The sequence below is a fragment of the Oncorhynchus mykiss genome, chromosome 7, assembly GCF_013265735.2.
Source record: "Oncorhynchus mykiss isolate Arlee chromosome 7, USDA_OmykA_1.1, whole genome shotgun sequence".
Classification (NCBI taxonomy): Eukaryota; Metazoa; Chordata; class Actinopteri; order Salmoniformes; family Salmonidae; genus Oncorhynchus; species Oncorhynchus mykiss.
Window position 1 is genome coordinate 21760439 of NC_048571.1, and position 72089 is coordinate 21832527.

At 42.4% G+C, this 72089-nt stretch overlaps 2 protein-coding genes and 1 pseudogene across 5 annotated transcripts; 2 read left to right on the forward strand and 1 right to left on the reverse strand.

The window, feature by feature from the left end:
* Positions 1-1689: 1689 nt before the first annotated feature.
* On the forward strand, positions 1690-29741 carry LOC110527503 (anosmin-1). 2 transcript variants are annotated; one of them, XM_021608817.2, is made up of 15 exons: positions 1690-1973; positions 7119-7166; positions 12583-12642; positions 12958-13180; positions 13475-13659; positions 13826-13955; positions 14577-14788; positions 15346-15478; positions 17274-17405; positions 18180-18268; positions 18419-18590; positions 18842-19062; positions 19493-19634; positions 20420-20463; positions 29338-29741. In XM_021608817.2, the coding sequence occupies exons 1-15, from the start codon at positions 1776-1778 to the stop codon at positions 29383-29385; spliced, it is 2037 nt and encodes a 678-aa protein (XP_021464492.2). In that variant the 5' UTR covers positions 1690-1775; the 3' UTR covers positions 29386-29741. The 2 variants fall into 2 exon arrangements, with proteins under 2 accessions (XP_021464492.2, XP_021464491.2); XM_021608816.2 differs by lacking the exon at positions 29338-29741 and having other exon boundaries at positions 20420-21098.
* Positions 29742-52548: 22807 nt separating this feature from the next.
* On the forward strand, positions 52549-65587 carry sts (steroid sulfatase (microsomal), isozyme S). Of its 3 annotated transcripts, none has more exons than XM_021608818.2 (11): positions 52549-52601; positions 56170-56338; positions 56606-56727; positions 57162-57284; positions 57812-57978; positions 60230-60477; positions 60773-60909; positions 62428-62565; positions 62960-63119; positions 63540-63661; positions 63824-65587. In XM_021608818.2, exons 2-11 carry the CDS (start codon positions 56184-56186, stop codon positions 64243-64245), a joined length of 1794 nt encoding a protein of 597 aa, XP_021464493.2. In that variant the 5' UTR covers positions 52549-52601; positions 56170-56183; the 3' UTR covers positions 64246-65587. The 3 variants fall into 3 exon arrangements, with proteins under 3 accessions (XP_021464493.2, XP_036838893.1, XP_021464494.2); XM_036982998.1 differs by having other exon boundaries at positions 52582-52601; positions 63979-64448; XM_021608819.2 differs by lacking the exon at positions 52549-52601 and having other exon boundaries at positions 55442-56338.
* Positions 65588-68725: 3138 nt separating this feature from the next.
* Positions 68726-71121, reverse strand: LOC118965269 (annotated as a pseudogene).
* Between the last annotated feature and the right edge of the window lie 968 nt (positions 71122-72089).

A 72089-nucleotide genomic window follows, 5' to 3' on the forward strand; every position in this document is an offset into this window, starting at 1 on the left:
CAAGCGGCACTGGATCGCCAAGTCTTGGACCAAAAGTCTCCTCAACAGCTTCTACCCCCAATCCATTAGACTGCTGAACAATTCATAATTCAACAATTCAACAATTCCCTTGTATACTGCTGCTACTCGCTGTTTGTTTGTTACCTATACATAGTCACTTCGCCCCCACCTACATGTACAGATTACCTCATCTAGCCTGTACCCCCGCACAATGACTCGGTAACAGTGCCACCTGTATTTAGCCTCGTTAATGTTATTCTTATTGTGTTACTTTTTATTATTACTGTTTATTTTAGCCTACTTGTTGAATACTTTCTTCTTCTTGAACTGCACTGTTGGTTAAGGGCTTGTAAGTAAGCATTTCCACGGTAAAGTCTACACTTGTTGTATTCGGCGCATGTGGTAAATAAAGTTAGATTCGAATTGATTTGACTTGAGAGGGTCCCCATGCCATTTCTACTAAATACATGATTGCATTTAAACATGCAATTGTGGTCCAAATGACAGAAGACAAACTGAGTCACCAAACCCTTCATCATTCACTCTCCGCAATCTTCCCTCTGTGTAAACTAAAGCTACTGTGAATGGACAGATTGAACCTGACTCTGGTTCTGAACTGCAGCCAGTGTCAGAAAACACTCCTCACCTGTAGACTAATTATGACACTGTAGTTAGTAGACAGCACAGCTGCTGTGATTCCACACAGCTCAGCACAGCACCACTCTATAAAACCTAACATAGAAGAGGTATGGGCCAGTCATTATCACCACAGGAGGCTAATGCTCCAAGCAGAGACTATTTTTCAATGAGCATGACCAAAAAAATACCAACTACGGGAGGATTTCTTCAATATTTCCTACACGTCATATTCTCTCCTTTCCGTGGGCAAGAAAACGGTGCCAAAACGTGGAGAGATACTTTGTGAGATATGGTAGTGGTTAGTTTTTATAGTTTTGCCCATTAAAATGTTGTTTTCTGCTACCGGTGAAAATGATGGGGTTCCCTGGAAGCTGTGTAACTTCCCGCCCCCCAGATAGGTTTCCATGAGGCAACAAACTCATTCTACTAGAGAACTACTATGCTATACTAACTATTGTTAGTCAGGTAAGTTTGAAGGAATGAATGAATGGAAGAATGGATGAATTACTTAATGAATGAATTAATGAAAATGAAGGGAGGAATCCCAAATAAGACACAATGAATATGTAGAAAACGAGTTTTTCAGTACAGTCAAGGGTAACATTTAAGAGATTATGAAGTGATTGTTGCAGTTCTATGTTGTTGTTTTTTTGGCCCCAGAAAATGTATTGGGAAAGACCATAAACAGGTGTAGTGAGTGGCAGGTGAACAGGAGCGCGGAGGGGTGGAATCTGTCGATTTTGTTCACGTGTTATTTATTACCTTTTATCAAAATACCTTCTTCACTTGAAGCAGGACAGTATCATTAAAGATAATACTCGACCTAGTTTTATCGCGTAAGGTAGATTAGCCCTTACATTTAGATTGTCATTTTTGGAGGCTATTTGCCAGTCATAACTTCAAATATGTCAGCAATTAAACAACTAGATGGCAACGGTCCAAACTCATCACACACATCATGCCTGAGATCATTTGCCTTTTATGGTAGATGTCTTCCAATGGCAGGCTGAGCTCAGACCCTGGCTCCTCCCTTCGACATAGAAGTTTCCTCAGTTTCCCGGGCTGCATCCACAAACTGTCACAAACCCGTCCCGTTGCTACGAGGGGAAACACACGCAGGAGAAAAGGCCTAGACCATGTCATTATTCAAAAGTCGAGGTGTATTTGCGAGTCTTTGTTGGTGGAGTATCTTGTTCTTGAGTGTCAATGCGAAGACGAAGAGGGAAGACGAGACCCGGTCGATGAACGACGTCTACCGAGGGAGATGTGCGTCCAGGTGCCTCAGCTTGCACAGCACGCGCATAGCGACGCTCTCCAAACAATCTCAGGTGGAGGTAAGGCCAAAACAAGCGGGCGAGCATGCTGCTGTCTTCATGGAATAAAGTCAAAGTTTGATTGTTTCTACTGCATTAGATAATATTCCCTTTGCTTTTTATGCGCAAATGAATTAATAAACCAGAATGTGCTTGAAATAGACCATCCCATTGTTGATAAGAGAATGTTTGTTTTTCTTGTTTTGCTTTTGGTTTATTTATTTAGTTGATTATTAACTGATAACTGAAGTTTGGTTTTGGCCTCACAATAAGTGTTTTAGATTTGGTAAGTTTGCAAGCAAACTAGACACAATAAATGAAATGAGTTCAGTATCATATTCTGACAGAGGAAACTGTGAGTACACTGTACTCCTCATTAGAACGTTCTCTTCACCATGTCCCATTTGTAAATCTGATTCTGCATTGAGAAGTGGAGCAACCTACTGGCTGATGGAGAGAGAGAAGCTTGTTATCCAAATTACGTCCATATCAAGCCCTTCACTACCCCTCCAGTCCCAAGCCTATGACACTGTGACTGAGCCACCCAGGTCACATGATCAAGTTCATGTTCTCCTCCTTGGATTTACAGATGACATCTGTAAATAGCCCGTCCAACTACCTCATCCCCATATTGTTATTTATTTTTTTGCTCCTTTGCACCCCAGTATCTCTACTTGCAAGTTCATCTTCTGCACATCTATCACGCCATTGTTTAATTGCTAAATTGTAATTACTTTGCCACTATGGCCTATTTATTGCCTTACCTCCCTAATCTTACCTCAAGTGCACACTCTGTATATTGATTTTTTTCTATTGTGTTATTGACTGTATATTTGTTTATTCCATGTGTAACTCTGTGTTGTTGTTTGTGTTGCACTGCTTTGCTTTATCTTGGCCAGGTCGCAGTTGCAAATGAGAACTTGTTCTCAACTAGCCTACCTGGTTAAATAAAGGTGAAATAAATCAAATCAAATAAAACAGACAGTACATGGAGATAACTAAGCCTTAGCAGTGAACATGCCCAGTTACTCACTATTCAGCCTCAGGATTCAGAAGGATGGTCCTGTGAGAATACCCACTAGTATACTCCCATATAGTAGGCCTATATAGTTGACTGAATGAATGGCTCCATAGGGAATATGGAATGGTGAACTAGTGAGACACAAGGCTATTAGCTATGGTTTATTATCATAGGACTGGAACTGCACTGACATCACATCATTAGCCACACTGTTAAGCACTTGTGACCTCTCTAAGGGTCAGGATATGACCTTTAACCTGTTTAATCACTACTTCCCACGGATCATGTAGCAGGGTCAATGTTAGATTGCAAGGGCAGCCCATCTATTCCCTCTGCGATGGAATTCCTGTCATAGATCGTAGATCAAGTCTACCCATTGTAGGAGTGGATAGGATACTATGTCATGTCAGCCTATAAAATGGCTAATTCTTATTGCCAGACTTGGGTTTAGCTACAGTACGCTTCAGCTATACGTTTTCATCAATTCGACACATAGTAATGGACAGGTGAACGTGACTAAAATGAAGCATATTGTTTGAAAGGTCTCTGCTGGAAGCAGCCATGGAAATACATCTTGGTACAGATTGTTGAATCTATCGTAAGCTTTCCATATTGAAAAGTGCCTTTCTGAGATTTTTTTAACATGACATAATCTACGTCAGACAGTGAATTCAAATCATGTTAATGCCACCATCAATCTGGATTATAGATGTTGGACAGGACCATTAGAGTCTGCTTTGAGGTGGTTCAAATTTAGGCTTGCATCCCAAATGACACACATTCCCTATGTAGTGCACTACTTTTTACCAGGGCCCACAGGGCTCTGGTGAAAAGTAGTGCACTATATAAGAAATAGGGTGCCATTTAGGGTGTAGCCTTACCATTGATTTTCAGTCTTTCACGTGTAATATTTCGGAAAACAATTGTCTGACTTGTGAGACTAGTTCTGATTTGCGTCAGAGGTCACATGGTGCTCCACTCATTTAGTCAAAGTGACATAACAAAATGTCCTTATCTTTTTAAAATTTGTTTTATTCCACCTTTATCTGTTCTGACTTTCATGTCCCTTGCGCTGCCATGGGAGCCTTCATAACATGGGTATGATGAATTGTGTGAGTCCCAAATAGTATCCTATTCCCTTCATAGTGCACTACTTTTGACCAGAGCCCTATAGGCCCTGTTCAACAGTAGTGCACTATAATGGAAATATGGTGCCATTTGGGATGCAGACATTCATTGACCTGATAATGACAGAGAGGTCAGATGACTATCTGTCTTTAGCCTTGCCTGCACTGTACACATCTGTGTGAACGTGCCTTAGGAATGCTGCAAGGAGGCATGAGGACTGCAGATGTGGCCAGAGCAATAAATTGCAATGTCTGTACTGTGAGATGCCTAAGACAGCACTATAGGGAGACAAGACGGACAGCTGATCATCTTCGCAGTGGCAGACCACATGTAACAACACATGCACAGGATCGGTACATCCGAACATCACACCTCCGGGACAGGTACAGGATGGCAACAACTGCCCAAGTTACACAAGGAACGCACAATCCCTCCATCAGTGCTCAGACTGTCCGCAACAGGCTGAGAGAGTCTGAACTGAGGGCTTGTAGGTCTGTTGTAAGGCAGGTCCTCACCAGACATCACCGGCAATGGGCACAAACCCACCATCGCTGGACCAGACAGGACTGGCAAAAAGTGTTCTTCACTGACGAGTCGGGTTTTTTGTCTCACCAGGTGTGATGGTCGGATTCGCGTTTATCGTCGAAGGAATGTGCATTACACCAAGGCCTGTACTCTGGAGCAGGAACGATTTGGAGGTGGAGGGTCCGTCATGGTCTGGGGCGGTGTGTCACAGCATCATCGGACTGAGCTTGTTGTCATTGCAGGCAATCTCAACACTGTGCGTTACAGGGAAGACATCCTCCTCCCTCATGTGGTACCCTTCCTGCAGGCTCATCCTGACATGACCCTCCAGCATGACAATGCCACCAGCCATACTGCTCGTTATGTGAGTGATTTCCTGTAAGACAGGAATGTCAGTGTTCTGCCATGGCCAGCGAAGAACCCGGATCTCAATCCCATTGAGCACGTCTGGGACCTGTTGGATCGGAGGGTGAGGGCCATTCCCCCCAGAAATGTCTGGGAACTTGCAGGTGCCTTGGTGGAAGAGTGGCGTAACATCTCACAGCAAGAACTGGCAGATCTGGTGCAGTCCATGAGGAGGAGATGCTCTGCAGTACTTAATTAATGCATCTGGTGGCCACACCAGATACTGACTGTTACTTTTGATTTTGACCCCCCCCCCCCCTCTGTTCAGGGACATATTATTCAATTTCTGTTAGTCACATGTCTGTGGAAAATGTTCAGTTTATGTCTCAGTTGTTGAATCTTATGTTCATACAAATATTTACACATGTTAAGTTTGCTGAAAATAAACGCAGTTGACACTGAGAGGTTTCTTTTTTTGCCGAGTTTACCACTGACGGTCCTCTACTCTCTTCTCTCCCTAGTAATTACACTACTGACTGTCCTCTACTCTCTTCTCTCCCTAGTAATTACACTACTGAATGTCCTCTACTTTCTTCTCTCCCTAGTAAATACACTACTAACTGTCCTCTACTCTCTACTCTCCCTAGTAATTATACTACTGACTGTCCTCTACTCTCTACTCTCCCTAGTAATTATACTACTGACTGTCCTCTACTCTCTACTCTCCCTAGTAATTATACTACTGACTGTCCTCTACTCTCTACTCTCCCTAGTAATTATACTACTGACTGACCTCTACTCTCCCTAGTAATTATACTACTGACTGTCCTCTACTCTCCCTAGTAATTATACTACTGACTGTCCTCTACTCTCTTCTCTCCCTAGTAATTACACTACTGAATGTCCTCTACTTTCTTCTCTCCCTAGTAAATACACTACTGACTGTCCTCTACTCTCTTCTCTCCCTAGTAATTACACTACTGACGGTCCTCTACTCTCTTCTCTCCCTAGTAATTACACTACTGAATGTCCTCTACTTTCTTCTCTCCCTAGTAATTACATGACTGACTGTCCTCTACTCTCTTCTCTCCCTAGTAATTACACTACTGAATGTCCTCTACTTTCTTCTCTCCCTAGTAAATACACTACTGACTGTCCTCTACTCTCTACTCTCCCTAGTAATTATACTACTGACTGTCCTCTACTCTCTACTCTCCCTAGTAATTATACTACTGACTGTCCTCTACTCTCTACTCTCCCTAGTAATTATACTACTGACTGTCCTCTACTCTCTTCTCTCCCTAGTAATTACACTACTGAATGTCCTCTACTTTCTTCTCTCCCTAGTAAATACACTACTGACTGTCCTCTACTCTCTACTCTCCCTAGTAATTATACTACTGACTGACCTCTACTCTCCCTAGTAATTATACTACTGACTGTCCTCTACTCTCCCTAGTAATTATACTACTGACTGTCCTCTACTCTCTTCTCCCCCTAGAACTTACACTACTGACTGTCCTCTACTCTCTCTAGTAATTATACTACTGACTGTCCTTTACTCTCCCTAGTAATTACACTACTGACTGTCCTCTACTCTCCCTAGTAATTATACTACTGACTGTCCTCTACTCTCTTCTCCCCCTAAAACTTACACTACTGACTGTCCTCTACTCTCTCTAGTAATTACACTACTGACTGTCCTCTACTCTCCCTAGTAATTATACTACTGACTGTCCTCTACTCTCCCTAGTAATTACACTACTGACTGTCCTCTACTCTCTTCTCCCCCTAGTAATTATACTACTGACTGTCCTCTACTCTCTTCTCCCCCTAGTAATTATACTACTGACTGTCCTCTACTCTCTTCTCCCCCTAGAACTTACACTACTGACTGTCCTCTACTCTCTTTAGTAATTACACTACTGACTGTCCTCTACTCTCCCTAGTAATTATACTACTGACTGTCCTCTACTCTCCCTAGTAATTATACTACTGACTGTCCTCTACTCTCTTCTCCCCCTAGTAATTATACTACTGACTGTCCTCTACTCTCGTCTCCCCCTAGTAATTACACTACTGACTGTCCTCTACTCTCCCTAGTAATTACACTACTGACTCTCCTCTACTCTCTTCTTTCCTTTCAGAACAATGGATCCCTGGGCTGGTGTCAAAATCATAGACAGTGTGCCAAGGTAACGTACTGATGTTTACATTCATACCATACCTAACATGACGGAAATCGCACAAAACTGAATGATCTATTTTCAGAGAGGAAAAGCTCTCAGGGAAAGTCAGCAGCTGAACAAATAGCAGGATAAATCATTGTCATATTGGTTCTTACACAGTACTCTATGTACCATGCAATACCATACATCACTGTCAGCCAATATACTGCAGCTAGCTATGTACTGTTCCTCTGTAGATCATAGAGCCTACAAAATATATGATTGCAACGTATAGCGACAGGTGCTTTAGATGGATGCTTGGCTGTTAAGCTCTTAGTCTCTCCACTTTGTATTTTCATCAAATACATTTCTGCATATCCCTTTCTGGAGGTCATAATTGTCTTTGGGTACAGAGGTCCACTCATTTTTGGTAATGAGGACAGTAACGTTCTCTAACAGCCCTTCAGTATACTATCCCCACAGTGTACAGAAGTGAAGCTGACATGTTGCCTTTGTGCTTTTTCCACAGGCTTCAGTATATTGTAGTATACGCCAATAGAATGGTTGCACAGTTGTCATATCTCATCATGCAAACAGCAGTCAAATACCATTATGAACAATATTATCTCATGTTTTTGATCAATTGAATGTTTTTTTCAATAACACATTCACACTCGTAGCTATTTATTCTGAAGCCATATTCCTAATTAGTTTCGAATTGTCGTTGTGATTGTTTTGTTACTTTGTTTACTACAGTATAATACTCTGGTTAGTTGTGTGTTTGTGTCACCGTGTGGGAGAGAAGCACAACAACACGCATCTCTTTCTGAGACAGACAGACAGACAGACAGACAGACAGACGGACAGACAGACAGACAGACAGACAGACAGACAGACAGACAGACAGACAGACAGACAGACAGACAGACAGACAGACAGACAGACAGACAGACAGACAGACAGACAGACAGACAGACAGACAGACAGACAGACAGACAGACAGAACCCAGGGTAAGCTCACAGCAGAAACACAGTCAGCCCACCGCTGACCTCTCTTGGTGGATCCATGAAAACATTTGGCCAACTGCTCAGCAGATTTCTCCAGAACTCCAGAGAGAGTTTTCACTCAAACTTTAAACCAGGTCAATCCCTGTAGCATGATCGCATCCTCCACACTAGGACCAAACCGATGTGCTGTTTTTTTTGCTCTGTTTTTAATGGTGAAACTGAGCATATAATAAATAATACAATTATACATTTCAGCGCTCTCCTTGTTTTCGTGAGGAGTGATGATAATGCTATTTTATTCTCGTTAAGAAAGTAATAATGATATTCTATTCTCGTTAAGAAAGAACACAGCCAATTAGAATCCTCTTCGTTGTGGAATGTTCATTACATGGTAGCTAATTGCCAAATTAGAGGCTCTGAAGTGGAGATGAAGAATCAATTTATTCTCACTAAGGAGATCTTAATGTCTCTGCGGTCTCACTTTAAAAGTAATCTTGCTTTGCTTTCAGTTACGTATCACCAATGGTTCAGTATAGCACCAGAACTCAACATTAGATTTGATTGGCTGCTCAAGGATTTCAGTCTGATTTAAGGTCTTCCTGAAATGCCACTGCCTACTATGTAATCTGTAGTTCCAGCTCAACCACAAAATTGGAAGTCAGACCCTCATGTTTTGCAGTATTTGATTACAGGCGATGATTTGTTTCGCTGCGTAAGCCATCGCATGTCTGCATTTGGTGATTGCTTGCAGCAGTGTTTACGGCTACCCTAAAAGTCCACCCACAACTTATCGGAGACAACAACAGTGATGCCATTTTTTAATGCCCTCAGTGATTACATCCAGTAGAGCTATGATAATGTTTGGTCACAATAGTCCGATCATCCTGTACTTTGCCCATGCACACTCAGCATCACGTTGTCTCTATGGACCTCCCTGGTAACGATGAGTGACTGTTAATCTGCCTGTCACTATCTCGTCGAGGCAGGCAGTCAATTAAGGCTACTATAGATGATTACCATAGTCTGACACAATAGAGTCCGGTCACATCTTCATTCAAAGGCTTAGCAGGGGATGACAGGATCGCTTCAGTGCCTCATTTAGGAGAGCCGTGGACGGTTATAATTGCCATGCCATTACACCGGGCTGCCCGTCAGCCTCTCAGCTCTGCAGATATGAATGCTTAGTTGAAGTCATTATTTTTTTATCACCTCACGACAAGCCAAGGCTCTTTCAGATTGGCATTTAGGCAGCACTTGGGAGTCATTAGTGTACCAACTAACACTTACTGGTCTAGCAGTTGGGATGATGTGGACCTAAGGACTAAAAACAAGGCTGAAATGGCACCCTATTCCATATATAGTGCACTACTTTTGACCAGAGCCCTATGCAGGCAATAGGGTGCCATTTCTAACACACCACATCTTCTTCCTTCCACCACAGACATGACCATGTAAAATAATGAACAGTGTTAGCACTACAGAGAGCTGGCACAGGCTTGTCCTCTTGTGAAAGACTCTGGAACCCCCCCAAAGCCTGTTCAATTTGTAGAAACAGGAAGGGAGAGACAAAGGCAGGGTCTTTTTTTTCTCCAGGGAGGGTGTCATCTGGGCACGGTATCAAACACTGCTGTGTGCTACAATACAAACAGCGTGCATCCCAAACGGCACCCGTTTCCCTATTTAGTGCATTTATTTTGACCAGGGCCCATATGGCGCTGGTCAAAAGGAGTGCACTATATAGAGAACAGGGTACCGTTTGAGAAGCAGGCTCAGTCTTCACCACACAAACAGAACAGCAGCGTTATGCACGGTCAGAAGTCACTGAGGCCATTATCTACTGTCGTTCAGAGAGGAAACGGTTCAGTCTTGTCCTACTGCATACTGAAATGGCCATGTGCACTCTGCTGGTGCTTATTGTGTTTTCCCTGGTTCCTTTGTAAAAACAGAGCAGGTTTTCCTGTGTTCAAAAATTAAGAGTAAGCATTATTGACTTTCAAATGTCTATCAAATTTCTGCCATCAAGGGGTAATACTCCTTTGTCTTTTTCCATCAGTGGAAGAGAGTCCTTAGGTGTTCTGTAAATTCCTAGGCATTCTATTAGAGTCCCAGAGCTCTGCTTTATTTGCGGCCGGTCGCTAGTGGAAAGGAATGCTTGGTTTGAGTTTGAAATGGGGCGGAAAATGAAGCGTAGCCGAGAGGCACAATAAGAACGAGGAGACGAGAGAGTCTGAGCGTCAGTTGGGATTAGAGGAAGAATCTCAAGTTGGAGACCAGAGAAGGGAGATAAGAGATGACAGGCCGGGGACAGTCATAGTACGACATGGTACTAGGCTATGGCAGGGAGCCGAGGATCTAGACACTATGGGAGAGCTTTAGACATGCAGTACACTGTAGTATGGAGGGACTGTAGGAGAGATAAAGCGAGGACAGGGTACTACAGGAGAGTAGAGGGGTAAGAGAGAGCTAGTTGAATGGATGAGCAATGTATGAGCATGTGTTAGTGAATGGGAAAGGGTACAATGTCAGCCTGTAGCAGTTTCAGGATGTTCCTTCCATACAAGTAGCAGTGGGGCCTGGCGTGAGCTCGGCAGGGTCTCCGCATTTTCCCCACCATAAAGTGGGCACCTCAGCTGCATTTAAACGTGTGCCTCCTTCCTTCACGTTATTCAGAGTTTCCGACAACTACCAGCACTCTCCACCCCATTCCACCCCTCACACAATTACTCACACACACACATACACACGCTCACACACACACACACACACACACACACACACACACACACACACACACACACACACACTTGCTCATGTTTTCACAGCAACTGAAGATAAATGTGTTTCCCACTCTCATTCCGACCAAAACGTTGCCCCAGGACAACTCCGATCTTCACGCCTTGAAAACCTTCAACAAAGCATTACATGGTTGAGGTTTTCTCTAGAAGGTTGTAGGAGTGTATTGGACATGCTGTTATACTTGTGTCAAGGCATAAGTAAGTAAGAAATAATAACCATAAGCATACCGAGTTTATATACTGAACACAAATATAAACGCAACATGTAAAGTGTTGGTCCCATGTTTCATGAGCTGAAAAAGATCCCAGAGATTGCCAAGACAATCCATCCACCTGACAGGTGTGGTATATCAAGAAGCTGATTAAACAGCATGATAATTACAAAGGTACACTGTGTGCTGGGGACAATAAAAGGCCACTCTAAAATGTGCAGTTTTGTCACACAACACAATGCCACAGATGTCTCAAATTTTGAGGGAGTGTACAATTGGCATGCTGACTGCAGGAATGTCCACCAGAGCTGTTTCCAGAGAATTTAATGTTAATTTCTCTACCGTAAGCCGCCCCCAGCGTCTTTTTAGAAATTTTGCCAGTACGTCCAACCGGCCTCACAACCACAGACCAATTGTAACAACGCCAGCCCAGGACCTCCACATCCGGCCTCTTCACCTGCGGGATCATCTGAGACCAGCCCCTCGGACAGCTGATGAAACTGAGGAGTATTTCTGTCTGTAATAAAGCCCTTTTTGTGGGGAAAAACCTGTTCTCATTGGCTAGGCCTGGCTCCCAAGTGGGTGGGTCTATGCCCTACCATGCCCACCCATGGCTGCACCCATTCTCAGTCATGTGAAATCTATAGATTAGGGCACAATTTTTTTTTTTTAATTGACTGATTGCCTCATATGAAATGTAACTCAGTAAAATCATTGAAATTGTTGCATGTTGCGTTTTATATTTGTGTTCAGCATAGTTCAACTTGGATATCAAATGGATATTGTTACTCTAATATGGTAACTTTCAAATTACCCTTAGAGCCACTAGCCTTACTGTACATTGTGATGCAACATTCCCCACTGCCTTCCTCCATGGCTACCAACCACGGTGTTTCATTGCAGCATGAAATTGGAAATGTGAATATTCCCCTGGGCAGCCTATCCTGGGTTACTCATGCAGGAAGAGTGTCTCTCAGGGGACAAGGACAGCAGTACAGATTTACAAGCCACTACAGGAAGCACATAGTTAATAACAAACACACTGTGGAAGAGTGGTGTTGTTTGATTTTCAAACATCCTATTTATTTCCCTTAAACTGATGTTCCCCAAATTAAATGTGGGTCCAGCAACCGACTGTCAAGTTCTTTAGCTGTTCTTTCCTCAAGAGAGTCAGGAACACCGACAAAGCCACAGATGTCAGATGCATACAAAGATTCCTCCCAATAAACCTCAAGCTGCTAAAGTTTGTGGTAACACTTTTTGCTGTTATATTGAGGGAGATTGAGGGCAGAAGAAGTATTCAAGTATTTCTTTTGAATACCGTGGCGACACGTTTTTAATTTATTAAGCTGCTTCAGAAATCTCCTGTGGTGGCATGGAAGGTGTAACAAGCCCTCACCTCCATCTCTGTTTCTCTCACTTTCAAAGTGCCTGGAACCCTGCAAGGCCTCCTGGGACCTGAAGAGCCAGTGTCGGGAGCTTTGTGAGGTACGATGACTTTTGACAGCCTCCCACTTCGTTAAGTTAGGGGGGAGGAACACGCTGAGGAGAGGCTTCATGTTGAGAGGCTAAAACAGTAGAGTTCAGTTCAGATTCTCCTCCATAGACATTTTCTTGGCAAAAGTAATCTGACACAGGCATATTTTACCTCAGTGCTTCTTCAATTTCCTTAATCAGTAAGTAATCAGAAACTGATCTTTTTCCTACAGTTTCTGTACAGTTTTTCTGCATGTTATTTTAGTAGTAAAGCATCTATGCTTTCTAACACTCTCTCTCTCTCTGTCCCCCAATCCTCCACCCCAGCGATCAATTCCCAAGAAGCACTGGGAGTGTGTGACGAGTTGTGAGTTCCTGCGCTCGGTGGTGGCAGTGAAGCAGGGTGACTGCCCTGCCCCTGAGAAGGCCAGCGGATTTGCGGCGGCGTGTGTGGAGGGATGCGAGGAGGACAGAGAGTGCTCTGCCCAGAAGAAGTGCTGTTCCAACGGCTGTGGGCACACCTGCCAACCTCCCAAGAACCTTAACAAAGGTACAGCAACCTCCGGTACACACAGTATGTTTAGTAAAATAGACGGGAAACTTCAGTACATAATTTTTTTGTTGGTTGGTTACAACCAATATATTATCTGCAACCAATTTGTCGGACAATTCCAAGATGAGATAAAAAAACGAACTTTCTCTTAGATAATTCACTGATGTCAGTGGAAGGTTCGATTCCCTTAGCTAACTATGTAAAAAAGAATTGCTCTGGATAAGAACATCTGCTCAATGACTAAAATCGAATGATCACATGACCTTGAAACGACCCACTTCACCCTTCCAGGTGCCCCTCTGAAGCCCAGGAAGGAGCTGAGTTTTGAGGAGCTGAGGTCTGGCCAGATGGAGGTGAGCTGGTCCTCCCGATTCAACGTGTCGGCCGAGCCGGTCATCTACGTGGTCCAGAGGAGGTGGAACTACGGGATACAACCCAGTGAGGATGCTGCTACGCAGTGGGAGGTGGTAGCACAGGTTAGTCAGCCTTTTTTGGGGGGATGCTCACTTATTAATACTGGATTTAGTTGATTATAAGGGGACAAATTAATGTAATCTACTTAGAGTTCACTGTGTGGCAATGTATTGATTGTTCATGAAGTTAAACAACTCTCTCTCTCTCTCTGTCTCTCTCTCTCTCTAGACCACAGAGGAGAAAGCGCGGCTGGCTGACATCCGGGCAGGCCGGTGGTACCAGTTCAGAGTGGCAGCAGTGAACGTCCACGGGACCAGAGGGTTCACCACTCCCAGTCGCCACATCCACACCAAGAAAGGTGTGCGCGTGTGTTTGTTTGTGTGTCTGCTTGCGTGTGTGTCTGTGTGTGTGTGTGAGGCTGGCTTAAACAACCTGGGGTGATATTGCACTGGCTGTAATGAAGATGAATACAGACTAATTACATTGGCTTTTGGCCATTTCTGAAGTGCTTTATTGTGCTTAAGCCCCCTAGAGCTGTAATACCTTCCAGTCAATGTATGAATAGCTTTAATAGACAGTTACTAAAGCTTCATGTATTTGGCAGCTGTAATGTGCGGTGTGGGTTAGCTGTGCTGCATTTGTCAGTGAGAATGCCTCCATGATTGATTGACCTTTTTACTGCAGTGGGTTAAATCAGGGTCACACAGGCTGATTTTCAGTACAAATCTACTTTGAAACTGAAGTATACACCTCACACACATGGTTATGGGCTTTAAAAAAAGAAGACAAATGTACCATGTCCATGTCAGATATAGAGTTGAAATGTATTACATTTTGAGTTTGCATCCCAATGTTACACTTTATATACATCACAGAAGACTGAAATATAACAAAACGGTTTAACATAGAAACACCAGAAACACTACTGATGTTTACTTCAGACCAATGACACCTGATTGATTAATGATGTCGTCCCCAGACCCCTCCGGCCCCCCTGCCCCATCTGAGCTGAGGGTGTCCAACGTGACCTTTGGCCCTGGCGGCAGGGCAGTGTCGGTCCGGCTGCGCTGGTCCATCCCCTCAGACCTGGATGTCCCTGTACACCACTACAAGGTTTCCTGGAGCTGGGCCACAGGCAGCACTGGGGCCACAGCACCACCTAAGACAAAGAGGAGGAAGATGGTCAATGGGGTAAGTCGTAGAGTTGACATGTTGGGCACATGTGGTAGGTCAGTCATACCAATAGAAATGGAATGATGTGGTCTGAGGGGCTTTGGCGGTCGAGTTCTAGAAACTAAAAGGGTTCTTCGGCTGTCCCCATAGGAGAGAACCCTTTTGGAACCCTTTTTCTACCCTGACATGTAGGCACTCATTAACATGGGACATTCCCTGGGACAATGTAGAGTGGAAGCCTGTTCTTTCTTTCCTCAAGCCACAACAAATGGCTTGTTGTAAGGATAAACAATGGCAGTGTGTGTGGCTTTGATGGCATAAACCTTCCAATCGCATGGTGCTTAGTGCTTACACACCAAATCAAGCAATTGTATAGTTGTTGCCTCTGGCAAATGAATCGCAAATTGATGCTATTAAATCTGCATTAGCTTGTGTCTGTTTTGGAAAATGAAAATTTCCCGGCAAGTTATTGCTGTGGTTATTGGACCTACTTTGTACCTTTTGTTGTGTGGATGCAGAGGACACAGCTATGTCTTCCTGACCCCATAACCCCTCTGTCTTGTGTGTTTATCCAGGGGCAGAGCTATGTGGAGCTGGAGAGTCTGCGAGCTAAAAGGAGTTACAGTGTGGAGCTACAGGCCGTATCCTACTGGGGACAGACCCCACTGAAGAGTCCCAAAACCACCCTGCACTTCAACACACAACACAGTACGTCAACAACAGTCAAAGCTTATCAGCTGTCATTTGTTAAGGAAAATGTTTGATAATTAGGCTCCTCAAATTCTGGGAACATTCTCAAAGTTCCCTGGTTTTTCTAGGAAATCCCAGTTGGAGGATTTACAGAATTTTGCAACTCTATTAAATATTTACCCAGTATATTGAGGTTGGAAGAGTGATACACTACATGACCAGTCACGAGTCATGACTGCAGTCAAATATCGTTTATCACGGTAATTAGGCTTCTCCAAGCTCTGATACTGCTGATGGTCATTATTAGCCTACCAAACTTGCAAACTGCCTGGTACTCAGCATCAATGCAATTGTAATCAAAGATCTAATCAAACACTTCATGAGAGCCAATGAGCTCATATTGCGCAACATTTCTATAGGCTATGCAATTGCGTGAGAAAACAGAGTGATGGCCTCTATTAAAAAGAGGAGGACCCCATCAGCTTTCATAGGCTAGGCCTATTATATTTATTTCTCAACTTTCCTAATATTAAGCTCATTGTTTATCTTTACAACAGCGGTATAGCCTTCCTGGCTGGCGTGAAAATTAACCACGGGAAAAGCTTCCTCCATTTGCTGTTTAAGTGCATAGATGGCATGTATTTGTTCCACTGCCCATGTTTCGAGACAGGTGCCTGATAATGGACCATTTTAAATCAAAACAAATTTCACACATATATTATTTCGGATATGTAAAGACAAGATTAAATTAAGAATAGTCTGATGGTTGACAATATTAGCCTATCACTTGTGAATTCTATATTACTTGTGAATGATGCCCAGCATAAGAAACAATGCCTTTTTTTGCGACTTTTTCTAATCATAGTCGCACACATAGCCCATAGGCCTGTTTTGATGAGGTTTGTATTACAACTAAAGTGGCCAAATAACTTGGTGGAGTGGTGAACTTTACACCACTCCAGCCGAGGCTTGGCATTGTGCATGTTGATTTTAGGCTTGTGTGCGGCTGCTCGGCCATGGAAACCCATTTCATGGAGCTCCAGACTAGCAGTTCTTGTGCTGACGTTGCTTCCAGAAGCAGTTTGAAACTTGGTAGTCAGTATTGCAACCGAGGACAGGCGATTTTTACGAGCTTCAGCACTCGGTGGTTCCATTCTGTGAGCTTGTGTGGCCTACCTCTTCGCGGCTGAGCCGTTGTTGCTCCTAGACATTTCCACTTCACAATAACTGCAATTAGAGTTGGGCGGAAATTTGACGAACTGACTTATTGAAAAGGTGGCATCTTATGATGGTGCCACGTTGAAAGTCACTGAGCTCTTCAGTAAGGCCATTCTACTGCCAATGTTTGTCTATGGAGATTGCATGGCTGTGTGCTCGATTTCATACGTCTGTCAGCAACGGGTGGGGCTGACATAGCCAAATCCACTAATTTGAAGGAGTGTCCACATACTTTTGTATATACTGTATTGTGTATGTACATTGGATGGTGCCCTCATTGATCGTGTCCCAGCTGAAACATTTTCTGGGTATCTGGATTGACGGAAAAGGCTAATTGAGGACCTTTTTACTGAAGAGTGTGTTTGTTTCCTATGAATGTGTTTTGCATTTTGTGTATTGATGTGTATATTGATGTGAATATTGATGTGTATATTGGTGTGTATACAGGGCTGATCTGTGAAAGAGACCTTCGTCTCAGCATGACACCCTGTCAAAATTAGGGTAAAAAGGGAAAGCTATAGTGTTTTGGCATGTAGTGTATGTTTGCATCTGATCTAACATCGCTTTGTTCCCATTTTCATTGTTCCACAATCAGGGGAGGAGCAGAGGTCTGGCGCCCGCCCGGTCCCCATCTCCGAGGGCCTTATCCCTGATGTGTTGGATGTGGGCACCCCCTTCTACCAGGATGGCCAGCTGCAGGTCCGGGTCTACTGGCAGAGGAGCACAGGTATGCAGGGAGAAACCAAGACACAGCCACACACGCATGAATGAACGCACTCATAGGCGCACACACGCAAGCACACACACACACACACACACACACACACACACACACACACACACACACACACATTTGATTTGGCCTTTGATAAGAACAGCAGTGCTGCTGAGGAAATAATCCTCTAACCACCACCTCCCTATTGTGATGTAAACAGAGAGATTATCGTAAATGTACAGGCTGCTTGTGGGTAATTAAACAAACAAAAGGCTGAAACAAAAGGCTGCTTTCTTACAAGCTGATAAGATGCACAGAAGTACATCCTGAATCCTGTTCATGCAGGAATATGAGCACAGTAAGCTAGCATCGCTGACTCACTGGGCTACCCAGAGCACACACACTGGGCTACCCAGAGCACACACACTGGGCTGCCTAGAGCACACACACTGGGCTACCCAGAGCACACACACTGGGTTACCCAGAGCACACACACTGGGCTACCCAGAGCACACACACTGGGCTACCCAGAGCACACACACTGGGCTACCCAGAGCACACACACTGGGCTACCCAGAGCACACACACTGGGCTACATACACAAAGAGCCAACTGAGGAACAGCTTTTCTTACATTTTGCATCAAATAATCTGTTCTGTCTGAACAAGTTGAGCTTTATTGTCCTTTTTTGAAAGGACAATGTGTGCTTCGTCACCAGTGTTATGCGACAAATCGGCAGTTGATGATGAATGATTACTGATTTATACTACTTTCAATTTCTCTCAGATCCCACTGTAGTTCGGTATCGTGTCCAGTGGGTACCAGAGTACTGTGGACACAACCAGACCAAAGGAGTGGACAATATCATCACACAGGTAACCAGTTTCATTCAGCCATACAACCGATTTATGGTGAAACAAGTTATGATGAAACTTCAAGTAAGGCAAAGGGTATCTATCTCTATTGGAGTTACAGTATAGGCTGCTCTCATCATATCTGTGTCCGCTGTCTTCAACCTCTTATAGGAGGGCTTTGCCAGCCTCCCCGGCCTGCTCTTCTCCTGTAAGTACAGAGTGAACCTCCAGCCACTGGGTACTAAGGGACGTGCCCAAGCAGAAACCACCTTCTTCTTTACCCCCTCCTGCGCCAGCATCAGGGCCAAGAGCCCCAAACACATAGCCTGTCCCGGCCAGGAAGGTGAGACACCACTGACCACCCAAAAACCACTTTGGACACTTTGTCATTGACCTAGTGACCCTTCAGTTCACATGTCCATTGGTGTACCTCTCTATGTTTGAGAGGAACTACATTGAAGTCGGACTGAATCACTGATCTACATATCACCTTGCATCCTAAATGAATCGTCATTATGTGATCAAGATTTGCAATTCTGCGCATTGCTTTGCTCAAACTGGTCCCCTCAAACACTCTTTATGTTTGTCCCATAGGAACTACTCCTCCGAAGGTGCTGTCCAAGGCAGAGAACCTGACCGCCTCCTTCATGGCCCACAAGGGTAACGTCACAGCTGTGTTTACATGGGATGTGTCTGCGCCACTCCCACCCCGACAGCTCCACGGGTTCCAGGTCACATGGGCGGAAGTGACCTCAGCCAGTCGCCATAACAACCTTCCCAACAGCCTAATCTCACAGTCCCAGATACTACCACCAGTAAGTCCATCATTATAAAACCAAATAGTGCTGTCCCACCAGGCACAGACGTCATTTCAGCTTCTTTTCCACGTTGGTTCAACATAATTTCATTGAAATGACATGGAAACAACGGTCGATTCAACCAGTGTCTCCCCAGTGGGGTACCACCATAACTGGAAACCCATATCAACTCAATGAATTAGCCCACCTTTATGCAACAAATCTGACCATTTGTCTCAGGAAATGAAAATTCCCATAACTAACCCAAAAATGTCCAAGTAATCCATTTTTACAAATTCCCATGATTTGTTGCAGTTTAAATAAGTAGTTTCACGGCAAAGGGGGGGTAGTAGAGTAAGGTGACCAAAACATCCATATAGGAAAAAGCCAACCAGCCCCTTTTAACAGTTAATGAGCCCCTGTATTGTTGTCTTCCCTCTTCTGTCAGGAGCGTAATGTCCTGGTAGTGTCAGGTCTGCAGCTAGCCACCCTCTACAGGCTGGAGATCCAGGTGATTGGAGCCGGAGGAGAGGGTCCTGCCACCACCAAGACTTTTTGCACTCCCGACATCTCACCAGTCCTGCAGCACAGTAAGATCATGGATTGGATTATCTTGCTCTTTTCCAGACGCTAAAAGAGATTTATGATGTTGCAGTCTGACTAGGGTTGCAAAAGGAGAGTATATTACTGGAAACTTTCAAAGACTACCAGTAAACTACTATAATTTTGTAACTTTCAAGAAATGTATGGAATTTTACCATATGACATCTAGTGGCATTTTGGGGTACTGCTGACTATCTCTGGCCCTCTGCGTGGCCTCATGTAAAATATATTACAACAAATCCAATAAGATGATTTTAAAATAAATGAATGAATGACAAAGCTATACAACTTTATTCTAAATATAACTTTGTAAATGTATGTGTTTAATGTAAGGATTTCAGCATGAACTATCCTTTCTATTTTTTACTCACTTACTTATTTGACTATATCAATATGTTTTTGCTGTAAATGTTTTGGGTACAAACTGGTTGTAGTTGTGAAAAAAATACAATAGTTGGAGGAGTTGCAGAGTTCACTGAAAATAACGCCATTGTTGATTAGATGCTTTTTTTCATTAATTAGGCTATTTTCTCTTGAACCATGTGGTCTATCCACTAGAAACTCATGGACAATATGAACACAAATATAATAAATGTATACTTTATATATGAATAAATATACATTTTGGTTATTCAAGTATAAATCACTATAGTTTCCATAGATTATCTGTTAATTGCCATTATTACTGAAGAATCTAGTAACTTTCGTAAATTACCGGTAGCTTTGCAACCCTAACTCTGACCATATTGTTGACTTGTTTGTCCTATCTCAGGACCTAGACTCAGGAACCATCACCAGCACCAGCCCAACATAGAGGCACTGAGAGATCAGCTGACCAGAGCTGACCAGACTGCACCGAACTAACCTCCCTGACCCAGGACACTAGAGAACAGCCACCAACAGAAGGGAGAAGGGTTCTCTTTCAGACTCTACTCAGTCATGCCTCTACTGTTGTATGTACACCCTACCAATCAAATAAATTGCTAACAAGTAGCCAACCAATAAACAGTTCACCCAACCCTTCAATGAGGAAATGCTTCTGAATGTTGCATGTGGATATGAGTCGTTATACAGTAGATTAAGATTCCTTAGAGACCTTGGCTTTGCATGTAAAATCCTAGTGTTTCTGGCATGAAATGGTTTGTATTACAACCTCCCTCTCTCCGACAAATAGACAGTGACTTGTCACTGTTAATTAATACATTTTGTTATTTGACATTTTAATATGCTGAAGATGTCATTTTGTGCCCCAACTCATGTACTGTAAATGGTGTACATACAGTTAAGTCTATAATTTATTTATGTCTACAATGGTTTATTTGTATGTATTACTGTACACAGTTGTCTTTGTGTTACTTTTGACGGTGTATGTTCTTTCTAGTTCACCCTTTTGTAAACTGACATACCCTGTACAGAGATGTTCTAAGTCAAAGTAAATTCCATGTCAAAAAGCATTGTGTCTGTGCATATTTGATACTGTATGGTTCAAAAGTCCATAGTTATAAACCAGAGAAAATGGACGACCATTGTGTTTCTATTGACATATATTTGTTGGTGTGCAAACGAAAGGTTAGCTGGGGACGTGTGGAAACACAAACACACACACCACCCGGCAACGCAGTCTGTCAGCGTTCTATACCCATGGTGCATGGCTTCACACTTGTTCCCATTCAACCCAACCAACTGGGTCTCTGTGTTTCTGCCTGTCTAACTACACTATGTGTGCACATGCACCTGAATGTGACTACTATGGTTTCTCTCTCTCTCTATTTTACATCTTCGGGGTCCTTTACCTGTTTATTTTTTATCTTATGAGGGAGTTGTTGGTTCAAGCGTCGAAGCCATCCTTACTGATATGTTAATGCTGATTTAATTTGCTGTCTGTAACCCCGTTTCCATCCACAGATTTAATGCGAGTAAAGTCTAACTATATAAAAAAAAATAGAATGACAGCTGTGATGGATGCAGGAATTTACCGACACACCCCTTGACTTTCAATTGGCACCCTTGACTTGTATGTATTCTCTCCTGATTGGTCTCTGTGGTGCTTAGTCAATGGGAACTCCGTTGCCGGCCCCATCATAACGTTTTTTACACAATCTGGCAGTCTGACTAAAGTGCCAGAGGTATGAGGAGAGACATCCTCCTTTGTATTTATGGGAACAAATATATCCTAACACTTTGGATCCTATTCTTGGACAGTTAGAAGACACAATGTGTCAATGCAACAAAAAAAAATGAAAAATGACTAATTACTGTCCATGAGTAACCTCAACCCTGTGGGTCTGTGGGTGTTTGGGCCAATAAAGTGCCAACTCAATTCTACCACTGACTAGTCTCTCATGCCCCTATGAATGGGGGCACAGGACAACAGTTTCTAATCTAAACCAGCCCTTTTTTACTGGAGTACACTGACCCCTAATTGGGGCTCTTTTCTTGACACACTTTAATACACTTTGGTGCTTACAAACACTCTACATTTATTCACTCTGTGATAGGGTTGGATCCTATATGCTACTTGTATTATTCTCCTGTAAATGGTTCAGTGCCTATACTTTAGGCTGTGTAGAATGGGGCATAAAGGAAATTACCTCTACTAGATTATAGTGATAAGGAAATCAGCATACAGTTTTGGCATGTGTATTCGTTTGCCTATAACTAATCAGAATTCCATTATGTTTACATAAAAAAAGAGAATACTTCAAAATGAGAAGATCCTGACATGGAAAAGACGACGGGGTGGACATAAAGTGTAAAGGAGGGGAAATAACTCCCGCCATGCAGCAGGACACCTTCAGCTGTGGGGTCTTTGTAATTAATATAGAACCTTCACAAAAACACATGGAGCAACTGCGAAAAGAAATGGCTGAGGATATACTAAAAATGTCTGGTATGTAATGTAAGGACATTTCATTCAAAGTAAATGTAAATTCTTTCTTTTTATTTAGTTGTGTGGAACAGCCATATGTTCAGTTCATGCCTATGACTTCAGAGTTCAACAAGGCCAACAACTGCTTCGTGTGTGCCACTGATAAAGAACCTGGATGTGGCCGAAAGACTGACTGGGTTAGTAACTTTATTTAACATGTTTATAATCAGTGACGGCATGTAAGACAATTTATGATATAACACAATGGATGGCTAATTCACCATACCGCATTAATATTTGATATTATTTATAACGTGTTATGCTTTGTTTTGTTTTAGATTGAATGTTTTGCATGCCAATGGTGGTTCCATGTGCTGTGCCTAGGAATGAAGACAAACGAGCTCAACAGAGTGAAGAACACAAACGGGAAGGGCAGTCTTTGTTGTTGTAAATGTATGCTATACCCCATCCACACTGAACAGGGTCTAAAATGTACATCAACCAGGGATAAAGAGGAAGTTAACACTGAAATGTTTTGTACTTATTTGAAGTAAAGTGTCTGTTGACATGTTGGAAAAGATTAAAGGTCTACAATTTCTGTTTAATTTGTCAATATTCAATTTTTATTCATTAATTTTATGGCCACCATTACTGTGGTTACATGTTCAGTATATGTATTGACCAGCAAACCCACTGCAGCCTACCTCACAAGCTCACTCTCCATCCCTGCTTTGGACAATTAATTATATGACTCTCGTACTTTGCCCTTTTCCTTTATGGTTGATATTAACGATGAAAGGAGATATTATCTGTCTCTTTCCTATTGTGTACCGCTGTTAAATACTGCGCCAAAATAAAAAAAACTGGGAAAATAAGTACTTTGAACTACCAATTATTATAGATAAATATTGAAGAAAAGGGTAAACACAATACTGGACTGAACCCCCTAATTGTCAAACTAATATTAATGTACAACAATATAGAAGATACATGACTAGAGGTTACGCAGTGTATATTCACACTTAGGTGTGTAATTGACATGACTAGGAGCTATTAAAATTTAAAACTATGAAAAATGTATGTTACACTGAGTGATTTTACAGTGCACACACAAGAGTGTGCAACATATAAGGTTAGTCCGTGGACATTCTGAAGTTTGTTTGACCAAGGAGCTATTGAAATTGTAAAGTTAGAAAATTTCATGTAAAATCTTGTGAGATGAAAATTGACAAACTAACGGGTGTGCAAAATGTAGGCCCACTGACTGTACATTCTGAACCTTGTTTGAGTCCAGTAGGTCACATGACCAAGGAGCTATTGAAATTAGAACGTTTGAAAAATTAATGTAAAAATGTGTGAGATGAAAATGGACAAACTAAAGGGTGTGCAAAATGTAGGCCCACTGACTGTACATTCTGAACCTTGTTTGAGTCCAGTAGGTCACATGACCAAGGAGCTATTGAAATTAGAACGTTTGAAAAATTAATGTAAAAATGTGTGCGATGAAAATAGACAAACTAAAGGGTGCGCAGTATAGAAGGGTAGTCAGTGGACATTCTGAACCTTGTTTGAGTCAAGTAGGTCACATGACCAAGGAGCTATTGAAAATCGAATACAAAAAAGTTGTACTTTGTTTACGCTCCCTAACTAATTCAACTAGGAATACAAAATGCTGTTCACATTTCCACATGTTTATTTGCTTTGGAAAGCGAATTAATGTCCAAATCGTGAAAATAAGACCTGTGCAATGTTATGCGCAATTTTTCCAACATCGTGACACGTATTTGGAGTCTGTGGCTCAAGTAGTTTGAAAGCGCGATTGTTGATTAAAAAAATAATATAATAATACAATTTTTATTTTATTTTTTATAATAACACGTTTGAAAGCGCGAATATCCGTCAAATATCTCATTTGAAACTGTGTTTACCTCGGTATAAATAATAATGAACTTCACAGGGTGGTGAAAGTGCATTGTATGAGCTTGATGCTCCTTTCTAATAAATGTCGAGGGTCTTATTCTGGTGACATGATGATCGACGCTTGATAAACGTTTTGTCAAATAAAAACATTCTCGCTCTTATCCATAATCTCTTCGTGTAGACCAGCCTACCTGCAGCGCCTATCCGCACTGTATCTGCGAGCTGTTGGCTACATCGCACGTGCCAAGATCAGAGTAGGCACATTTGCTATTTAACGCAACAACGTTAGTGACAAAACTATCGGTAGAGTTGAAATGCGATGGAAACACATTGAACACTAGATTTCTATTTGGTACATGAAAACTAAAGCTAGAGTACATGTTGTGTGCACTCTGTCATCACGCATGTTTTTTCTATCTGCAACAAGTCAGTTTGATGGAAACAACTGGTGAGAAAATGCTATATTTTCTTCATGCAGATATGAGAATATTCCCATGAAAATCTGTTTCCAATTGGATGGAAACCTACTTTATGGCAGGCAGTGGCGGCTCCTCAGAGGAGGAAGGGGAGGACAATCCTCAGTGAATTTCATAAATATAAAAATGCAAAAACATAAAAAAATACTATACTATACTAATACTATAATATACTAAATATATTCAAGTCGCAAAATAATTGATTAAAACATACTGTTTTGCAATGAAGGTCTACAGTAGCCTAAACAGCACTCTGTAGGGTAGCACCAGAGGAAAGTTAGCCAGAGGAAAGTTAGCTTCCGTCCTCCTCTTGATACATTGACTTCAATACAAAACCTAGGAGGCTCATGGTCTTCACCCCTTTCCATAGACACAGTAATTATGACAACTTCCGGAGGATGTCCTCCAACCCATCAGAGCTCTTGGAGCATGAACTGACATGTTGTTCACCCAATCAAAGGATCAGATAATTAATCTAGTAGTGAAAAGCATAAGCTACAGCTGGCTAGCACTGCAGTGCATAAAATGTCGTCAAATGTGGTGAGTAGTTGTCTCAATGAGAGAAAGACAATAGTTTAACAGTTTTCAACAAAAGAATTACAGGAGAAGCAAGAGGGAGAGCGATTTTTTATTTTTTATTCCACTTTCAGCTTCACTTAGCTAACAAATGCACCTGGCTAGTTTAGGCTACTCAAACACCGAGAGGGATACAGAGGGATACTATGTTAGCTAGCTGGCTATGACTATCCGACACAACACTGGAACTCTTCCAAGTCAAGGTAAGATTTTGGTTTTATTCATTTATTGCCACCGGGGCCCGCTGGTGTAACTGCTAAACTGCTTACTGACTACACTGTAATGTTACTGTATGATTGTAGCGGGTTTACTAACGCATTAGTTAAACTAGCTATGTTGACTAGGACGTTACTTTAGCTAATATGGGGACAAAGATATAGGCAGTGTGCATCAGTTTTGGTTGGAAATGTTTTTTCACATGGTCACATACAGCTGATGTGTTCTGCATTGAAGTCCACAAACGAAGGGAAAAGGTGAGAGGAAGAGAGTGCATTGATGTGAGAAGGAATACAACGTGGCTGCTATGAAAGTGAACTGTGCTTACTGGTGATAAGGGTTGTATAAACATTTCTCAAACGGAAGCAAACGAAACAGGGATAAAAATACCTGAATTTGTCCAATAGAAACTCTTGTTTGCAACTGTTCGACTAATGATTACACCCTAGATAAGCTAGATGCAGGCAAGAGTGTGCAAGGCGGTATTGAATGTGTCACTGTCCATGTGTCACTGTCTGTCACCTTTTCTCTCGACCTGTGTGCACCTACGTTGTAAACTCTCATTCATAGGCTAGGTCATAGCAACCTCATGATGGGTATAGGGAAAATGTTTGTATCATGTAGTAGCCTAAACCTGTTGATGTTACATTGAACTGTGTGAATGGAATATGAATGACAGTCATCCAACATGCTGTAATAGAAACAAGGCCATGCTCATGAAAAAAAAACGTCCTCCATCATCGTAAGCGGCACTTACCGCTACTGATGGCAGATAATGGTGTAAAACACTTGTATGAACAGTAATCGGCTGAATGCTCTAGTATACACTGTACTGGGAGTCCTGAAAGGCCTTGCTGCAAACATAAGCACATCTATCCAGCTCCATCCTGGTATAGTATTCCTAACTGTTTCAAGAGTATGTTCTCTTATGTTTATGACCTTCCCTGGGGGGTGGGGGGGTAGACAAATAGAGGTAGAGACGGAGGATGTAGGAAAAAGGGAGAACATATGGGATTTCTATCAAAACAGTTTAGAAGGCATGTTTAAAATATACAAATATATTTCACATATTTATTTTAATGTTTTAGCACCTAGCAACAAATGTCAATATCCTAGCAACAAACTAACTTCAAAATGTACAGTACCAGTCAAACGTTTAGACACACCTACTCATTCAAGTTTTTAAAATTTTTTTAAAACTATTTTCTACATTGTAGAATAATAGTGAAAACATCAAAAGTATGAAATAATACATATGTAATCATGTAGTAACCCAAAAAGTTGGAGGTGTGTTTTGGGTCATTGTCCTGTTGAAAAACAAATGATAGTCCCACCAAGCGTAAACCAGATGGGATGGCGTATCGCTGCAGAATGCTGTGTTAGCCATGCTGGTTAAGTGTGCCTTGAATTAAAAATAAATAACAGACAGTGTCACCACCAAAGCAACCCCACACCAGCACACCTCCTCCTCCATGCTTCATGGTGGGAACCACACATGCAGAGATCATCCGTTCACCTACTCTGCATCTCACAAAGACATGGCAGTTGGAACCACAATTCTCCAATTTGGACTCATCAGACCAAAGGACAGATTTCCACCAGTCTAATGTCTGTTGCTCGTGTTTCTTGGCCCAAGCAAGTATCTTCTTCTTATTGGTGTCCTTTAGTAGTGGTTTCTTTGTAGCAATTCGACCATGAAGGCCTGATTCACGCAGTCTCCTCTGAACAGTTGATGTTGAGATGTGTCTGTTACTTGAACTCTGCGAAGCATTTATTTGGACTGCAATCCGAGGTGCATTAAACTCTAATGAATGTTTCCTTTGCAGCAGAGTTAAAAAAAAAATGTTTACTAGGCAAGTCAGTTAAGAACAAATTCTTATTAACAATGACGGCCTAGCCTGGCCAAATCCTAATCCGGACGACGCTGGGCCAATTGTGCACCGCCCTATAGGACTCCCAATCACGGCCAGTTGTGATGCAGCCTGGAATCCAACCAAGGTCTGTAGTGACGCCTCCAGCACTGAGATGCAGTGCATTAGACCGCTGCCCGACTCAGGAGCCCAAGAGGTAACTCTGAGTCGTGCTTTCCTGTAGCGGTCCTCATGAGAGCCAGTTTCATCATAACACTTGATTGTTTTTGCGACTGCACATTTTCTGGAGTGACTGACCTTCATGTCTTAAAGTAATGATGGGCTGTAGTTTCTTTTTGCTGATTTGAGCTGTTCTTGCCGTAATATGGACTTGGTCTTTTAGAAAATAGGGCTATCTTCTGTATACCACCCCTACCTTGTCACAACACAACTGATTGGCTCAAATATATTAAGAAGGAAAGAAATTCCACAAATGAACTTTTAACAAGGCACACCTGTTCATTGAAATGCATTCCAGGTGACTACCTCATGAAGCTGGTTGAGAGAATGCCATGAGTGTGCAAAGCTGTCATCAAGGCAAAGGGTGGCTACTTCGAATAATCTCAAATATCAAATGTATTTTGATTTGTTTAACACTTTCTTGGTTACTACATGATTCCAGCGACGGTCTCCGGTCCGGAGCCTCCAGCGACGACCTCCTGTCCGGAGCCTCCAGCGACGGTCCCCAGTCCGGGGCCTGCAACGAGGGCCCCCAGTCCAGGGACAGCAACGAGGGTCCCCAGTCCGGGGCCTGCAGTGAGGGTCCCCAGTCCAGAGGCGCCACCAAAGTGGGGGGAGCCAGAGGTGGAGAAGGGTCTGCGTCCCGCACCGGAGCCGCCACCAAATAGATGCCCACCCGGACCCTCCCCTATAGATTCAGGTTTTGCGGCCGGAGTCCGCACCTTTGGGTGGTGCGCCTTTGGGGGTCACGCCCTGGCCATAGAGAGGCTTTTATTCTCTATTTTGGTTAGGACAGGGTGTGACTAGGGGGGGGCATTTCTTTAATTCTATGTTTTCTGTTTCTATGTTTTGACTGGGTATGGTTCTCAATCAGGGACAGCTGTCTATCGTTTTCTCTGATTGGGAATCATACTTAGGCAGCCAGTTTTTCCACCTTAGTTGTGGGTAGTTGTCTGTGTTAGTGGCCTGTATAGATAGCCCTAGTCAGATTCACGTTCGTTTTTGGTGTTTCTTGTTTTGTTGGCAACATTCTTAATAAAGGATAATGTACGCTCACAACGCTGCACATTGGTCCGGTCATTTTCAAGATGACGTTCGTGACACTTGAATTTATTTTAATGTGTCGATATGGCTATATTGTAAATGTTTTGCCGCCAAACTGGTGGCTGTTGTGAAAAAGTAATTAGTTGGAAGAGTAACTGAGTTAATTGAATATAATTCCATTCTTGATTAGATCCTTTTTTCATTAATTAGACTATTTTCTCTTTAACTATTTGATCTATCTACTAGAAACTCATGGACAATATGGACACAGATCAAATTTAAAAAACTGAAAAAAATTTTAAAGTATAAATTACCAAAGTTACCATACATTGCCATAGATTACCTGTTAATTACCATTATTACCTAAGATGCTGTAATTTTGGCATATTACCAGTAAGTTTGCAATCCTAACCCTGACCTTATTGTCGACTTGTTTGGCCTATCTCAATGTGACCATTCAGGACCAAGATTCAGGAATCATCACCAGCACAACATAGAGGCACTGAGAGATCAGCTGACCAGAGCTGACCAGACTGCACCGAACTAACCTCCCTGACCCAGGACACTAGAGAACAGCCACCAACAGAAGGGAGAAGGGTTCTCTTTCAGACTCTACTCAGTCATGCCTCTACTGTTGTATGTACACCCTACCAATCAAATAAATTGCTAACAAGTAGCCAACCAATAAACAGTTCACCCAACCCTTCAATGAGGAAATGCTTCTGAATGTTGCATGTGGATATGAGTCGTTATACAGTAGATTAAGATTCCTTACTGACCTTGGCTTTGCATGTAAAATCCTAGTGTTTCTGGCATGAAATGGTTTGTATTACAACCTCCCTCTCTCCGACAAATAGACAGTGACTTGTCACTGTTAATTAATAGAAAATGTTAATATAAAAGTTACATCATTTTACGTTTTAATATGCTGAAGATGTTATATTGTGTCCCAACTCTCATGTACTGTAAATGGTGTACATACATTTAGTCAATCATTTATTTATGTCACAGTGGTTTATTTGCATGTATTACTGTGTTTATGCTTTCCAATTCACCCTTTTGTGAACTGACATACTCTGTATAGAGATGTTTTAATCAAAGTAAATTCCATGTCAAAAGTGTTGTCTCTGCATAATTTTATACTGTATGGTTCAAAAGTCCATAGTTATAAACCAGAGAAAATAGACGACCATTGTGTTTCTATTGACATGATATCTTGTTTGGTGTGCAAACAAAAGCTTAGCTGTTGAAACACAGGTCTCCTGGGGACATGTGGAAACACAAACACACCACCCGGCAACGCAGTCTGTCAGTGTTCTATACCCATGGTGCATGGCTTCACACTTGTTCCCATTCAACCCAACCAACTGGGTCTCTGTGTTTCTGCCTGTCTAACTACACTATGTGTGCACATGCACCTGAATATGACTCTGCTATGGTCTCTCTCTCTCTCTCTCTCTCTCTCTCTCTCTCTCTCTCTCTCTCTCTCTCTCTCTCTCTCTCTCTCTCTCTTTTACGCCTTTTACGGCTGTTTATTTTTATCCTATGAGGGAGTTGGTTCACACATTGAAGAAAGCCCTCCTTGCTGCTCTTTATGCTAATGCAGATATCATTTGCTGTCTATGGCATGTAATGGTGTAAAACACTTGTATGAACAGTAAACAGCTGAATGCTCTTGTAAACACTGTACTGGAAGTCTATTTAGTATAAGGAAAGAATGTCCTTGCTGTGAACATAATCAACTCTATCCAGCTCCGTCCTGGTTCAGGATTAATGACTGTGTTTTAAGACCGTGATCCCTCTATGCCCAAACACGTCTATGACCTTCCCTAGAGAGGTCATAAGAGAGATCAAGAGAGATGAGGCAGAAACATAGAGGGAGAGATGGAAAAAGAGAGGAGGAAGGAAGGAAGGAAGGAAGGAAGGAAGGAAGGAAGGAAGGAAGGAAGGAAGGAAGGAAGGAAGGAAGGAAGGAAGGAAGGAAGGAAGGAAGGAAGGAAGGAAGGAAGGAAGGAAGGAAGGAAGGAAGGAAGGAAGGAAGGAAGGGGGACAACATATGGGATTTATATGAAAGTTTAGACGGTATGGTTAAAATATTAAAATATATTTCTCATATTTCTTTAATTTTTAGCACCTAGCAACTGACTTCGAAATGATAACCTAGCAACCAACTAACTTCAAAATTATAACCTAGCAACCAACTAACTTCAAAATATATATTTTTAACGATGGCCTTATCCTTCACCTGATACCTCCACCTTTGTCCTCTGTTTTTACCACCATGACACAAACTTGTATCCTCATTGGGGAAAAAATAATTCTTTATCATTCTTCAAGGTCATCTTTGTGACTGAGGAAATATCCAATGTTGATATGTCAAGCTTATGTTACTGTATATATTAATGTTATACTGGTAACTGCCAAAATAATGGAAATGAGAGCATCAGCTGTTCCGGACGACTGTGTGATCATGCTCTCCGCAGCCGATGTGAGTAAGACCCTCAAACCGTTCAACATGCACAAGGCCGCAGGGTCAGACGGATTACCAGGATGTGTACTCCGAGCATACGCTGACCAACTGGCAAGTGTCTTCACTGACATTTTCAACCTCTTCCTGTCTGAGTCTGTAATACCAACATGTTTCAAGCAGACCACCATAGTCCCTGTGCTCAAGAACACTAAGGTAACCTGCCTAAATGACTACTGAACCATGGCACTCATGTCTGGAGCCATTAAATGCTTTGAAAGGCTGGTCATGGCTCACATCAACATCATTATCCCAGAAACCCTAGACCCACTCCAATTTGCATACCACCCAAACAGATTCCCAGATTATGCCATTTCTATTGCACTCCACACTGCCCTTTCACACCTGGACAAAAGGAATACCTATGTGAGAATGCCATTCATTGACTACAGCTCAGCGTTCAACACCATAGTGCCCTTAAAGCTCATCACTAAGCTAAGGACCCTGGAACTTAACACCTCCCTCTGCAACTGGATCCTGGACTTCCTGACGGGCCACCCCCAGGTGTTAAGGGTAGGTAACAACACATCCGCCACACTGATCCTCAACACGGGGGCCCCTCAGGGGTGCGTGCTCAGCTCCCTCCTGTACTCCCTGTTCACTCATGACTGCATGGCCAGGCATGACTCCAACACCATCATTATGTTGCTGATGACACAACAGTGGTAGGCCTTGTTACGTTCCCCAGTTTCTGGGTTGTTTTGGGTTTGTTTGTGTATATATATATATATATATATATATATATGTATGTGTTAATTTCAGGAAATGGCTTCCTGTATTCCAAAGCAGCTGATTGGTCGGCCCCAATGCTAATTGAAGCTCTGACCCCGCCCTCTCGTCAGGGGATACAGCTGTCTTCAATTACCAACTCCTTATGCAGCTTGAAAAGCCAGTGTTCCTTTTTTAGGAGAGAGCTTATTATTTGTATGTCTTGCGTTTCGTTGTTGGTCTGTATAATTTGTTGTAAAGTATTTTGTAGCTGGTCCTGTAGAGGTATGTGTATGTCAAAAGGACTGTGTTTTTGATTATTGAAATTTTTCACTTTACGTTAGTAATTATTTTTTGGTCCCGGTGGGGATGGGGAAGGCACCTTGGGAGTGTTTAGGCAAGAGGCCTGCGGGCAGTAGTATGTACTCTGTCTATGCCCACTAGGTAAGATTTAGCATGGGTCCTCAGATCCTCAAAAGTTTTACAGCTGCACCATCGAGAGCATCCTGACGGGTTGCATCACTGCCTGGTATGGCAACTGCTTGGGCTCCGTCCACAAGGCACTACAGAGGGTAGTTCCTATGGCCCAGTACATCACCGGGGCCAAGCTTCTTGCCATCCAGGACCTCTATACCAGGCGATGTAAAAAAAAAAGACTCCAGTCAAAGCCAAAGACTCCAGCCACCCTAGTCATAGACTGTTCTCTCTTCTACCGCACAGCAAGCGGTACCAGAGCGCCAAGTCTAGATTCAAGAGGCATCTAAATAGCTTGTAACCCCAAGCCATAAGACTCCTAAACAGCTAAGCAAATTGCTACCCAGACTATTTGCATTGCCCTCCCACTCCCGGAACGCTGCTGCTACTCTCTGTTTATTATCTATGCATAGCCAATTTAATAACTATACCTACATGTACATATTACCTCGACACCGGTGCCCCCCGCACATTGAAATTGACTCTGTACCGGTACCCCCTGTATATAGCCACGCTATTTTTATTAACTACTGCACTTTAATTACTTGTTATTCTTATCTCTTATTTTCTTTAAACTGCATTGTTGGTTAAGGGCTTGTAAGTAAGCATTTCACTGTATTCTGCGCATGTGACAAATACAATTTGTGTTGGCCATCTACATGTCGCTAGCTATACAGCTATATGTCTGTCACAGTGAGGTGTCTAGCTATAAGTCAACCCCGATCAATCAAATGGATAGGTGTAAACAATTATGGTAACTCCAACTGCCCTTAACTAGGTGTCACTAGGTGACAGAGAGACCCATACAGAAAGAGGTAGAGGAAGAAAGTGACAGAGGGGGAGAGAGTGGTGGAAGAGAGAGATGGAGAAAGAGAAACAGCAGTGCAAACTTACTTTGCCTAACAAGTTGGAAGACAAGTCTATCACATGAACCTACATGGGAAGGATGGCCAGCCACACAGGAGGGTGATTTTCACTAAGGAGAAGGAGGCCGTGCTGACAGAGATGCACGTTGGACATTTTATTATGAAATATATTTGCATTTATTTCTGTTATCAATCAAGGTGAGACTGAACATCAACAAGGCGCAGGATAAGCAGAAGGAGAGCTACCGGAGGAGAATCGAGAAGGGGACCAAGTGCTTCGACATCCGGGCGAATGACTTGGTTTGGTTGAAGGACGAAAGGAAGTCGAGACCTGGGAAACCTTGCTGCTCTTTCGCTCCTAGCTGGGGTCATCATCCGTCAGGGTTGATGAAATATAAAAAAAATCTCATAACCATTTGAATTTGCACACAAAATAACCTGAAGCTAGTTGTAGTTTTCCTAGCATTTTTCTCTTTATGTCTTCATAAGGGTTACCTCGGTGGAAGCCAACTATCTTCTCCAGTTGGAGCAGTTGGACACTTCCAACTGTTCTGTCACACTCCTGGTTAGACTATTTTACAGTTGATCATGCTCAAGCTCTTTTGCAGGTGCAGCATCCAGAAGTAGGAGGCCTTGTGGTGGGCGGCATCGCCATGCTGTCAGCAGTACCAACACTGGCCCAGGGGTTTGTCCAGATAGTCAATCTCAAGGCTAACTACTCCGTCACGGTAAGTAGCCTTCGCTGCCAGGTAGGTACTGTTAAGGAGTATGACTCCAGTGGTCAGAACACAACCCCAGATTTTCTCTCACAACTGACAGTTCAGTTGCCCAGTTCCTTACTGGTCCTTAACCCCTTCTCCCTAACCATTCGTCTCTCCTTAACCAAATCAAATTTTTAGGTCAGGTTTGGTATGGAATTGGACATTGGTTTCTAGTTAGTGTTTGCATATCTGGAGGTTCTAGATTTGTGTATGTAATATGGCAGAAGTATACCAGAGTCCAATACACAGCAGGGTTGAGTCATCACCATATTGCTACACCTATCCAAGCCCCATCAGGTCAAACACTACAAAGATAGAGTCGGGGGTTAAAGGCCTTAATTAAAAACAAAATCCTTCTCTCGGCCTATACCTTGACATGGTGAGAGAACTTCCAAATAAACCAGGCCCATGTTATTGAACCCCTGACTGAGACTGGCTGCCTGTCGAGGACAAGTGGCTGGAAAAACTAACTGCAGCAGTTGATCGAGCAGCTCTTGATTCTGTCTGTTTCCTCTCTCCTCATCCTTTAACTCTTTCTCTTCTCTCCCTCCAGACGAAATTCTGCATGTAGTGATGTCTGATTGCCCAACAATCTGCCCACTCATCCCATCCCCTCCATCTCATTATATTATCTAAAGCTACTGTTATTGTCACTATCTGCTAATAAAGTTTGCTAGCCATATCACACTGGGCATATAATATGTGAGATACATAGATGAACTAAAAACCACTAGCACTCAGAACAAAGAGAGCCGCAATGCCTGGACTTCGCAGTCTCCCTCTTCAAATCCCCCTTCCGAGACTGCCTGTTGAGAACAAGTGACAGGGAGAACCTCCCAACCACACAGCAGCCACCTCTTTAGTCCACACACCAGAATGATGTATTTCAGTCTGATTGCCATGTGAGTGTACCCCAAAAAAACTGTGAAAATAAATGAAATGACACACCTGTTTCAAACAACTGTCACATTTTATGTATTCAAACCTTAAATATTGCCAGGATGGTTTTCACAGCTGTTTCACAAGGTGTTCATCATTGTAAGTTGTACGGTATTTATTTGTTCCTTATTATTAATTGTTGTATCCTAGGACCTACAATAGATACATATATATTCAACCTACACGAATGTACTAATGAGCTATGCGAGATAGAACAAATAAATAATCATAATAGAGGAGTAGTGAAATGAGATGATTTCCGTGTCGACAAGGGAAGGGCAGGTTACATTAAAAACATGACAGCCAGTCAAGCTGGGTATGAATCAAACACATTTGCATACGAATGGAGTGGAAATTAGCTGACTTCGTGATCTGTAAGGTAAGTCACTTTAGTGTGTCAAGCAGATGACACGTTTTCGTTGCCATTTCAGACACGTAACAACGTTTAAGACATCGATTTCATGTAATGTTAACAAGGTACCAAAAGGTTGTTAATTAATGTTTTCATTTTATTTGCTATACAGAACTTTGAAATTGTCACGGACATCAGCCTTGTTTGCATAGCGATGATGAAAAGAAAGTAATTTAGGCTGTAATGATCTCCAAAATTCTGATCATTATGTCATCACACCGTTGATATAGCAATGGATGCTAATAGTTTATCGAATCCCATTGTGACGTAGAGGGGGACACTATTTGGCCGAGGGACATTATTTGGCACGACAGGTCCCCATGTTGAGGATCAGCATGGCAGATGTGTTGTTACCTACCCATACCACCTGGGGACATCCCGTCAGGAAGTCCAGGATCCAGTTGCAGAGGGAGGTGTTTAGTCCCAGGGTCCTTAGTTTAGTGATGAGCTTTAAGCCTGTCCCAGACCTGCTGTTTTCAACTCTCTAGAGACAGCAGGAGCGGTAGAGATACTCTCAATGATAGGCTATGAAAAGCCAAATTACATTTACTCCTGAGGTGCTGACTTGTTGCACCCTCGACAACTACTGTGATTATTGTTATTTGACCATGCTGGTAATTTATGAACATTTGAACATCTTGGCCATGTTCTCTCATAATTTCCACCTGGCACAGCCAGAAGAGGACTGGCCACCCCTCATAGCCTGGTTCCACTCTAGGTTTCTTCCTAGGTTTTGGCCTTTCTAGGGAGTTTTTCCTAGCCACCATGCTTCTACACCTGCATTGCTTGCTGTTTGGGGTTTTAGGCTGGGTTTTAGGCTGGGTTTCTGACAAGGTACAAATCTGTCGTTCTGCCCCTGAACAGGCAGTTAACCCACTGTTCCTAGGCCGTCATTGAAAATAAGAATTTGTTCTTAACTGACTTGCCTGGTTAAATAAAGTTAAATAAAATAAATATCAGCTGATGTAAGAAGGGCTATATAAATACATTTCATTTGATTTAAGGACACTATCGAGTTGAACGCTGAGCTGTAGTTAATGAATAGCATTCTCACGTAGGTGTTCCTTTTGTCCAGGTGGGTAAGGGCAGTGTGGAGAGCAATAGAGATTGTGTCATCTGTGGATCTTCGTGGTGGTATGCAAATTGGAGTGGACCTAGGGTTTCTGGGATAATGGTGTTGATGTGAGCCATGACCAGCCTTTCAAAGCACTTCATGGCTACCGATGTGAGTGCAACGGGTCTGTAGTCATTTAGGCAGGTTACCTTGGTGTTCTTGGGCACAGGGATTATGGTGGCCTGCTTGAAACATGTTGGTATTACAGACTCAGACAGGGAGAGGTTGAAAATGTCAGTGAAGACACTTGCCAGTTGGTCAGCACATGCTCGGGTTACACGTCCTGGTAATTCATCTGGCCCTGCGGCCTTGTGAATGTTGAACTGTTTAAAGATCTTACTCACATCGGCTACGGAGAGCATGATCACACAGTCATCCGGAACAGCTGGTGCTCTTATGCATGCTTCAGTGTTGCTTGCCTCAAAGAGTGCTTAGAAGTCATTTAGTTTGTCTGGTAGGCTTGTGTCACTAGGCAGCTTGCAACTTTGCTTTTATTTGTAGTCTGTAATAGTTTGCAAGCCCTGCCGCATCCGACGAGCATCGGAGCTGGTGTAGTAGGATTCAATCTTAGTCCTGTATTGAAGCTTTGCCTGTTTGATGGTTCGTCGGATTTCTTATAAGCGTCTGGGGTAGAGTGAGTGGCGCAGCGGACTAAGGCACTGCATCTCAGCGCTAGAGGCATCACTACAGACCTTGGTTTGATTCCAGGCTGTATCACAACCGGCCGTGAGTCCCAAAGGGCGGCACACAATTGGTCCGGGTTAGGGTTTGGCCGGGGTAGGCCGTCATTTTAAATAAGAATTTGTTCTTAACTGACTTGCCTAGTTAAATAATGTAAAATAATAAAGAGTCCCGCTCCTTGAAATGAAAGCGGCTTCTGGTTGGGGTATGTACGTACAGTACGTTCACTGTGGGGACGACGTCATCGATGCACTTATTGATGAAGCCAGTGACTGATGTGGTGTACTTCTCAATGCCGTCGGAGGAATCCCGGAACATATTCCAGTCTGTGATAGTAAAACAGTCCTGTAGCTTAACATCGGCGTCATCTGACCACTTTCGTATTGAGCGATTCACTGGTACTTCCTGTTTTTGTTTTTGCTTGTATACTTACTGTAGTGTGTATATTGGTTATATCTTTATCCAATACACTATAGAACCTTTCATGTAACTACAGATCATATAGTGTTTAATATTGATCCCACAACACATATAGACAGCAAGTATGCTATCCAAGTGGTTTGTGAGTGAGTGAATGAGTGAGTGATTGTCTTGCTTGTTGAGTAGTGAGCGCCAAAATGTACAAGGTCAAGCAGGACTAGCAGATTAAATTAGGAACGTTCCTGTTTATTCTAATTAATCAAATGTCCTTGAAATGGAAGTGTGATTTCCAATGTAATCTAATATGATGTGCTCTGGACTGTAAAGAGGGACCTCTCTCTCTGTCTCTCCCTTTCTCTCTCTCTGTCTCCCTTGCTCTCTCTGTTTCTCTCGCCCTTCTCTCTTCACCACCCTTCTCTCTCCCTCTCCTCATTCTTGCCCTCTCCCTCTCTCTTAGGGGACATGCATGATCTGCTGTGATGTGTGCTCAATATTGAGATGCTGGAAATTCTAATCCAGAGACACAGCCTGTCAGTAAGGGGGACAGTCCAAGGTCCAGACAGACCCACCATATCCCTCTAATAGAAGCAGAGATGATGCTGTGGGTTATCCCAGGGAGGTGGTTATGGATGAGAAATGCATTGTGTGTAATTTATGGCATGGTTTATAGCTCATTGTTTTTAAAAACTCAGCAATAGGGCAACAATGATTTATTGTACATGCAGCCATTTTTTATAGTACTGGTATGCACTCATGCATAACGTATTAAACCATTTTCTATGATCACATTTTTAAAGCCCACCATGGTAACTGCATTTATTACCTGTAGAAGGAATAGTAGCTTGAAGAGGTTTATGTACCGTGTTGTTATGGAATATGTATGCGGTTAGGAACTGCGGAGCAATGGCAACACCCCGTATAACAGTGGTGGGTGTTGGAGATGCTGTGTTGTCTGAATAACCCTGGCTGGGTTGATTAAGTGGGCTGGGAGTAAAATACTTCACCTTCACTCTTCATTGGACCTACAAAAACAATGAAACAGCAGACTTCACCTCGAGGCGTTCTCTGTCTCCCATTGTTTTGAAACGTTGTGTTGAAAGTCGTCAACTCACTCAACTCAGCTGTGTTGTATCTTCCATCCTGACGGGGGTTTCTTCTTTTCAAACAATGTACACTGTGATCAGCCAACAGAGAGAGAAAGAGAGAGATGAATTACCTCAGAAAGAAAGAGATAGAAAGAGATGGAGAGAGAGGGATACAGAGAGAGAGAGAGAGAGAGAGAGAGAAAGAGAGAGAGAGAGGGATAGAGGGAGATGGCTAGAGAAAAATAGATTGAAAGAGAGAGGGATAGAAAGCGAGAGAGAAATTGACAGAGAGGATGAGAGAGAGAGAGAAAGAGATGAATAGACATAAATGGATAGAGAAAGAGAGATTGAGAGAGAGAGAGAGAGAGAGAGAGAGAGAGAGAGAGAGAGAGAGATGAATAGACAGAAATGGATAGAGAAAGAGAGATTGAGAGAGAGAGAGAGAGAGAGAGAGAGAGAGAGAGAGAGAGAGAGAGAGAGAGAGAGAGAGAGAGAGAGACAGAGACAGAGACAGAGACAGAGACAGAGAGTGAGAGAGGGGGGAGATGATGGCAGCTCTGATAGGCTGATAAAACATGCATTGGCACTTAATCTAAACCAGAGGGCCTGGCAGCAGCACTTAGAAGGGAGGGGGATTCAAGGTGATACATTACAAATGGACGATATGCCAAAAGCAGGGTTTAACACAGGTCTGTAAGAGATGGAAAAATGTATGCAAAAATAGAGAAAAGTAAATTGGAACAATAGACCAATATCACATAGGGATGGTTCATTTTACAATGCAAGATGACAAACAACTAAATAATAAAATATGTATGTAGAAGTATGTATACTCTGCACGATTAAACCTAGCCTTGATTTCCAGGCTTCATCAACAATGAGACTTGGAAGGATGGCATCGCGAGACTAGCTTCAACCAAATGTCCTCATTCTCTTTGGTCTGCTATGTGTACTAAGCCAGTCATGAATGTCCTTGTAACGGTGACAGTGAGAGCTAGGTCACCACTACAGAAGTCTACCGTGCTGGCGTCCAACCACACAACCTTGGCCGCATTGATCTGCATTCCTATTCCCTTAGCAACAAGCCAACAACGCTGCACGTCAATGTTGTATCCGACCAACTCATTAAATAAACATGGATATTGATTGATAGGGTCTGGTGCACATAAGGGCTATCTGAGCTCCAATTGTCACGTTTATGGAGATTAACATGTCTTTGAGCAAGTATCAGCACAGCATGTGTGAAGCGTACTCACTGTGACTGTAGAATTAGAATATAGACCAGAGAAATGAGAATAATTCTGTGGTTGCGAGCCTGTGACAGCATTTCTGAAGAGATGACAGAGTATTGATGTGGAAAACTAATACTCGAGAATGAAAGTATGACCTGACTTAGGGTTTCCATCAACACAGACCCCGTTACTGTACCCTAACCAAGGAGGAGATGAATCAAAGAGCATGACATTCTATACCGTATTTGCCACCTTCCTCATTAGTGAACTATTACAAGTGTTATAGCAGTAGGACTGAGAAAACATCAGCTTGAGTGTTGAAGGGATATCAAAGTTCAGACACACTTGCACGCATACAGGCTCACACACACACACACACACACACACACACACACACACACACACACACACACACACACACACGCTAACCCTCACCCCCTCACACACACACTCTAACGTGCGACAATTCCCCTCAGAACATCCGCAGCCTCTATGAAAAGAGAATTTGGCGGTTTCATAATTCTGATTTGTGCTTCATGGCATATTTACTGTATGTGATCTTCAGGGATGTATAACTTGGATGCTTCCAACAGTCAGGAAGAGGCCTAGCAGAGGATATTCCCATTGGAAGAGCTGCTTCTAACGCTGATAGATTCATGCTGCCTCCCAAATGGCACTCCTGGTTAAAAGTACTGCACTCTATAGGAAATAGGGTGCCATTTGGGATGGAGCCTCAGAAGAGTAGGCAGCCTAACCCACAGATATTGATAGACTTTAATATCACATAGTATTGCATGATCTCTGGCCTCTCCTCTACATTTCCATTATGCCTATCAAATTTTAGGTGATCATAATATTGTAGGTATTGAAACAGAATTGGCAGAGACAATCACTGAATTATTTGCAGATTGTTATGAATTATGAATCCAACTCTCTCTGCCTCCTATCTAATGGCATCTTCGGAGAATCACTCATTAGTTCACACAAACAAACCCGGACCTGTTACGGTATTGACAATATGAAGACAAACGTGAGTCTCTGCCCTTGCCTCAATGGTCTTCCTGTTACGGTATTGACAATATGAAGACAAACGTGAGTCTCTGCCCTTTGCCTCAATGGTCTTTGTTTACGTGCCACAACCAGCGTTTTACATCAATAAGGAAACAAATGTAGTTCTTTGCAAGCATAGTGGAATAGAGTCAGAGCTGTCCACAGGAGAGATGAATGATGAAACAGCTGGGTGCCTGGTTTCTCTCCCCTCTCCTTCCTATAACGCTAATGATGTGGTTATACACATCAGGTTTGTACAAGGCTTATGATCCACTGCCAGTTACCTCATTAAACACTAGGCTACTTTACTCTACATCAGGTATTCCCAAACTGGGGTACTCGCAATATCGTCGGGGGTACGCCAAATAAAAATGTGATTCACAAAAAAAAAGTACATTTCTATTTTCCAACGGGGCTATACATTTGGGTGAGTTTTTTTTCTCGCCCGAGTAGCAACGTTTCACTGCCAAAAATAAAATGAAACCATCTAGTATTCAGCGAAATAACAAAACAATGTCAAATACAGGTAGCCTAGTTAAATAATTAACATCCAATCACATGAAGCGTTACTCTCTCGTGGGAATTCCACTAATAGTCCGTATGTAGCCAAACGTAGCTGCTGCTCATGTTGGAGTGGTAACGTGCGTGCAAGCAGTTGCCCACGATATCACTTGGGTACACTGCAGCATCCACCAAGAGGCTCTTGGTGCCAAGGGAATGCCTGACAGCTTGAAAGACATTTTGGACACTACAGTGAAAATGGTTAACTTTGTTAAAGCAAGGCCCCTGAACTCTTGTGTATTTTCTGCACTATGCAATAATATGGGCAGCGACCATGTAACACTTTTACAACATATACGCCAGTACGCTGGTTATCAAGGGGCAAATTATTGACATGTTTTTTTTAATTGAGAGACAAGCTTGAAGTTTTCTTTACTAACAATAATTTTCACTCACCTCACTTGCATGATGATGAGTTTCTCACACGACTGGCCTATCTGGGTGATGGATTTTCTCGCCTGAATGATCTGAATCTAGGATTACAGGGACTCTCTGCAACTATATTCAATGCGCAGGACAAGATTGAGGCTATGATTAAGAAGTTGGAGCTCTTCTCTCTCTGCATTAACAAGGACAACAGGTCTTTCCATCATTGTCTGATTTTTTGGTGTGCAAATGAACTCAAGCTTACGGACATTGTCAAATGTGATACAGCGAAGCACCTGAGTGAGTTGGGTGCGCAATTACACAGGTACTTTCCAGAAACGGATGACACAAACAACTGGATTCGTTATCCTTTTCATGCCCTGCCTCCAGTCCACTTACTGATGTCTGAACAAGAGAGCCTCATCGAAATTGCAACAAGCAGTTCTGTGAAAATTGTATTTATTCAGAAGCCACTGCCAGATTTCTGGATTGGGCTGCGCTTAGAGTATCCTGCCTTGGCAAATAGTGCCGTTAAGACAATGATGTCCTTTGCAACCACGTACCTATGTGAGAGTGGATTCTTGGCCCTCACTAGCATGAAAACTAAATACAGGCACAGACTGTGTGTGGAAAATGATTTAAGACTGTTGGGTGAATTTTGACCGAGCTGGTGTAACTGAGTCAGGTTTGTAGGCCTCCTTGCCCGCACATGCTTTTTCAGTTCTGCCCACACATTTTCTATAGGATTGAGGTCAGGACTTTGTGACAGCCACTCCATTGACTTTATTTGCACTTAAGCCATTTTGCTTGGGGTCATTGTCCATTTGGAAGACCCATTTGCGACCAAGCTTTAACTTCCCGACTGAGATGTTGAGATGTTGCTTCAATATATCCATATAATATTCATTCCTCATGATGCCATCTATTTTATGAAGTGCACCAGTCCCTCCTGCAGCAAAGCACCCCCACATGATGCTGCCACCCCCGTGCTTCACAGTTGGGATGGTGTTCTTCAGCTTGCAAGCCCTCCCTTTATCCTCCAAACATAACAATGGTCATTATGGCCAAACAGTTCTATTTTTGTTTCATCAGACCAGAGGACATTTCTCCAAACAGCATGATCTTTGTCCCCATGTGCAGTTGCAATAATCTGTCTGTAAACAATTGTTGGACAAATGACTTGTGTCATACACTAAGTAGATGTCCTAACCAACTAGCCAAAACTATAGTTTGTTCACAAGAAATGTGTGGAATGGTTGAAAACGAGCTTTAATGACTCCAACCTAAGTGTATGTAATCTTCTGACTTTAACTGTACATGTTAGCTAGATTGTCTGTTTTTATCATTGTTCACTTTGTCATTGCTCAAAAGCCCTGTTTTACAGTAATAATATCGCTGTTGTGAGACAGTCCTAAAAACAGTTAATTCTGAGTTATTGATAGATATGTCAAGCACCACTGGCTATACGTCAGCACCAGAGGCGTGTGTGTTCATCGATTTCTACGTGATGTGCTGTCAGGCATCTGAAGCCTGGCCAGCTCAGCAAAGGACAAATGGAACAAAAGTCATTAGTTAGTCACAGTTATAATTAATTATTTAACCTACTAACAGTAGAGTGCTGCTGTTAGTTTTAGTTCAGTATGCAGTGGTCCAGTAAACATTTATATCGGTTAATCTAGGAAAGTGGGCCGCCCACAGGGTCTTTCAGACAAAATTTTGAGAATATACTATAACATGGGAACACTTTCAGGATTCCACTGTGTGACTAGCTGTGTCAAACAGATTGTTCTAGTTGGAGAGGAAGAACAGAAATGTGTCTGCCTGCTGTTTTAGTAAAGTCCTGCATTTGTGTGATATTTAAGTAGTGGGACTGTGGACCACACTGTAAAAACAAATCTAGTTGTTTCAACTAAATATTATTAAGTAACTGGTTCTACAGCCTTTTTTTGTTTACTCAACTTTTCAATCAAAGTGTTACCTGAACGTAACATTTTTAGTTGTCCCAAACTTAGCTCCAACATGAGAAAACAAACAACTCAGTCAACTTAAAATGATGTGTTTGCTCAAATTGTCTCAAATGTTCATTCAACTAGAAAATATTATTTGCTTGACAAAAGGCTGTGGAATTAGTTGCATACACACAGTGGTATTAACAATGTTTCCAACTTACATATTTGACACACATGATTAGAAGGGGAACGTTCATATCGAGTCATTTATATTCAACATGCCCTCAACTGGGATTTGAACTCACACCTCTTGGTTCATAGCACATCAAGCTTCTTGCTATGCCACCATGTCTGTGTCAATAATTGTCTCCACCTTTATTGCTGCACTTTATCTTCAAAGTAAATATAAGTTCTGCTAAATTACACTCCAGACAAACTATTTTATTCATCATAGTGATTCAGGAGTAATATTCCCCTCCAGACAACTATACGATAACAAGGAGGAGAGAATAGTCAGACTAACTGATCGGTTACACACGCGGCGGAGTAGCAGGGAGATTGGAATTTCATTCATCCAAGAGGTTACTAGATCAAATCCCAGGTGAGAATGTGTTAAATAATCAATAATGTTTAAATGAACATGCACACTATAATAATGTTGAAAGTGTGTGGAACCAGTTCCACAGCCTTTTGTAGGTCAGATACCCAAATAATAATTGATAGTTGAATGAACATATGAGACAAATTGATCAAACACATAATTTTTTTTTTTGCTGAAGTTTTCTCAAGTTGGAGCTACAGTGCTTTCAAAAAGTATTCACACCCCTTGGCTATTTCCACATTGTGTTGTGTTACAACATTTACATTTTGTGGCAGTGATCGGCACACAATACCCCATTTATGGGCAGCAGTTAGCCTAGTGGTTGAGAACATTGGGCCAGTAACTGAAAGATTGCTGGTTCAAATCCCTGAGTTGGTAAGATGGAAAATCCTGCTGTTATGTCTTTGAGCAAGGCTGTTAACCTTCAATAACAACTTCTCCCCGGGTGCCGATGACATTGATTAAGGCAGTCCCCTGCACCTGTAATAACCAAAGGGGTTGGGTTAAATGCTGAAGACACATTTTTTAAATTTAACTAGGCAAGTCAGTTAAGAACAAATTCTTATTACAATGACAGCTTAGGAACAGTGGGTTAACTGCCTTGTTCAGGGGCAGAACAACAGATCTTTACCTTGTCAGCTCAGGGATTTGATCTAGCAAACTATTGGTTACTAGTCCAATGCTCTAACCACTCGGCTGCCTGCCGCCCACTAGGCTGCCTGCCGTCAGTTGTGCAACTGACAAGGTATCCCATTTCCGCATAATATCAAAGTAGAATTATGTTTTAGACATTTTTACAAATTAATATAAAATGAAAAGCTGAAATGTCTTTAGTCAATTAGTATTCAACTCCTTTGTTATGGCAAGCCTAAATAACAAGTCAGTGTCATGACGTTGCCCTCTTTGGGGATAGCGAGTACCATCCCCCTCTCTCTGCAACATCCCTCTCTCTCTCACCCCCTACCAACAGGCTCTGTTAGACAGGTCATAAATTCCTTGAGGAGTTCTCTCCTCATGGCCAGAGTATAAGAGAGAGTGAGTTTTCATAGAGAGAACAAATGAACTTCTTCCACATCACAGAACTTGAGAACTGAACAATATTCATGTTCTGGAGAATGTATAAACGGTCGGTGAAGTAGCCAGCTACGAACTGGTCCATTTTGTACAATTTTGTGAATCTCAGGAGAGACAATACAGCCACATTACCATAACTCAGTTTATACAAGAGTTTCAGTTGTGAGGCTTGCATCTAATTGTTGTATAAAATGAATGAGTAAAGATGAAACTATTTGTGAAATGATGTAATGTGAGTTTAAACTGTTTAATGAAGGAAACTCCAATTCCCTTTGGAGTTTAAATAAATCATGGGCCCGCCCCTTGAGCACAGACATTGATCTGGCGACATGGGACAGCCCCATTCTGCTGTTACGAATATAACCCTCACCTATGAAAATCCTCTTCAGACTAAGCTTACCTCAATTACGAGAGGGCTAAGGTTTGAGTAGAGACCAGTACCTCATCACAGAGGGAGTTAAGGTTTGAGTAGATTGTAATAATAATTACAGAGAATTTATTTCTGTAATGTATTTTTATAAGTCTTTTTATTGATGCCAAAGACACAACATCAGATAATAAGTTGCATGGACTCACTCTGTGTGCAATAATGGTGTTTAACATGATTTTTAAATGACTACCCCATCTCTGTACCCCACACATACAATTATCTGTAAGGTCCCTCAGTCAAGCAGTGAATTTCAAGTATAGATTCAACAACAAAGACCAGGGAGGTTTTCCAATGCCTCGCCAATAAGGGCACCTATTAGTAGATGGTTAAAACATTTGTAAAGCATACAGTACATTGAATATCCCTTGGAGCATGGTGAAGTTATTAATTGCACTTTAGATGGGGTATCAATACACCCAGTCACTTCAAGGTTACAGGTGTCCTTCCTAACTCAGTTGACAGAGAGGAAGGAAACTGCTCAGAGTTTCAGCATGAGGCCAATGGTGATTTGAAACCAGTTAGAGAGTTAAATGTCTGTGATAGGAGAAAACTAAGGATGGATCAACAACATTGTAGTTACTCCACAATACTAACCTAAATGACAGAGTGAAAAGAAGGAAACCTTTACATTTTTTTTAAATACTCCAAAACATGCATGCTGACAGCAACAAGGCACTAAAGTAAAACTGCAAAACGTTTGGCAAAGAAATCCTCAATACAAATCATTATGTTTGGAGAAAATCCAACACAACACATCCCTGAGTACCACTTCATATATTTTCAAGCATGGTGGTGGCTGCATCATGTTATGGGTATGCTTGTCATTGGAAAGGACTAGGCAGTTTTGGGGATAAAAATACATGAAATAGAGCTAAGCACAGGCAAAGTCCTAGAGGAAAGCCTGTCTCATTCTCATTCTGAAATTTTCTTCCACTTTGACATTACAAAGTATTTTATGTAGATCGTTGACCAAAAAATGACAATTAAATCCATTTATATCCCACTGTGTAAAAAAAAAAAAAAATGGGGAAAAAGGGGTGTGAATACTTCCTGAAGGTACTGTAAGTTTGGGTAACACTTGGACTGAAAAGTTGAGTAAACAAAAAAAAGGCTGTGGAACCAGGTACTTAATAATACTTAGTTGAAACTATTAGATTTGTGGGATTTAAAAAATATTTTTACAGTGTGCAGGCTGCTGAGTTATTGGAGATGGAAATCAAACTACTTGTTTTCAAATGGAAGTAAGACTGGGAAATCAGTCCTCACGTTCAGTGGTTAGTTCAGGCTCTGTGTGCCAAAGGTCAAATAGGGGGTGCTTATATTTGTCCTGCTTCGCTGCATGTACAAGTGGGTAACCTGTACGTGTGTGAGGTGTGAAATGGAAATGTTTTTTTTTTGCATATCCCAACTCCCCCTGAGACACCCTTGGAGAGTGGGGCCACGGCCAAGGATCAGCCATTATTGATCGCGACCCTGGGGCTAAGTGCCTTGCTTAAGGGCAGAACGACAAAATGTTTTAACTTGTAATTTTGGAGATTCAAAATAGAAACCTTTTGGTTACTGGTTCAACGGCCCAACGCTCTAACTTCTGCCAATCAAGGGAGTCTTTTGTTAACTTTGACGTTGATGTTCTTAATGTTAAACCACCAAGCTGTTACAATGTTCAATATTTCATATTTGTGTGTGTGTGTGTGTGTGTGTGTGTGTGTGTGTGTGTGTGTGTGTGTGTGTGTGTGTGTGTGTGTGTGTGTACAGTACTGCTGTGATCTTCATTAATGCACAATCCTGGTCTGTGCTTCAGTGCTCATTTTTGTTGACAGTCTATCACACACACAGCTCTGACAAACAGCTTAAGGCCTTGTGTGTCTTTCCCGGCTTCGACCTAAACCCTGCTTGTGTTGAGGTTTAGCCACCCCACTGTGAAACCCACAGAACACCCTCAGATATTTGACTGGACAGCACATAATACAACTCTCCAAAATAAATGGCTTCAAATGACACATCGATAGTTGCTGTCCACATATCTGGCATTTTTTTACCTGCCCACACCCAATCATGCTTATTTTTTAAATGTTTTATATATTTGTTCTTTATAGGGATGTAAGTTCTCATAATTCCAATTAGATTTCATAGAGGTTGTTTGATTCCAGTTCAAATACGGCATAACTGTGAACTAAATCAAACACTCTAACCATCTGTTGTGGTTGCGGCATGACCGGAGGGCTGCAGACAAATGAATGCACGAATCAAAAGTTTTTCGCTGGCTTGAACATCAAGTGAAACAGACCCTTTTGACTGCGCTGTGAAACCACTTGAACGGTTTGTCCCGGACTTTTATTCTGATAGTCATGTACATGTCAACAGGAAGACAATTGTTTTCAGTTGCAATACATTTTTGGAAAATGTACGATATACCCTCAAAAACATTATAGTCTCTTCAGGGTCTACCAAAGGCAGAGAAACTTAAGAGCATCGGATACCCAATTTATTGTGATAGCTCCAGTGTGAATGCCCCAGTATGCCACAGAAGTATGGAAATGACTGTCAGTGGAACAGTATAGTCAGTGGAATTCCAGGCAACAAACATGAAGGATCATTATAGAAATAGAATCAGATGTAAATCATAGAATTTTGTTTTTAGAAATTTCTCCATCCTATTAGTTACTTTTCCTCTCCTGACACGAGGGACAATTTGAAAGAGATCTCTGCATATTGCTGCTGCGTCCTCTATTTGTGATCAAAGATAGAGCATGAATGACAAGATCGTATGTTTTCCATATGGCAACATGTGAGGATGCCAACCATGAGGATTCCTGCAAATGTTTCTGAGTCATGGAGGTGTACCGTAAGAGATAACCACACACACTCTACCTCAACTCTCGGTCTGTCACCACCATGAGTGAGGGATGCCAGAGCTGTTCCTATCCAGGTGTGCTTTCAATGACCAGTATGATAATATCTTGATGGGGGTAGAGAGAGAGAGAGAGACAGAGAGAGACAACAGAAAGAAAGAGAGACAACATAGAAAGAGACAACAGAGAGAGAGAGAGACTCACAGCGAGAGAGACAACAGAGAAAGAGAGAAAGAGACAGAGAAAACGAAAACAAGAGAGAGATGCACAACCCTAACCATAACCTGAGTCTGTTATCACCCTGGGTGGGCAGGAAGGACCCCAGAGCCAGTAGGAGGAGAGGCCCTCAGGGGCTATAGACACTCTTACAGGTCATCTGTTGTCACTGAGACCCAGTCATGAACTATTCACATATCACATATCAAACGAAACCTGGCCCAGGCTGATAGGGGGAGGCCTGGGGAAGTCTTGGACCTCACAGGGTGATGAGTGAATGAGTCCCAGACCCAAAGAAATAGAGCTGCATATTGGGGTCATCTTGGGGGGAGGGGCATGTCTGCAAGCCACATTATGAAGAGTTTGTCTTTGAGTATCAATCAGTCACATGCATTTATAAAGCCCTTTTCCAGCAGATGTCACAAAGTGCTATACAGAAACACAGCCTAAAACCCCAAACAGCAAGCAATGCAGATGTAGAAGCACGTAGAGGAGAGTTTGTCTTTGACAGAGGCTGGTGAAACCGACAGAGCTCCATTAGAAGAGGAAGACATAAGCTGACTCAATGGCAAACACAAAATAAATCACTGCGTACTGTGGTGAAGTTGTTTTTACACAGCTCTGTTGTGCAATGCTGCTCCCTGCTGGTGACATGTCCATACCACGTTGAATATCAAAATAGAAGACTACGATGCAAAGTGCACAAGGTGCATTTTTTAATAATCAAAAATGTTTCTAATATCAGCAACATTACCGTTGTTTATACACAGACTCAATAAGAACCAATACAAATGCTCCAATCACTAATTAACACAGCATCAAAGTGATGTTTTAGTGAATGTGGAATGACTGTTCAGGTTCATCTCTCTCCTGATTTACTGTGTTGTCAGACAGCTAGTGTATAATCAGCCTAATTACAGCCTAATTACAGCCACTTTTTCTGGTCTGGAACTCGATTTCCTGTGGTGCTGTCGTGTTACCATCAGGCCTGTGATTCTGTGAATCGTGGTACACTGGATACGCCATAAATAGAACTGGTTTCATCTCTATGGGATGCACATCATGTGAACAATGTACAATGGACACACATTCAGAAGAGACTCTCTCTCTCTCTCTCTATTTCTGTAGATGAGTGTACTTTGAGTTCATGAGTGGCCGCCACCAAAGCTGTGTGTGGATGCATGAAGAACAGAGATGATCACAAACCTGGGCTCACATACAGCTTGAAACTGACAATATCATACAGTATTGGAGTTGTACTGTAGGTGCTTTTACATCAGCTTGAATTGGAATACCTTTCATAACCCATGGTGTGTCTTTTTGTAATGGGAGTGGACATGATCCTATCAGTAATTGCTACGGTCTCATTGTACTGTACATGCTGGGGCCAGAGAGAAAACCGCTGTTAAAAAGAGGTCTGTGACAGTGATTGTGTCTTTGACGAGGCCTTGGATAGGAAGAACAGACGTAATGCTTTGATACTGGCTTCTTGCCGTGTGTTATGCTGCTTGGACTGTGGGGACCAGACAGCCAATAGGATGTCCCCTGAATGCTCATGAACACAGCTAATGGTGTGAGTCCTAAGGCAGACAATATACAGAGAGACAAACCTGTCAGGGCCTAGTTCACGTATGCATGGCATGCAGAGTGATTGATGACACACCACACATGCCTTGCAATTTATACATCTACCATTGGTGGAAATGCGTTGCACTTGGATACTTATAGGAAAAGTAGTTGAAGATGGTACAACCTTCACAGAAGTTTGACTGTATGGACTAAATAACATATCTGTTGCTGTTAAATATCTAAGTGGGCAGGAAAATGTAGAGTTTTACTGGGTAGTGGGTAGGACAGGCCTATTAAATGATCAGTTAACAGTTTCAAACATCTCCTAGTGTAAACATGCCTATCGTGTATATAGATCCCGACTCAGTCCCCTGTTCTGCAATATATGGCTTAGACAACAGATGACAGTATTTATCCATAGGAGACCAGACCTGGGAGAGAGGCGACACAGAGGCATATTCCTCTCCTAGGAATAGGTTGCAGAACTACAGAAAAAAATAACGGATATATGGAAAATCCCTTAACAGATTTGTATTACAAACGGCTGTAAAAAAAAAAAAAAAAAAAAAAAAAAAAAAATGAAAAGCCGTGTAACAAACAAACACCCCCACCCATCCCCATCATCTAAATCTAAGCTAGCTTTTCATAAGGGTATATATTCCAACGGAAATGTCGTATTACCATTTCCTCAATTGCAAATTTCACATGGTTGGAATATTTCCATGACAAGCAATTGATGTGTTTGTAGGATTTCACCCCTCTCTTCTTTTCACTCAGTCATATGCTTCTCCTGTGGAATATGCAGCTCAACATCAAACGACTAATCAGCTTGCAAGCATCAATACAAAAATCACACCCGAAAGCTCGACATTTTGTAATGAGTATTTAGACTTCAGGGACACTCATCTGCAACCATGCATACTAGTTAATCACTTTGCTGAGGGATTTACAGTGGGAATAATTAATATTTGATAGACCAAAAACAGCACAAGTGTGAATATTCAATATTACTCATATCACAGTGTGATCAGAGTCTGTTATGAGAATCAACCATGGATAATTTGAATGTGAAGTCATCCCAGAAGTAATAGAATTTAGAAGTCATTATAATTCTATGGTCAATCCTCTGACCAGTGTATAAACCAGACTTGACCTACCATCACAGTTTCCTCTTTCAACAGTATCTAAAAGATAACTGTAGACCAGTTCAGTTCATCCAACCACAGATGATGATAACATAATTTGGTTCTACAGAACATCTAGGGCATTTCTATTCTATGCCTCCTATTTATGTATGAAACAGTCATGTCCTATTCTGCTAGAGGGGTATAGAGGGGCATCAAGAACATACACCGGGAACGTTGTCTTCAAGGCAGGGACAACAGCATTGGTCGGAAACTGAAAAGTGAATATTGTGAATGTAGGCCTACTCATAGAGCCAAGATGGAACCACTGGTTGCAGTGTTCTACTGTAGACCTATGCCAGAGTAAATTACATTTACTAAAACATGAATTGTAAAGGTGTAATCTGTAATAAACCAGCGTGTGAAGAATATTGTCTCACTTTATTAATATGATCCACTAGCGTGGACTTCCTGACCTTATGTTCCTGACGCAAGGGGTATCTAAACATGTTAAATAAATATTGGCAGGGATTAAGGCTGCACATTGGATTGTAGGATTGCACCATAGAGGGTTGAAGTCTACAGTATTTTAGTCTTGATTGCACTACATTTAGGCAGCTCACAGGTCACCTAAAATATTTGGATTAACCATAATCCAATGAGACTGCTTCATTCCTAGTCACATGACAGTTGACAAAAAAACGTACTTCCTGTTTCTAGTAAAACATTTCGAGACATGTATATCCACGAAGGTATGATTTGAACGACTTGCCAACAACAAAGTGATCTGTCTTAATTCAACAGATATCTTTATGTTGGTATTTTGGGAAATTGTTGAACGCGTATTGCTATAATAGGAGCGTTCCTATTGAACTTGCAGGATAGTTGTAGTAGGCAGTAGCCACTGTCAAAACCTTGTTTTATGAGTTGGACTGGCCTATGCTTTCTGTTACTGGTTGGTAGCCAGCTAACACTCAGGAAGCAGCATTTGACTTTTGAACAAACACATGAATGCTTAGCCAATAACCACTTTACTTATTATGCTCAGCATTTGCCCCTCTGGCTTTCTCGCTCTCTCTATTTATAGTCTAGTTTGGCGATATAGTATTGATCGCTACGTAAGAGTATATGGAGACAGCAGGCATGTACTGTCTGCATGCATATTTGGCTTTGTAGCTTAGACACATCATGTTATTGGTTTCTGAGCAAGATGGTGAGGGATTTCAGACATCGTGAAGAAACAGAGCATGATTCAGTAAACAGGCATGCTATTATATCATCCTTTATTGATTAAGGCACAGAAGGGCATAGCCTTTACTAGGGATCATCAACTAGATTCAGCCGCGGGACGATTTTCTTTCTTGAGTTGATGGTCAGGTTGCCAGAACATGATTAAAAATCATTTGTATACTGCAGATTGATAGCAAGAAGCCCAAACGCATATATTTGTCTAAAACATAATACTTTCAAACCTTGCTTACAATTGTATACGATTAGATACATAACTCTATTATGGGTGGGAATACTTCGGAGCAGATTTCCAAAATTAAAATGTATTTTTTAGTCTTATGTCCAAATAAATTCACCCGCAGGCCGCCAGTTGGGGAACCATGGCCTAAACTGTAGCTATCTATGGTTTCTAGGGCTCTAAAATGGCTATTAGCCCTGTTCAAAAGTAGTACACTATATAGGTGTAAATGGTGCCATTTGGGACGTCACATTAGTAACATTTGCTCTAGCTTTCTTCAAATCAAAGTTTATTGGTCCCGTACACAGATTAGCGGGTGCAGCGAAATTATTATGTTACTACCTCTTAAAAATGCAGTAAAATGTCAAACAATTAAAATGTAAGGAGAGAAAAAAGACAACGGCGGGGCAAATCTGATTAGCAAGCCAAATAGCCCTGTAGCAGTAATCAAATACAATCTATACCTATATACACAGGATTCACACAAGATCAACTAAGAATTATATGTACAGCAGTATACAGTGCATTCGGAAAGTATTCAGACCCCTTGACTTTTCCCACATTGTGTTATGTTACAGCCGTCTTCTAAAATGGATTGAAATGAATTATTTTCCTCATCAATCTACACACAATACCCCATGATGACAATGCGAAAACATAAAAATAAAAACAGAAATACCTTACTTCCATAAGTATTCAGATCCTTTGCTATGAGACTCGACATTGGTGCATCCTGTTTCCATTGATCTTCCTTGAGATGTTTCTACAACTTGATTGGAATCCACCTTTGGAAAATGTAATTGATTGGACAAGATTTGGAAAGGCACACACCTGTAATGTCCCAGAGTTGACATTGCATGTCAGAGCAAAAATCAAGCCATGAGGTCAAAGGAGTTGTCCATAGAGCTCTGAGACAGGATTGTGTCAAGGCACAATTCTGGGGAAGGGTACCAAAACATTTCTGCAGCATTGAAGGTCTCCAAGAATACAGTGGCCTCCATAATTTTTAAATGGAAGGAGTTTGGAACCACCAAGACTCTTCCTAGAGCTGCAGCCCGGCCAAACTGAGCAATCGGGGGAGAAGGGCCTTGGTCAGGGAGGTGACCAAGAACTCGATGGTCACTTTGACAGAGCTCGAGAGTTCCTCTATGGAGATGGGAGACTCTTCCAGAAGGACAACCATTTCTGCAGCACTCCACCAATCAGGCCTTTACTGTAGAGTGGACAGATGGAAGCCACTCCTCAGTAAAAGGCACATGACAGCCCGCTTGGAGTTTGCCAAAGGGCACCTAAAGACTCTCAGACCATGAGAAACAAAGTTCTCTGGTCTGATGAAACTAAGATTGAACTCTTTAGCCTGAATGCCAAGTGTCACATCTGGAGGAAACCTGGCACCATTCCTACGGTGAAGCATGGTGGTGGCAGCATCATGCTGTGGGGATGTTTTTCAGTGGCAGGGACTGCGACTAGTCAGGATCGAGGGAAAGATGAGTGGAGCAAAGTACAGAGAAATCCTTGATGAAAACCTGCTTTCAGGACCTCAGACTGGGGTGAAGGTTCACCTTCCAACAGGACAGCGACCCTAAGCACATAGCCTAGACAATGCAGGAGTGGCTTCGGAACAAGTCTCTGAATGTCCTTGAGTGGCCTGGCCAGAGCCCGGATTTGAACCCGATCGAACATCTCTGGAGAGACCTGGAAATAGCTATAGAGTGACACTCCCGATCCAACTTGACAGAGGTTGAGAGGATCTGCATAGAAGAATGGGCATAAATACAGGCATGCCAAGCTTGTAGTGTCATACCCAAGAAGACTCGAGGCTGTAATCGCTGGCAAAGTTGTTTCAACAAAGTACTGAGTAAAGGGTCTGAATACTTATGTAAATTTGAAATAATAATACTTTTTTAATACATTTGCAAAAATGTCTAAAAACCTTTTTTTGCTTTGTCATTATAGGGTATTGTGTGTAGATTGATGAGAATTAAAAATATATATATATTTTAGAATAAGGCTGTAACCTAACAAAATGTGGAAAAAGTCAAGGGGTCTGAATACTTTCTGAAGGCACTGTGTATATATATATATATATGAGTAAGCTATGTCAAGAATCCACTGTATAAATACATACAGTGTGGCAAAAAAGTATTTAGTCAACTTGCACAATTGGTGGCTGACTAAATACTTTTTTGCCCCACTGTATGCCCTGTGTATAAACAGTAACTGAAAAACAATGTACAGTAGGATAAATAAATATTATGATGTGCTACATCGGGGATAAAGTATTTAAAATAGACAGTGTGAAATGAGAGGTGACCAGTGGTTCAATGTGTGTGAGTGCGTGTATGTGCATTTGTTTGTGAGTATGAGGTGTGTGTTTGTGTATCAACAGTCTGATGGCCTGGTAAATAGAAGCAGTTTCAATCTCTCTGTCTTAGCTTTGATGCACCTGTACTGTCTCTGTCTGTCGGACGGTAGCCGAGTGAACAGGTGGCTGAGGTCCTTAATGATCTTCTTGGCCTTTACCTTGACTTCGGGTGCCGTCGATGTCCTGGAGGGCAGGCAGCGTGACCCCGGTAATGCGTTAGACTGCCCACACTTCCCTCTGGAGAGCCATGATGCAGTTGAGGGCAGAGCAGTTGCTCTACCAGGCGGTGATGCAGCCCAACAGAATGCTCTCAATGGTGCATCTGTAGAAGTTTTTGAGAGTCTTAGGGGCCATGCTGAATTTCTTCATCCACCACAATGTCGGTGTGCCGAGACCATTTCAGGTCCTCAGTGATGTGCACGCCGAGGAACTTGAAGTGCTTGACCCTATCCAATCTCTCGTATTGCCTCTGTCTTTGCTTCTCCAGTGTTCATTTGAAAAATGAAGTCCCCATGGATCCCATGCTGTCTAGGTTTACTGTTGTTGTTTGATGTGTGCTATGCCTTGAATGGTGACAAAAGGCCGAATTTTGTCCTGATGATGGTCGATGACTTGGGGATTGGAGACTTGGGCTGCTATGGGAACACAACCTTGCGGTAAGTCACAGTGATATAAACTGCAACAGGCTTTTCTTTTCATGTTCTTTCCCATGTTTCTAAGCATGGCTTTCCTGCATTACATAGACTTCTCACTTGTAGCTGTGATTCCAAACAAAAATGTACATCCTCGGAAGACAACGTTCTGTTATATTCCTTTTATTCTGACTTCTAATTCTTGCTGTGCCTCTGTGCTCACCTTTTAAAACCTCCTTCCAGATGATGAGCCCAGCTGGGTGGTAATGTGCTATGTCGTTGTGTCTGCAGGACCCCCAACATCGACATGCTGGCTCAGGAGGGGGTGAGGCTGACGCAGCACATCGCTGCGGCCCCCCTCTGTACGCCCAGCAGGGCAGCCTTCCTGACGGGCCGATACCCGATACGATCCGGTGAGGCGAGTCATAAACAACAAATCAAATGTTATAAGTCACATGCGCCGAACGGGCGTAGACTTTACTGTGAAATAGTCAAAATAGTAACACAATAGCAATAAAATATACTACAACAACAACAGCAAGAGCTCAACGTGTAGCCTATCCTCCTGGGGTTTGACACAAAGCTTTGCCTAGTACTATAATCTGATCACTTAACAGATCACTAGCTTGTATTGATAGGCCTTACTAGTATTATGTGGTGTTAGGGATGCATTAGTTAGGCTATGTGGAGAGAGCAGTTCATAGGACAGGATAACTAGCACGTTGACCACAATGCAGCAGGTTGAATAGTACATCATCATTCCACTGTATAATTGCATACTTTGTTACTCTCCCCACTTTGTGATTTGATATCCGTTTTTGATCCTATTGTTTTTTGTCTTGAACAGGTATGGCCGGCCTTGGACGGTTAGGGGTTTATATCATCTCTGCTGCATCTGGCGGTCTTCCCAGTGAAGAAGTCACCTTTGCCAAGATGGCCAAACAACAGGGCTACGAGACTGCTCTCATAGGTGAGCCAAAGTCCTCTCCTTTGTTACTGTGTAAAGCGTCTTTAGGTCCATGAAAAACTCTACATATAACCCATTTATTATCGTCATGAGTATGTATCAATACTTCTCACTTTGGGAATAGGGAACACGCAGAAGCAGTGACAGTTCATTTGATTGGTTGCAGCAATGTGTCTGTTTTGTTTGAATGTCTTTAAAATTCTGACTGTATAGCTATGATTGATTTGATTTGAGCAGTATAATAGCTTTCGTACTCGTATTGGCTTCTCAATGGTTGCCCAGACAACAGCCTACAGCACATTTACATGTGAGTTGACATTCAAGGTCTTGTTCTTTGATGTGCAATATGCCTCACAGGCTTTTCAGTAACCCAAGTTGACATATTATTAAATGTAATAATTGGCTTTATCGAGCTTTTTTCTCCACTGTTGAAAACACTTTGTGTTGCCTTTCAAGGTCGTTGTTCTTTGAAGATGCCTTAAGTTGCCAGTCTATATGGTCCGTCACCTGGCCGCTTCTTTCCACTGTAGGAAAATGGCACCTTGGTCTTCACTGTGAGAGGAACGACGACTTCTGTCACCACCCCAGTGCTCACGGCTTCGACCACTTCTACGGTATAACCCTGACCAACCTACGTGACTGTCAGACCGGCCACGGCTCCATCTTTACCAATGTCCAAGCACACATACCATTCAAGGTGATGTACAGTGTACAATACATGTTTATGACGTACACTATTTTGGTTTAACCTTTTTAAATTAAAATAAAAAATATATGTTCTGCTGACAATAATGACAATTCATGTTTGTCTTTAATGCAGGGTTTAATCTAAACCGCATGTACAGTGGGGCAAAAAAGTATTTAGTCAGCCACCAATTGTGCAAGTTCTCCCACTTAAAAAGATGAGAGAGGCCTGTAATTTTCATCATAGGTACACTTCAACTATGACAGACAAAATGAGAAAAAACATTCAGAAAATCACATTGTAGGATTTTTAATGAATTTATTTGCAAATTATGGTGGAAAATAAGTATTTGGTCAATAACAAAAGTTTATCTCAATACTTTGTTATATACCCTTTGTTGGCATTGACAGAGGTCAAACGTTTTCTGTAAGTCTTCACAAGGTTTTCACACACTGTTGCTGGTATTTTGGCCCATTCCTCCGTGCAGATCTCCTCTAGAGCAGTGATGTTTTGGGGCTGTTGCTGGGCAACACAGACTTTCAACTCCCTCCAAAGATTTTCTATGGGGTTGAGATCTGTAGACTGGCTAGGCCACTCCAGGACCTTGAAATGCTTCTTACGAAGCCACTCCTTCTGGAGACTGGCTAGGCCACTCCAGGACCTTGAAATGCTTCTTACGAAGCCACTCCTTCGTTGCCCGGGTGGGATCATTGTCATGCTGAAAGACCCAGCCACGTTTCATCTTCAATGCCCTTGCTGATGGAAGGAGGTTTTCACTCAAAATCTCACGATACATGGCCCCATTCATTCTTTCCTTTACACGGATCAGTCGTCCTGGTCCCTTTGCAGAAAAACAGCCCCAAAGCATGATGTTTCCACCCCCTTGCTTCACAGTAGGTATGGTGTTCTTTGGATGCAACTCAGCATTCTTTGTCCTCCAAACACGACGAGTTTTTACCAAAAAGTTATATTTTGGTTTCATCTGACCATATGACATTCTCCTAATCTTCTTCCGGATCATCCAAATGCTCTCTAGCAAACTTCAGACGGGCCTGGATATGTACTGGCTTAAGCAGGGGGACACGTCTGGCATTGCAGGATTTGAGTCCCTGGCGGCGTAGTGTGTTACTGATGGTAGGCTTTGTGACTTTGGTCCCAGCTCTCTGCAGGTCATTCACTAGGTCCCCCCGTGTGGTTCTGGGATTTTTGCTCACCGTTCCTGTGATCATTTTGACCCCACGGGGTGAGATCTTGCGTGGAGCCCCAGATCGAGGGAGATTATCAGTGGTCTTGTATGTCTTCCATTTCCTAATAATTGCTCCCACAGTTGATTTCTTCAAACCAAGCTGCTTACCTATTGCAGATTCAGTCTTCCCAGCCTGGTGCAGGTCTACAATTTTGTCTCTGGTGTCCTTTGACAGCTCTTTGGTCTTGGCCATAGTGGAGTTTGGAGTGTGACTGTTTGAGGTTGTGGACAGGTGTCTTTTATTCTGATAACAAGTTCAAAGAGGTGCCATTAATACAGGTAACGAGTGGAGGACAGAGGAGCCTCTTAAAGAAGAAGTTACAGGTCTGTGAGAGCCAGAAATCTTGCATGTTTGTAGGTGACCAAATACATATTTTCCACCATAATTTGCAAATAAATTCATTAAAAATCCTACAATGTGATTTTCTGGATTTTTTTTCCTAATCTTGTCTGTCATAGTTGAAGTGTACCTATGATGAAAATTACAGGCCTCTCTCATCTTTCTAAGTGGGAGAACTTGCACAATTGGTGGCTGACTAAATACGTTTTTGCCCCACTGTATAGAGAATCGTTCTGCTACATCTGAATTCCTTGCCGCTTGGGGTTTTAAGCTGGATTTCTGTAATAGCACTTTGTGACATCTGCTGATGTAAAAAGGGCTTTCTAAATGCATTAGATTTGTCTACAGTTTACTCTCCAATAGTCAGCACCTCTACAGCCATTTTGGGATGTGCTTCAGCTAATGCTTTTGACTACAGTGTTGCGTTGAACATTTGAACCTTTATTTATGTATCCTGGTGTAGCATGCGTTCCCGGATCTGTTTCTGCTCTTGCCAACTACATTGCTGTCACTGTCAAGCCAAACACAGTGAAAAGGAGTTGGCATGATGGCATAAACGGACTGGTAATCAGACTAGTTTTAATTTGTTGTATGTAGTTTGTTTGGCCTTTTAGCTATAAAGAAACGTGTCCCTCAGGGATATAGGATAGTAAAGATTCTCAACTCTACCCTACAAGACCCTGGGAGTGGGTGTGGCTACCGTGACCCTCCTGCACGCGAGGGGTGTGGTCACCGTGCGGAGGAAGTTGGTGCTGAGCGCGGTGGCGTTGGTGGGCGCGGCGGCGGCCATCTTTGGCACATTCGTCGCCACGTTCCCCTACTTCAACTGCTTTCTGATGAGGAACCGGGAAGTGGTGGAGCAGCCGTATGTCTCGGAGAACCTGACCCAGAGAATGACAGATGAAGCAGTGGACTTTTTAGAAAGGTGTGTGTTGAGTTTTTAAAATGTATATTTCCCCTACTACGTGATAGACTGAGACGGAATAGAAGCCAAATCAAGTGTTTGTGTGTGCGTGAGTGTGTTTGATTATTGATGTTTGTTTGTGTCTTGCATGTGGGAAGAAACTCTGAAGGGCATGTAAGGAAAGTGTGTGTAAAGGGTTGGTGACCTAGGTGACTGTGTCTGTAAAATGAAAGCATACTGTACACAGTAGTTTGCATTGTTGTCGTACAATTATTTTCTTCCATTTACACTGTGTGTGTGTTGACTATTTTGACAGGAACTCTGCACTACCCTTCCTGTTGTTCTTCTCCTTCATCCAAGTGCACACAGCCATGTTTGCATCGCCAGCCTTCCAGGGGACCAGTCAGCACGGTATCTATGGAGACGCTGTCCACGAAGTAGACTGGAGTGTAGGTAAGACTTTATATTGCTGTATGGCCATCTTTTTTTAATGTCCAATAAGGTTGGAAGATTTAAAATGTCCACACTAATTATATTTGAAAGGTTGGAAGATTTGATTGACTTTTACCTAAACTTAGCAAAAAAAAGTCACTGTCAACTGTGTTTATTTGCAGCAAACTTAACATGTGTGAATATTTGTATGACCAAAACAAGATTCAGCAACTGAGACATGAACTCAACAAGTTCCACAGACATTGAATAATGTGTCGCTGGATTTGCCAGTTCTTGCTGTGAGATGTTACCCCAGTCTTCCATCAAGGCACCTGCAAGTTCCCGGACATTTCTGAGGGGAATATGTCCTAGCCCTCACCCTCCAATCCAACAGGTCCCAGACATGCTCAATGGGATTGAGATCTGGGCTCTTCGCTGGCTATGGCAGAACACTGACATTCCTGTCTTGCAGGAAATCACTCACAGAACGAGCAGTATGGCTGGTGGCATTGTCATGCTGGAGAGTCATGTCTGGATGAGTCTGCAAGATGGGTACCACATGAGTGAGGAGGATGTCTTCCCTGTAACGCACAGTGTTGAGATTGCCTCCAATGACAACAAGCTCAGTCCGATGATGCTGTGACACACCACCCCTGACCACAATGGACCCTCAACCTCCAAATCGATCCCGCTCCAGAGTACAGGCCTCGGTGTAACGCTCATTCATTCAACGATAAACGCGAATCCGACCATCACACCTGGTGAGACAAAACCGTGACTCGTCAGTGAAGAGCACATTTTGCCAGTCCTGTCTGCTCCAGCGATGGTGAGTTTGTGCCCATAGGTGACATTGTTACCGGTGATGTCTGGTGAGGACCTGCCTTACAACAGGCCTACAAGCCCTAAGTCCAGCCTCTATCAGCCTATTGTGTACAGTCTGAGCACTGATGGAGGGAATGTGCTTTCCTGGTGTAACTCGGTCAGTTGTTGTTGCCATCCTGTACCTGTCCTGCAGGTGTGATGTTCAGATGTACCAATCCTGTGCAGGTGTTGTTACACGTGGTCTGCTACTGCGAGAACTATGAATTGTCCGTCCTGTCTCCCTGTAGCACTGTCTTAGGCGTCTCAAGGTACGGACATTGCAATTTATTGCCCTGGCCACATCTGCAGTCCTCATGCCTCCTCGCAGCATGCCTAAGGCATGTTCACGCAGATGAGCAGGGACCCTGGGCATCTTTCTTTTGGTGTTTTTCAGTAGAAAGGCCTCTTTAGTGTCCTAAGTTTTCATAACTGTGACCTTAATTGCCTATCGTCTATAAGCTGTTAGTGTCTTATCGACCGTTCCACAGGTGCATGTTCATGAATTGTTTATGATTCATTGAACAAGCCTTGAAAACAGTGTTTAAACCCTTCACAATGAAGATCTGTGAAGTTATTTGGATTTTTAACGAATTATCTTTGAAAGACAGGGTCCTGAAAAAGGGACGTTTCTTTTTTTGCTGAGTTTATTATGTCATGTTTCATAACATCTGTTCTTAGGTCAGCTCATGCAGACTCTGGACCGGTTGAACCTGAGGGAGAACACACTGGTGTACCTGACCTCAGACCAGGGTGCACACCTTGAGGAGATCTCAGTCCGGGGGGAGGTGCACAGAGGCTGGAACGGGATATACAAAGGTACGGTCTGATACAGCTTCAGAAGAACAGGTCAACAGAGACCGAACAGCCAGATGTCGAATTTTCGGTTAAAACAGATTTTTTTTGTTAATAGGTTACATTTTTTTTTAATAGGAGAAAAAATACTCAACCTAGAAGTGCATGTGCAGAGAGGCTTTAGCTTGCATCTGCAGTGGTTTAGTAGGGTATATTAATAGGAATGTAAATGGGATGTCAGAGCCAGTCAATGTATAGAATAATAGATCACTAGATAAATAGCTCAGATTATCTAAATGTCCTAAGAGACGAGATGTTTCCATGAAAGGTTCTGGCAAGCCTTATATTTCGGGTCGAGTGATAAAGGACTCCCCATATTCTCAGTCCTCACAAAGTGCTTCGATCTGTCTCTGAGCAGCCGGGAAATCCACCAATTGGGAGGGGGGGATCCGAGTTCCAGGACTGCTCCGTTGGACTGGGATGTTACCTGCAGGGAAAGACATTGTTGAACCCACCAGCAACATGGACATCTTCCCTACTGTGGTGAAGCTAGCCGGAGGGACGGCACTGGGGGACAGGTGAGTGCTGTGAAATTGCTGAGGTCTGAGGGGTTTTGTTTGTTCATTGACTTCTATTGCTATGGGTAAGCCCAAAGCACTTGGTAGGTTTTCTAGCCTGTCAGTCCTCGCCTGTCAGTCAAAACTACAGCGTTTGGAATCTAGGTCACCATAGAAAGGATATGCACTCTGTGCTCTGAATCACCCCCTAGCTAGAGACATTATATTCACAATAGGTGTCACAAGGGACCTGCTAGAAAAAAATCTCAGCTAATGAAAAAGCTCTCAAAACGGATCAGGCTGATCTAAACCTTTGATCAAAGGTTTTCATGGGCCTTTGAGGTCTCGCTGCCTACGCAAAGGATCATTCCTACAGTGTGCTCCATTTCTGTGTCTCAGAGATAATCTATTGTGTTGTTTGTGTGTGTCTTCTCTTCCTAGAGTGATAGACGGTCATGACCTCATGCCCCTGCTGCAGGGGAAAGTTGAGAGATCAAAGCACGAGTTTCTCTTCCATTACTGTAACGCCTACCTCAACGCTGTCAGGTGGCAGCCTCCCAACAGTAAGTCCACATTTCCAATGTAATAGTTTTAAGAATGCAATTGAATTAGCAGTAGCAGTGCTGCTAATTATGATTTGAGTAATAATTCCAATGGTTTTTGTAAGCAAGTTAACTTGAAATGTAAACTACTATGGTGGTTGTAATTCATTGTAAATCTTTAAGGTTATACAATATGGAAGTTGTTCTTTTTCACTCCGGACTTCTACCCCGAGAACGGGACAGCCTGCATGCATACCCATGCCTGTTTCTGCACCACATCCTACGTGACCTATCACGACCCCCCTTTGCTCTTTGACCTCTCCCGCGACCCCTCGGAGACCACACCCCTGACCCCAGACACGGAACCTGCTTTCCACTCGGTCCTGGAGAAGATCCTGGCCGCGGTGGCTCTCCATAAGGAGTCCATCACCCCCGTTCAGGACCAGCTCGCCCCGGGACACGTCCTATGGAAGCCCTGGTTGCAGCCCTGCTGCTCCTCCCTGTCCCAGCTCTGCAGGTGTGAGAGAGATGGTGGGAGACACGGCCACCGGAGCACTGCAGCGGCAGAGGCAGACTCTCCACAGGACCAGCACATCATTGCTTAACACTGAGGGGAGGGTAACGTAGGAACCCAGAACCAATCTTTTAGTGGGTATGTAAACAATCTGTGACAAGAGACAACCGGCAGGGAAATGACCCCCATTTAAATGTTTGATTTAACCAGGTAGGCCATTTGAGAACAAGTTCTCATTTACAACTGCGACCTGGCATTTTAACTGGGCTTGTGGGTAGAAGTGACTTGGATCTACTTTACGTGTGTATGTGACTTCACTGGGTGATCTGTAATAACAGACATTTTAGTATTTGGCCTCTCAGGAACACATCCCGTAAAATATCCAGTAAATTGCATTGCCTACGCTTGCTCCCTGAGGGGTTTATGCAGATGCTGCTATTTGGACTAAAATGTATTTTAAAGCACTTTTTGACAAATGTATTTGTAAAAAAAGAAAAAAGAAAAGCGCAATATGAATCAAATGTGATTGTTGAGGCCAGTCCTCAAATATATAAAGTAACCAGTATATATAGAGGAGAAACCTAGCACGTTGTACAGGAGAGGAGAGCAACTCGATGCACTGATTAGCACAAGGTCCACCTCAAGTTGGGGAATTTCTGGTCTTATTCTCCGGGGCACTACAATAACCCTGCGTTACCCTTGCAGGGTACCGATGATCATTTAATCACTGTTCATCATTTAGACTCTACGGGGCCTCTGTAAAAGGCATCTGCACATCCAAGAAGCAATGAAACTGAGTGGACAACCGACATGAAAAGACATGGCTGTATTAGCAAATAGAGCTGTATTAAGATGTTCAGTAGAGCTGCCGTGTCTAATGCCAACAGTCAGTACAGAGTCAGCCAGAGTCCCTGAGTCACACACGGCTCATCCCCCTGTGGCCACAGCCAGCAGCAAATCTTCATCACCCAGACTAGCTTTAAGCTTAGCTCTTCATTTGATCTCAGGTTTTCAGTGACATTTAGTAAATATGTATCTTATTCTCCCTTTAACTCCTATATCCATCAGCCTATTTGTCATAAACTACCATTAGCAAATCTCTGAATATTAAGGGGTACTCCCTCTCCCCTGTTCAGTCATTTATATGATGGATGCTGAATGCTGATTTATTTTTGCGTGTTCCCACACACCCACTATGCGTTGCATTTTATACCAGGTGATATTTTTGTTACTACGTGTTAATTTGTTTCAACACATTTTTCTAATGTAAACAAATAATGATCTGATTTGTGTGGGGTACCAGCTACAACAGCACTACTGTTGCTACCAATAACTACCAGAACCAACTACAGAACTACAGCGACGATCACTAGAACTGTATTCTACTTGACTGGTATTCTGACAATGTGTATAAATCTAATTATTTTCCTCCATCCATGGCCCTGTGATCACAGTGGCTGATCATTATTTGATCCATCCACAACAGAGTTTGGCAGTGATAGAAGCCAGCTGTTTATCTCGTCTTTCACTCGGGGCTGCGTCCCAAATGGCACCCTATTCCCTACATAGTGCGCCACTTTTGACCAGTGGCCAGGGCTCTGGTCCAAAGTAGTGCACTATTTAGAGTGCCATTTGGGATGCATCCCCCGTGTGTTGGCTTGGCCGCTGGTCCATCACATCCAGCCCAGCCTCTCTGCTCCCGGACGCCAGAGAAGTGGAGCGCAGCACAGCGCTGCATGGACAGGCCTGCCAATGCACATGTGCACCTCAGAGATATGGCACCCTATTTATCTTAGACCTGGGCCCATACAGTTGAAGTCGGAAGTTTACATACACTTAGGTTGGAGTCATTAAAACTAGTTGACAACCACTCCACAAATTTCTTGTTAACTAAAACTATAGTTTTGGCAAGTCGGTTAGGACATCTACTTTGTGCATGACATGACACAAGTCATTTTTCCAACTGTTTTTTACAGTCAGATTATTTCACTTATAATTCACTGTATCACAATTCCAGTGGGTCAGAAGTTTACATACACTAAGTTGACTGTGCCTTTTAAACAGCTTGGAAAATTCCAGAAAATGATGTCATGGCTTTAGAAGCTTGTGACAGGCTAATTGACATCGATTGAGTCAGTTGGAGGTGTACCTGTGGATGTATTTCAAGGCCTACCTTCAAACTCAATATCTCTTTGCTTGACAGAAATCAGCCAAGTCCTCAGAAAAAAAACAATGTAGACCTTCACAAGTCTGGTTCATCCTTGGGAGCAATTTCTAAACACCTGAAGGTACCACGTTCATCTGTACAAACAATGGTACGCAAGTATAAACACCATGGGACCACGCAGCCATCAGGAAGGAGACGTGTTCTGTCTCCTAGAGATGAATGTACTTTGATGTGAAAAGTGCAAATCAATCCCAGAACAACAGCAAAGAACCTTGTGAAGATGCTGGAGGAAATGGGTACAAAAGTATCTATATCCACAGTAAAACAAGTCCTATATCGACATAACCTGAAAGGCCACTCAGCAAGGAAGATGCCACTGCTCATTAAACCGCCATAAAAAAGCCAGACTACGGTTTGCAACTGCACATGGGGATAAAGATCGTACTTTCTGGAGAAATATCCTCTCGTCTGATGAAACAAAAATAGAACTGTTTGGCCATAATGAACACTGTTATGTTTGGAGGAAAAAGGGGGAGGCTTGCAAGCCGAAGGACACCATCCCAACCGTGAAGCATGGGGTTGGCAGCATCATGTTGTGTAGGAGCTTTGCTGCAGAAGGGACTGGTGCACTTCACAAAATAGATGGCATCATGAGGAAAGGAAAATTATGTGAATATATTGAAGCAACATCTCAAGACATCAGTCAGGAAGTTAAAGCTTGGTCGCGAATGGGTCTTCCAAATGGACAATGACCCCAAGCATACTTCCAAAGTTGTGGCAAAATGGTATAAGGACAACAAAGTCAAGGTATTGGAGTGACCATCACAAATCCCTGACCTCAATCCTATAGAAAATTTGTGGGCAGAACTGAAAAAGCGTGTGCGAGCAAGGAGGCCTACAAACCTGACTCAGTTACACCAGCTCTGTCAGGAGGATTGGGCCAAAATTCACCCAACTTATTGTGGGAAGCATGTGGAAGGCTACACAAAACGTTTGACCCAAGCTAAACAATTTAAAGGCAATACTACCAAATACAAATTGAGTGTATGTATGCTTCTGACCCACTTGGAATGTGATTAAATAAGTAAAAGCTTAAATAAATCATTCTCTCTACTATTATTCTGACATTTCACATTCTTAAAATAAAGTGGTGATCCTAACTGACCTAAGACAGGGAATTTTTACTAGGATTAAATGTCAGGAATTGTGAAAACTGAGTTTAAATATATTTGGCTAAGGTGTACGTAAACTTCCGACTTCAATTGTATGTGTCTGGTCAAAAGTTGCCCACTATATAGGACCATAGGGTGTCAAAAGTCCTAGGTTCAGGATCGGGACAAGGGGAGGATGTTTTTCTTGAACTGAATGTTTGTGTGACCTAGTGCAATACTTACCCCAACTCAGCCTTATTTGAATGGGACAAGTGCAACAGCAATGTCTGGTAGGACATCTGATGATCATATTACTTACTTTGCTTTTTCATTTGTTATTCAAATGAATGTAGCTGCTGGACTTTTAAGGACCTCTCACCGACGAGGGATTGCGACATAAATGCAAGGGTTTGCAATCATAATGCAAAGCCTTTATCCAATCAACTGCACACACACGTAACTGTTTCCAGGGGTGGAGGAGAACATACTGCAGTAGGCAGTGGAATAATGAAATGTACAGATGCTTCTTTTAGTTGGTACGTTCCCTGTAGAATAGCCCCTCTGGTCTTCTAGTGTTATTTAGATTTTTCCTCAGAGAGAGAGAGAGAGAAAACCTCAATAATATTAAACCAGAAGCCAGGGAATCTATGTCCCCAGGTGTTAATTACAACTGTGGACAAAAATTTGGCTCATTATTAGCAACAGCAGGGAGGCTGGATAGCTGTAGGAAAACACCATGGTTACTTCACTTTAGTGTGTGGATGGTAAATCCTGTTTACTTACAGGACTGTGTGGCCTAGTTGGTGGTGTACAACTGATGTGCAATTCATTTGACACACTGATTGTGATACAACAGACATTTCTATGACATCACGGAAATGTTTACACAGTCATTGTGTGGTTTCTGATCAAGCTAAATCTCAGCTTTTACTGTACAGATCTGCGCTTTGCCCTCATGCTGATGAGTGTGCAGTGCCAAACATTTATTTCAACTCTTTTTGGACAATATGCTTTTATCAGTCACATTGGGATTGTAGTTATGATAATTCAGCCTTGTGTTAATAGACAGATATGGTTCTTTGTTTTGGGGTTAGATTATTTCAGCAATTGCTACTAGATTTGAAGGCAGTGAGTAATTTAAACAGCACATTTTGCCTTGGTATCCTCAGAAGATCCGGAGGGAGGTGTGTGTAGTGAGTGTGTGTGTGTGTGTGAGTTCAACCACCGGGGGGGGGGGGGGGGGGGGGGGGGGGTGATCTTGAACACAGTGCACGTCGATACCCTACGACCGGAGGAAATTAAATGGTTCCTCAGAAGGAGAGAAGAACGTGCAGAGTTCAAACAACCATTTCTATGGTAACATCAAAGGGGTACTCCATCCTTGTCCTGGAGGAGCTGAAGGACCGCTGCTAGGTTAGCGTGACTCCACTGCCCGTTATATTATGTACTTCTGTGAAGTGCCTTACTGATTTCCCCATCGCCTGCCACTGCTGGCTCAGGGGTAATGGATCGCTGCTGGAAATTGGTGAGGCGTGTTCAAAGACTGATTTTCCACAAGGAAGTCCATCAAGCCCAGTTACCTCACATGGGAGATATAGTTACATGCTGATATTCCAACGTCTCCTCAGATTATAGAGTTATTACTGTTGATTGTATGGGCTACAGTGGATTTGCAGTGAATGTGCAAAGAGCAAATTATACATTTTTACTTACATTGTCTATGTCTTATCACAAAATCTAAAATCATGTGAATGCACCACATTTAAAAGTAGTAAAAACACTAAAAACAAAATTCTCAATTGAAATTGCAACCCTACTAGATCCAGTTCCCTTTTCATCAGAAACACCACTGCATCGTCATGACCCTCTACAATACTGGTTCATCCTTTCCTCTAAAGGAGGGGATAAGGACTGGTTTAACCTGATGATGTTCTCCTTGGAAAACTGAGGGATAAAAACAACACAAAACATTAACAAAAATGTCCGCAAAATCAAACCAATTTAAATACTGCAAAAGAACTGTGTTCAGGCAGCCACTAAATTACAGTTCTGCATCGTGCAAAATGATGTGCAAAACCATTCCCTGAATGCTATACACACACTTGTCTATGTGTACTGTCTGTATCCCTGTGAACATGTAATAACCATTTTGTCCATGTTGGCCAGTTTGAGGGGGAGGTTCATGAGCCCTCTGTGTTTTGGGCAGAAAATGAATAAACTAACAAAAAAGTAACAGTAAGCTCGTAAAGGATAACATCCATGGGTTGAGTTTGAGATGCAGCTAAAGTTATTACCTGTCCTTGTCATTCCACCGGTTTGATTCCAGCATAGACAGGCACAAAACAACTGGCCAAGAGTGCCTTCAATTAAAAGAAGCAAAGGAATTAGGTCAGACCAAATCCAAAAATATGTAGTGAAAGATATTTTGAAATGTTCCTTGACCCACACACATTGCAAGATATGAATTGCTCGGTCACTTGACTGAGTTTGAAACACAGAACCAACCCATCAATGCAGTGTATCGGGGGAAAACAATGGCCGTGCTCCTCATAAACATTTACAACAACATTTTGTGTTAAAGCCAAGGTTTATAGTAAGATACAGTAATATAATTGGCTCAGGCTTGTGGCAGGCTAGCTTTATGAGGTCCTCCCTGGAGGCTAAACTGGATAGGATGGTGTTCTTGCCACTTTTTGAATGCGTTATAGAGATGTGAAGGCGATTGCCTGCTTTATTGTGGGCATCGCCAGGCAGAAACTCCTCGATGTCCTCCCTGGGGAGAACAAAGGGACAGATGCTTTTTTGTCATGTTTTTAATAATTGATTTAACAACACTGTACGGCTCTATAATAAAGCACGCACTTATTACACAATCTGTTGGCTGTGTAATGCGTGCACTTAATGAAGACACAAATGCGACCATTGTTCAGTTCTATAGCCTTAGGTTGAATTTACTCCCACACATGAATAGCTCCATTTATTACAAAGAAGGTGTTACAAAAGAAAGAAAATGTACATAACACCCAGTTATCTAGGTGTTAAAGAAATACACAGAGTGTACAAAACATTAAGAGCACTTATTCTCATTCAACCCAACCAACTGGGTCTCTGTTTTTCTGCCTGTCTATGTTTGCGTATGCATCTGAATATGACTGTTCTGTACACTGAGTATACAACACCTGCTCTTTCCATGACAAGACTGGCCAGGTGAATCCAGGTGAAAGCTATGATCCCTTATTATGAAGGTGTTCCTAATCTCTCAGTTATATTAAGTGACTACCTGAGTGTAAGCATGACGTTATATCCAGGACTCACAGCTCCAAGCCTCTGGCATCTTTGGCAAATCTGAAGGTAAATTCTTTGGCAATGGATAAAGACCAAATGTATCAACCAGCAGTAGGCCTAAACGCAACAAAAAATGAACAAGGAATAGAAGAATGATGAGGAAGACCGTATCTTACCTCTAGTTTGTCTGGAGCAGTGATCATCACTGCAGCCACCAGAGCTCCAGCACATGCCCTGAGAGAACTCAGTATGGCTCCACATGCGCCCAGTTGGTAGATACCCAGGAATCCACATGCAGCAAAAGAAAGGTTCACCACTGGCACTGTCATCTCTATAAAGAGAACATAGCATTATTCATTGAATAAACTATGAAGTTAATTGACAAACATAGCTACTGTAACTTCGCCAGTGAAATATTGTGTAAAAAGCCTATTCAAATCCATATTAGCACAGTGGGATTTTGGAGCTAGATAAACCTGATGTGGGCAACTGTAGTAGGCGAGGCTAAACAACATAGCTAGGCTTATTCACTCATTACAGAGGCAGTCAAACTAACACTGTAAACTACAACAAGTATGTCCCTGCACGTTAATAACAAGCGTAGCATTCAAGATTAATCTACACATACATAAAAATACTACCTTACTGTTTATGGTGGCATTACGGTTTTAGAAACAATTGCAGTAAACTAAAACGGCTTGTTCTGCACTTCTGTATTAATATTGATGACAATGTAAAGAAGTGCTGGATTAGTGATGGGTCGTTCGCGATGGGTCGTCGGCTCTAAGAGCTCTTGTAGGTGAATGTTGGGAGCCGGCTCGCATATCAGAAGAGCCGAATCTATTTATAAAAATATATAAAAAATTAAGAAATTAATAATCAAAAGATTTAAATGAATAGAATTAACTAATTCAAAGAACGAAAAAAAGAAATGAAACAATATAGGCCTAAATGCTCAAGCGCGCACATTCGTTCTGACTGTCTGCTCAGACAGTCAGACAGCCTCACCTGTTGTTTCTGTCAATCAGACACGCAGTGTCAACCAATGAACCAAAGATGCGCGAGGGAGGGCCGAGCCAACTCACTCAGTCACACACTTAGCAGCCGAGGAGAGAGAGGAAGGACAGCTGTGAAAACAACAGCTGGAAAATGAGTCTGAAGCACAGTAGCATTTGGATGCATTTTAGTAATGTAGACAATGTTAGAGCACAGTGTAGAATTTGCCAAAACAAAGTCTCACATGAAGTCGGTTCTACGCACAACCTACACCGCCGTATGAGAACTGTGCACCCAACTGTGAAGCTAGCTGTAGTGGAGCTTCAAGAAACTAGC

What these genes read in the sequence shown, in the direction of transcription:
- sts (XM_021608818.2), top strand. Translation starts at nt 56,184, where the DNA reads ATGAAGTCCCCATGGATCCCATGCTGTCTAGGTTTACTGTTGTTGTTT. An exon ending in CCGATACCCGATACGATCCG is followed by an intron (nt 56,728 to 57,161) that starts GTGAGGCGAGTC and finishes TGTCTTGAACAG; the next exon opens with GTATGGCCGGCCTTGGACGG. An exon ending in CTGGAACGGGATATACAAAG is followed by an intron (nt 62,566 to 62,959) that starts GTACGGTCTGAT and finishes GTCTCTGAGCAG; the next exon opens with CCGGGAAATCCACCAATTGG.
- LOC110527503 (XM_021608817.2), top strand. Translation starts at nt 1,776, where the DNA reads ATGTCATTATTCAAAAGTCGAGGTGTATTTGCGAGTCTTTGTTGGTGG. An exon ending in CCAAACAATCTCAGGTGGAG is followed by an intron (nt 1,974 to 7,118) that starts GTAAGGCCAAAA and finishes CTTTCCTTTCAG; the next exon opens with AACAATGGATCCCTGGGCTG. An exon ending in ATCATAGACAGTGTGCCAAG is followed by an intron (nt 7,167 to 12,582) that starts GTAACGTACTGA and finishes TCACTTTCAAAG; the next exon opens with TGCCTGGAACCCTGCAAGGC.